At 36.9% G+C, this 72,089-nt stretch overlaps 2 pseudogenes; one reads left to right on the top strand and one right to left on the bottom strand.

The window, feature by feature from the left end:
* The first annotated feature begins 24,345 nt into the window (after positions 1–24,345).
* LOC136329970 (major facilitator superfamily domain-containing protein 8 pseudogene) lies at positions 24,346–25,286 on the top strand (annotated as a pseudogene).
* Positions 25,287–28,691: 3,405 nt separating this feature from the next.
* LOC136329968 (heterogeneous nuclear ribonucleoprotein A3 pseudogene) lies at positions 28,692–29,745 on the bottom strand (annotated as a pseudogene).
* Positions 29,746–72,089: the final 42,344 nt, after the last annotated feature.

Raw genomic sequence — 72,089 nt, 5'->3', positions numbered from 1 at the left:
AAAATTCCTATGACATTTTTTAAAGAAATGAACAAAAAATCATCAGATTTACATGGAACTATAAAAAACCCCGAATAGCCAAAACAATCCTAAGGAAAAAGAATGAAGCTAGGGGCATTACAATACCTGACTTTAAACTATATTATAGGGCCACGATAATCAAAACAGCAATGGTATTGGCAGAAAAATAGACACTCAGACCAATGGAACAGAATAGAAAGCCCAGAAATAAAACCACATATATATGGTCAAATAATCTTTGATAAAGGGGCCAACAACACACAATGAAGAAAAGAAAGCCTCTTCAACAAATGGTGATGGGAAAACTGGAAAGCCACATGCAAAAGAAAGAAACTCAACTACAGCCTGTCCCCGTGTACTAAAATTAATTCAAAATGGATCAAAGACCTAAATATAAGACCTGAAACAATAAAGTACATAGAAGAAGACATAGGTACTAAACTCATGGACCTGGGTTTTAAAGAACATTTTATGAACCTGATTCCAATGGCAAGAGAAGTGAAGGCAAAGATAAATGAATGGGACTACATCAGAATAAAAAGTTTTTGCTCAGCAAGAGAAACTGATATCAAAATAAACAGACAGCCAACTAAATGGAAAATGATATTTTCAAACAACTGCTCAGATAAGGGCCTAATATCCAAAATTTACAAAGAACTCATAAAACTCAACAACAAACAAACAATCCAATAAAAAAAATGGGAAGAGGACATAAACAGACACTTCTCCCAGGAAGAAATACAAATGGCCAACAGATATATGAAAAGATGCTCAGCTTCATTAGTTATTAGAGAAATGCAAATCAAAACTGCAATGAGATACCACCTCACTCCTGTTAGATTAGCTATTATCAACAAGATGGGTAATAGCAAATGTTGGAGAGGCTGCGGAGAAAAGGGAACTTTCATCCACTGTTGGTGGAACTGTAAAGTAGTACAACCATTATGGAAGAAAGTATGGTGGTTCCTCAAAAAACTGAAAATAAAACTACTTTATGACCCAGCAATCCCTCTACTGGATATATACCCCAAAACCTCAGAAACATTGATACGTGAAGACACATGTAGCCCCATGTTCATTGCAGCACTGTTCACAGTGGCCAAGACATGGAAACAACCAAAAAGCCCTTCAATAGAAGACTGGATAAAGAAGATGTGGCACATATACACTATGGAATACTACTCAGCCATAAGAAATGATGACATCAGATCATTTACAGCAAAATGGTGGGATCTTGATAACATTATAAGGAGTGAAATAAGTAAATCAGAAAAAAACAAGAACTACATGATTCCATACATTGGTGGAACATAAAAACGAGACTAAGAGACATGGACAAGAGTGTGGTGGTTACCAGGGGTGGGGGGAGGGAGGACGCGGGAGGGAGGGAGGGAGAGAGTTAGGGGGAGGGGGAGGGGCACAGAGAAAACTAGATAGAGGATGACGGAGGACAATCTGTCTCTGGGCGAGGGGTATGCAACATAATTTAATGACAAGATAACCTGTACATGTTTTCTTTGAATATATGTACCCTGATTTATTAATGTCATCCCATTAACATTAATAAAAATTTATTTAAAAAAATATTCTTAAAAAAAAGAAAATTAAATAGGTAAGAAATTCAGATTTATATAAAGAAAGGAGAGCATTATAGAAAGAATAAGTGAAGGTAAAATCAAAGTTTTAATTTTTCTCATTCTCAATTGATATGACAGATTGTTCAAAATAATAATAGCAAAAAGGTGTTTAGTGATTTTAGCTATTAGACAAGTGAATGACAGCAATGTTATAAAAGATGGGGTTGATAAGTGGACTGTGCTGTTATAAGGTACTTGCACTACATATTAAGTGGTATAGTGTTATTTAAAGAGGATTTGGAGTAGAAGTACATGTATGTTGCAAACTGAAGGGCCACCATGAAAAAAGTTTTTTAAGTATAAGTGATATGCTAAGAGAGGAAACAAAACTGAACTATATAAAATTCTCAAAACAAAAGAAGGCAGGAAAAGAAAAAATGAGCAATAAAATAAAATAAACAAAAAACCCTAAGTTAATGAATAAAAACTGTAACAAACTTGATAAATCTTTATTTATCAAAAATTACTTTAAATATGAATGATCTATATACACAAATTAAAACAAGAGACTGTCAGAGTGGCTAAAAATACAAACCACTCAGCTATATATTGTCTACAAGAAAACCACTTTCAATATAAAGATACAGACAGACTAAGAGTGAAGACATAGAGAAAGCTAAATTATAGTAATACTAATAATAATTTTTAAAAACTTGGGTAGCAATATTAATTTCTGAGAAAGCAGATTTCGAGCAAAATAATAATCATAAGTCATTATAATCGGAAGGACATTACAGGATGATAAAGGGCCAATTCTATAAGAATATATAACAATCACTATTGTGTATGTGCCCCAAAATTGAGTGCCAAAATACATGAGGCAAAATAGAACTGCAAGGACAAATAAAACCACTATCTTAGTTGGAGGCTTCAATACAACTCTATCTATAGTTAACAAATCTAGTATGCAGAAAAGCATAAGGACATATTTAAATTGAAAATTATCATCTTCAGTTACAGAGGATCTAATTGACATCTATAAACTACAATGGAAGAATACATGTTCCTCCGAAGTTCACATGGACCATATACCAAGACAGATCACATTATGAGTTATAAAGTACAGCACAACAAATTAAAAGAATAGAAATCACATAAAGTATGTTCTCAGACCTCAATGGAATTAAACTAGCAATCAGTAATAGAAAGACAGCTGGGAGGCATAAGATCACATTAACATTCAACACATATAGAAAAAGCATTTGATGAAATCCAACACTCATGACTAAAACTTCCTGCAAATTAGAAATAGAAGGAAAATGTTGCAACTTAATAAATTTAAAAATCTATAAAAACCTACCACTAATCTTATACTTAATGGTGATAAAATTTGTGTTTTCTTACTGAAATCAGGGACAAGGCAAGGATATTTTCTCTCATGACTCCTCTTGACTATAATACCATCCTAGCTATGCAATAAAACAAGAAAAGGAAATTAAAAGTTTATTAATTGGAAAAGAAACCTATTTTTTAAGATGACATAATTGTCTATAAAGAAAACCCAAAAAGTCAATAAAAGAACTTTTGCAACTAATAAACAATTTACAAGGTTATAGGATGCAAGATTAATACACAAAAAGCCAAATGTTTTTCTATACACCAACAATGAACAATCTCAATTTTTTATAAAAACACCATTTATATTAGTATGAAAAGAATGAAATAGTTATAAATACACCTGAATTTTATATGAAGAAAACTACAAAACCAATAGAGAAATAAAAGATCTAAATGAAAAAAAATTCCATGTGCAGTAATAGGAAGATTCAATGTTGTTAAAATGTCAGTTCTTTCAAACTTTATGTATAGACTCAATACATCCTCAATCAATGTCTGAGCAAGTTATTTTGGGATATCAACAAATTATTCTAAAGTTTATTTGGAAAGGCATATGTCCCTCCCCCCAAAAAGAAAAACAACACAATATTGAAAGAAAAGAACAAAGAGAACTGACAGTACTCTACTTAAAAACTTACTATAAAGTTAATAATTCAGACAGCATAGTATTGGTGAAAGAATAGACAAATAGAACAATGGAACATAATAGAGTCCAGAAATAGATCCACACAAATATAGTCAAGTTTGACAAAGAAGCAAAAGCAATTAAATGGAAAAAGTTGAGTCTTTTCAACAAATAGTGGAGAGTGAAATCAGCATCTTCTCAAGAGTGAGAAGACCCCTTCGTTTATGCCCTTAAAGTTACATTGCAAGTCAGACAAATGTAATTCAAAAAGAATCCCCTGCTCAACACACAAACATATCTGGGATATCCATGAATTGAGCCATCTGAAGGTAAGCATATCAGAATGAGCAGGGGAGGCACAATAAAGGAAAAGAGAGATGAGGTCCACAGACACAGTCCAGTGCCCACTACTGCCAGAGTTGACACAGTAGTGGTGGAGGAATCAGGCTGTAGATCTCACACAGCAGCTGAGGGTAGGAAGAGCAGAATAAATAGTCTGGCCTGAGCTGCCAAAGTCCATCACAAGTATAGCTGATGACAAGCAGACACACAGCATAGTGGTGTGGCAGCCATGGACTAGCAACGGCCATTGTTAGCACGAAGGCAAAGCTCAAGAACTGGCCCTCCTCTCATACTCTGCCCTCTTTGCCTAACTCTCATTGCAGAAGCAAGTAGAGGCACAACTGAGCAGAAGCAGTGAAGATGTTTCAGTTAACACAGCAACTAACAGCCTCTGATTACAATGAGAAAGCGCCAGACTTGCAGATCTGGAGCCTCATCACATCCTACATCCCACCACAAGAGTAGGACCTGAAACCAGGCAACACAGACACAAAGAGGATGCCCACTACCTTGAGGAATACAAGGCATATTCCATGACCAAGGTGACACTGCCTCACTGAGATCCCGGAGGTACCAAAAGTATAGGTAAAAATAAACCAAAACTAGCACCATAGCACCATCTACTGGAAAGCAAAAGAAAGACCTCTACTTACAACTTGCTGAATTGTCCAGAACAAAACAGTAACTAAATAAAGAGCTCACTACTTCAAATTCCTAGGCAGAGAAACAATGTATCAAGTGTTATGAATAACCAAGGTAACAAGTTACCTCAGAAAGAAAAGAAAGATCCTCCAGAAAGCAAACTCTAAGACATGGAACACTATAATATAAGTGATAAGAGAACACAAGATAGCACTTATGAAAAAACTCAACAAGATACAAGAAAACTCAAAAGGCAGTTCAGTAGGCTGAAAAGTCTGGCTTGAGCTGCCAAAGACCATTGTAGGTATAGCTAGTGACAAGCAGACAAATAACACAGTGGTGTGGCAGCTGTGGACTAGCAACAGCCATTGCTAGCAAGAAGGAAAAGCAAAAGAATCAAAGAGAAAATCAATGAACAAAAAGAGTACTTTACCAAAGAGACTTAAAATAACCAAATGAAAATTGGTTATAAAAGTATTGGTTATAAAATTATAACCAAAAATAATTTGATTATAAAAAACCAAACAGAAACTCTGAAAGTGGGAAGAAATAAAAAAATGAGATGAAAAAAAAATGCATTAGAGGTCATTGGTAATAAAGCAGACCAGAGAGAAGAGAAAATTAGTGAGCTCAAAAGTAAAAATTTAGAAATGACTTGAGTGGAAGAAGAGAGAGAAAAGAGAATTAAAAACAAATAAGAGAACTCTGTGCAAAGTATCAGAACTCCATTATAAAAGGCAAAATGAAAACAATGTTATACCAGAAAAAGAAGAGAGAGAAGGGAAAGAGAGTTTACTCAACCAAGTAATCAATGAGAATTTCCCAAACTTATGGAAAAATTCAAGAAGCTAACAGAACATCTATTTATCTCAATGAAAAAGGCATTCTCCAAAACACATTTTTGTAAAGTCTTCAAAGGTTAATAAAGAAAGAATTCTCCAGATAGCCAGAGGTGGGGGGGACAAGAAATCTCATTAAGTTATTCTCAGATTTTTCAGCTGAAACCTTACAAGCCAGGAAAGAGTGGAATGAAATATTAAAAATATTGGAAGAGTAAAACCACCATCCAAGAATAATATATCCAGTGAAGTTATCCTTTATGAAAAAGAAATAAAGGCTTTCCTAAATAAACAAAAGCTGAGGAAATTTACCAACACAAGACCTGCATTACAAGAAATGTAAAAAGGAGGTCTTCTACCTGTAACTACAAAACTCTAAGTATGAATGGCAAGCAGAAAGATAGAAGTGGAAATTTGTAACTCTATTTCAGAATATGATATTAAACATCTAATGATAACATAAAGGTTAAACAGGGGAAAGCATTTTTAAAAACTGTAACTTCTGCAGTTGGGAAGTGAACATGCAGCATTAAGAAGGATAACTTTTGACAACAAAATTATAAAAGGAAAGGGAAAAATAACTAAACTTGCACAGGTGAATAAAGATGTTATAATCAGAAGAAAAAGAACTATTGTATGAAACATTTTTTACATAAACCTAAGGATAACCACAAAACAAAAAAAGAGAAAAGAATTATAGAAATCCACCAAAGTAAAATAACATACAGAAACACAAGAGATTCAAAACAACCAGAAAACAAAAGATAAAAATAGTTGTAGAAGTTCTTTGTAATTACCTTCAATGTAAATGGACTACATTCACCAATCAAAAGCAAAAGCACAGAATGGCAGAATGGATCAAAAAACAAGACTCAACTATATGTTGTCTTTAGAAGACTCACCTCAGCCACAAAGTCAAATACAGGCTCAAATTGAAGGGGTAGAAGATGACACTCCAAACAAATAACATCAGTAGAAAAGTCACTGTAGTTGTAGCTATTTCAGACAAAATAGACTTCAAAGTAAAAAATTACCATGAGACAAAGCTGGACATTTTATAATAAAAGAAAAATCCATCAAGAAGACATAACACTTCAATATATATGTACCCAACCTGGGATCACCAAAATATATTCAGCAGTTACTAACAGATCTAAAGGCAGAAACTGGCCTGACCAGGTGGTGGCGCAGTGGATAGAGTGTCGGACTGGGATACAGAGGACCCAAGTTCGAGACCCCAAGCTTGCCAGCTTGAGCACAGGCTCATCTGGTTTGAGCAAAAAGCCCACCAGCTTGAACCCAAGGTCACTGGTTCCAGCAAGGGGTCACTCCGTCTGCTGAAGGCCCGCGGTCAAGGCACATATGAGAAAGCAATCAATGAACAACTAAGGTGTTGCAACGCGCAACGAAAAACTAATGATTGATGCTTCTCATCTCTCTCTGTTCCTGTCTGTCTGTCCCTGTCTATCCCTCTCTCTGACTCACTGTCTCTGTAAAAAATAAATTAAAAATAAATAAATAAATAAAGGCAGAAACTGACACAATATATTGATAGTAGGGAACATGAATACCCCATTGACAGCAATGGAAAGATCACCCAAATAGAAAATCAACAAGGAGATATTAGCCGTAAGTGATACATAATCAATATGTATAGAACTTTCTATCCCAAAATAACAAAATATACATTCTTCTCAAGTGCACATGAAACATTTTCAAGGATAGATTATATGTTGGGGCATAAGACTAATCTTAATAAATTTCAATAGATTAAAATCATACCAAACATATTTTGAAACTAAAATTAACTACAAGAAAGATGCAGGGAAACAAAAGGCTGCTGAACAACTTTTGGGTCAAAGAAGAAATAAAAGAAGAGATCAAAATATACACAAATGAAAATGAGAATAGAATACACAAAAAATTGGGGCATGCATCAGAAGCAATATTAAGAAGGAAGTTTAGAGAGACCTGAAGATGGCAGTGGAGTAGGCAGATGCACAGACTCCCAGCTCACAATACCAAACTGGATTACAAATTAATTTAGGAACAATCAGTGTGAAAAACCAACTCTGGACTACAAGACCAGCTCTCAAAAACCAAGGAGCAAAGAAAAAGCCACACTGAGCCTTGTAGGGAGCACCAAGGAGCAGTGAGTCTCCCCTGCTTATAGAAACAAAGGGGGTGTGAGGCTGAGAGCCCAGAATGGCTCTCATTCCAAGGAAAAGAGTAGTAAATACCACTCACAGCCACTTGCCTAAGGACCTGGGAACGAGGTATGTTGAAAGGGCTGGCTTATCTTCCAAAAGGGCAGGGAATAGAGAGAGACAGATGGTGACTGGCAGAGAAATACATAGGAGAACCTGAGAAGCTGACTTATCCAGTGCTGGTGGTAGCCATAGCTAGAGGAGGGGTTGGTTCTTCCACATAAAACAAGACTAAAGTGCTTCTGGATAATACATCTCCAGACATCTCTCCAGCTAAAATCAGCACAACAAGACAAAGCTGAAAACAAGAAGTGGGGAGGAGGGACAGTAACTCAGCTCTCCATGGAGATCTGAGATACACCTCCCACTACTGAAGCAGAGAAAGCACCCCGCCCCCAGAGAGAGTAACTGGCAGATCAGGCCTTCATAGTCTCAGGTTACAGCCACCACATTTCTAGATACAGTTTCAAATAAGCCCCCTGCTGAGATGAGTAAACAAGACTACAAGTGAGAAAAAACAAATGAATCAAGACTTCGAAGCAGCCCAAATCCAAAAGTGGATTACAAATAACAGCTGATACCAACCCAAGAACCTAGAAATAACACAACAGAAAACTGGAGGCAGACAAAACCAAGCCTAGATTCAACCAGCTCTACAAACAATACAACAAAACACAAAGATATAATGAGAAAACAGAGAAATGCAATCCAAATGAAATCACAAGAGAAACCTCCAGGAAATGAACTGAGTGATATAAAAATAACCAAACTTCTGGATGCAGAGTTTCAAATAATGATTGTAAGGATGCTTAGGAATCTGAGAACAACAATGGATGGTCATTACAAACACCTAAATAAAGAAATAGCAAGTATAGAAAGGACATTGAAATATTAAAAAAGAATCAGTTGGAGGTGACAAATACAATATCAGAAATGAAGACTACAATGGAAGAAATTAAAAGCAGGATGGATGAAATTGAGGATTGAATCAGTGAGTTGGAGGACAAGATGAACAAAGGCATGAAAGCAGAGCAGAAAGAAGAAAAGAGAATCAAAAAGTATGAGGAACTTCTGAGAGAACTCTGTGACAACATGAAGAGAAGTAACATCTGCATCATAGGGGTTCCTGAAGAAGAAGAGAAAGAACAACGGATAGAAACTTTCTTCAATCATATCATAGCTGAAAATTTCCCTAAATTGATGCAAGAAAGGGTCTCACAAGTTCAAGAAGCACAGAGAACTCTATTAAAGAAAAACCCAAAAGACCTACACCAAGACACATTATAATTAAAATACCAAAGCTAATAGATAAAGAGAAAATATTCAAAGCTCCTAGAGAAAAAAAAAAGCTATCACCTACAAAGGAGCCCCCATAAGGATGACATCTGACTTCTCAACAGAAACACTTGAGGCCAGAAGAAAATGTCAAAAAATATTCAAAATGACACAGAACAAGAGCCTGAAACAAAGACTACTTTATCCAGTAAGGCTATTATTTAAAATTGAAGGAGAAATAAAAAGCTTCCCAGACAAAAAAAAAAAACTCAAGGAATTCATTACAACCAAACCAATGCTGCAGGAATTATTAAGGGGCCTGTTGTAAACAGATCAAAGTGGGAAAAGAATATAACAAAAAAGAAATACAGCTTTAAAGAATAAAATGGCAATAAACAACTACATATCAATAATAACCTTAAATGTAAATGGATTAAATGATCTAATCAAAAGACATAGGGTAGCTGTGTGGATAAGAAAACAGGACCCACCTGACCAGGTGATGGCACAGTAGATAGAGTGTTGGACTGGGATGAAGAGGGCCCAAGTTCAAGACCCCCAAGGACGCCAGCTTAAGCATGGTCTCATCTGGCTTGAGCAGAAAGCTCACCAGCTTGACCCAACATCTCTGGCTCGAGCAAGGGGTTACTTGGTCTGCTGAAATCCCATAGTAAAGGCATATATGAGAAAGGAAATCAATGAACAAATAAGGTGTCGCAACAAAAAAAAAAAAAACACTGATGATTGATGCTTCTCATCTCTCTCCGTTCCTGTCTGTCACTCCCTTTCTATCCCTCTCTCTGACTCTATCTCTGTCCCTGTATTAAAAAAAAAGAAAGAAAAGAAAACAGGACCCATACATATGCTGTCTACAAGAGACACACCTTAAAACAAAAGTTTCACATAGATTGAAGGTAAAAGGATGGAAAAAAATATATCATGTGAATGGAAATGAAAAAAAAAGCTGGAGTAGCAATAATTATATCACACAAAATGGACATTAAAATAAAGACTATAATAAGAGATAAAGAAGGTCACTACATAATAATAAAGGGAGCAATCAAACAGAAAGATATAACCGTCATAAATATCTATGCATGTAATATAGGAGCACCTAAATATATAAAGCAGACTTTGATGGCTATAAAGGGCAAGATCCACAGCAATACTATAATAGCAGAAGATTTCAATACCCCACTAACATCACTAGATAGATCCTCAAGAAAGAAAATTAACAAAGAAACAGCAGACTTAAAGGACAAATTAGATCAACTTGATTTAATAGATATCTTTAGAACTTTTCACCCTAAGGCAGCAGAATATACATTCATTTCAAGTGCTCATGATATATTCTCTAAGATAGACCACATGTTAGGAAACAAAAGCAGATTCAACAAATTTAAGAAGATTAAAATCATATCAAGCATTTACTCTGATCAAAATGGCATGAAACTAGAAATCAACCACAACAGAAAAACTACAAAATACTCAAACACATGGAAACTAAATAACATGTTATTAAATATTGAATGAGTTAACAATAAAATCAAAGAAGAAATAAAAAAAATTTCTAGAAACAAATGATAATGAGCAAAAAACAACTCAAAATTTATGGGACACAGCAAAAGCAGTCCTGAGAGGGAAGTTTGTAGCACTACAGGCATTCCTTAAGAAGGTTGAAAAAGCTCAAATAAACAACCTAACCTTTCATCTAAAAGAACTTGAAAAAGAACAGCAAGTAAAGCCCAAATGTAGTAGAAGGAAGGAAATAATAAAGATCAGAGCAGAAATAAATGACATAGAAGCTAAAGAAACAATACAGAGGATCAATGAAACCAAGAGCTGGTTCTTTGAAAAGGTCAAAAAGATAAATGAACCTTTAACAAGAATCACCAAGAAAAAAAGAGAGAGGACTCAAATAAATAAAATTAGAAATGAGAGTGGAGAAATAACAACCGACACATCAGAAATACAAAATATTTTAAGAAAATATTATGAAGAATTGTATGCCAAAAAATTAAACAACCTAAGTGAAATGGACAAATTTCTTGAAACATATAATATCCCAAAAAATCAATCTGGAAGAATCAGAAAACCTAAAAGACCAATTACAACAAAACAGATCAAAACAGTTATCAAAAAACTCCCAAAAAACAAAACTCCTGGGCCCGAAGGCTTCACTGGTGAATTCTACCAAACATTCAAAGAAGAACTAACTCCTATCCTTCTCAAGCTATTTCAAAAAGTTCAAGAGGAAGGAACACTTCCTCATTCCTTCTATGAAGCAAGCATAATTCTGATTCCAAAACCAGGCAAAGACAACAAAAAGAAAGAAATTTATAGGCCAATATCCCTGATGAATTTAGATGCTAAAATCCTCAACAAAATATTAGCAAACCGGATCCAGCAATACATGAAAAAAATCATACACCATGATCAAGTGGGATTTATTCTGGGGAGGCAAGGCTGGTACAACACTCGTAAATCAATTAATGTGATTCACCACATAAACAAAAGGAAGGAGAAAAACCAGATGATAATTTCAATAGATGCAGAAAAAGCATTTGATAAAATCCAGCACCCATTTATGATCAAAACCCTTAGCAAAGTGGGAATACAGGGAACATACTTCAACATGATAAAGGCCATCTATGACAAACCCACAGCCAACATTATAATTAATGGAAAAAAAATTAAAAGCAATTCCCCTAAAATCAGGGACAAGGCATGGGTTCCCCATTTCACCACTCTTACTCAACATAGTACTGGAAGTCCTAGCTACAGCAATCAGAAAAGAAGAAGGAAATAAAAGGCATCCAAATTGGGAAAGAAGAAGTAAAACTATCATTATTTGCAGATGATATGATATTGTATATACAAAAACCTACAGACTCAATCAAAAAAACTAGTGGACCTAATAAATGAATTCAGCAAAGTGGCAGGATATAAAATTAATACACAGAAATCAGAGGCATCTTTATACACGAACAATGAACTGTCAGAAAGAGAAATTAAGGAAACAATTCCCTTCACTATTGCAACCAAAAAAATAAAGTACCTAGGAGTAAATTTAACCAAGGAGGTTAAAGACTTGTATTCAGAAAATTATAAAAAATTGATAAAAAGAAATCAGGGAAGATACAAACAAGTGGAAGCATATACCGTGCTCATGGTTAGAAAAAATAAACATCATTAAAATGTCTATATTATCCAAAGCAACCTATAAATTCAATGCAATACCAATTAAAATACCAATGACATACTTCAAAGATATAGAACACATATTCCAAAAATTTATATGAAACCAAAAAAGAACACAAATAGCCCCAGCAATCTTGAAAAGGAAGAATAAAGTGGGAGGTATCACACTTCCGGATATCAAGTTATACTACAGGGCCATTGTACTCAAAACAGCTTGATACTGGCATAAGAACAGACATATAGATCAATGGAACAGAACATAGAACCCAGAAATAAACCCACATCTTTATGGACAATTGATATTTGACAAAGGAAGTAAGAGCATACAGTAGAGTAAAGACAGTCTCTTTAATAAATGGTGTTGGGAAAACTGGACAGCTACTTGCAAAAAAATGAAACTAGACCACCAACTCACAGCATGTACAAAAATAAACTCAAAATGGATAAAGGACTTAAATGTAAATCGTGAAACCATAAGTATCCTAGAAGAAAACTTAGGCAGTAAGCTCAGCGACATCTATCGCAGCAATATCTTTTCTGAATTAACTCCACAGGCAAATGAAAGAAAAGACAGGATAAACAAATGGGACTATATCAAACTAAAAAGCTTTTGTGACATTAAAGACAATATGAACAGAATAAAAAGACAAACCACACAATGGGAGAACATATTCAACAATATCTGATATGGGATTAATAACCAAAATTTATAAAGAACTTGTAAAACTCACCAGGAAGAAAAACAATCCAATCAAAAAAATGGGCACAAGAAATGAATAGACACTTCTCCAAAGAGGACATACAGATGGCCAATAGGCAAATGAAAAAATGTTCAACATCACTAATCATTAGAGAAATGCAAATTAAAACCACAATGAGATACCACCTCAAACCAGTCAGAATGGCGCTCATTAACAAAACAACACACGATAGGTGCTGGCGAGGATGTGGAGAAAGGGGAACCCCTCCTGCACTGTTGGTGGGAATGCAGACTGGTGCAGCCACTGTGGAAAACAGAATGGAGATTCCCAAAAACTTAAAAATGGAACTGCCCTTTGACCCAGCCATCCCACTTATAGGAATATATCCCAAAGACACCATATCATCGACTGAAAAAAAGAAATGCACCCCCATGTTTATGGCAGCATTGCTCACAATAGCGAAGATCTGGAAACAGTCCAGGTTTCCTTCAGTGGACGAGTGCATTAAAAAGCAGGGGTACAATGGAATACTATGGGGCTATGAAAAGGAAGGGAATATTACTTTTTGCAACAATATAGAGGGGTCTGGAAACTATTATGTTGAGTGAAATAAGCCAGGCAGAGAAAAAAATATATCATATGACCTCACTCATTTGAGGAATCCAAGGAATAATGAGAACTAAGGAATGGAATTGAGACAGAAAAACGATCAAAGGGACCAGAGGAAAAGAGGACAGAGGGAAAGGGGATGATAGAACGAAATAAACCTGAAGGGAAGGGGGGAGGGCGGTATAGGGAGGGGAGGAGGGAGATGTTGAGGGGATTAGGGGGGAGGGGGATGCATTCAGGTTGACCCTAGAATATATGTAAAAACAATTAATTAAATAAAAAATAAATTCTTTAAACATAAAAAAGAAGGAAGTTTATAGCACAACAGGCCCAGCTCAAGAGACAAACAAAAAAACCCTCAAATAATCTAACATTACACCTTAATGAACTATAAAAAGAAGAACAAATGAAGTTCAAAGTTAGTAGAAGGAAGAAAACAATAAAAACTAGAGAACAAAAAGACAATAGAAAAATGAAACAAAGAGCTGATTCTTTGAAAATAAAAAGTTGACAAACCTCAGTGCCTAGATTCATAAAAAGAAAAAAAAAGAAAATACTCAAATAAATAAAATAAGAGAAGGTACTGAAAAACACTACAGAAATAGAAAGGTTTATAAAAGAATACTATAAAAAACTATACTACCAAATAAAAGAAATGGACAAACGCTTAGAAATATATAATCTTAGCTTTAACCATGAAGAATCGGAAAACCACAATAGATTGATCACTATTAAGAAAACTGGAAAAAGTCATCAAAACCTCCAAAAAAAACAAAAGTCCAGAACCAGATGTCTTCACTGGTGAATTCTACCAAATATTCAAAAACTAATACCTATCTTTCTTTTTTTAATAAATTTTTATTAATGTTAATGGGATGACATTAATAAATCAGAGTACATATATTCAAAGAACACATGTCCAGATTATCTTGTCATTCAATTATGTTGCATACCCATCGCCCCGAGTCAGATTATCCTCTGTCACCCTCTATCTAGTTTTCTCTGTGCCCCTCCCCCTCCCCCTTCCCCTATCCCGCCTTCCCTCCAGTGTCCTCCCTCCCCCCACCCCTGGTAACCACCACACTCTTGTCCATGTCTCTTAGTCTCGTTTTTATGTCCCACCAATGTATGGAATCATGTAGTTCTTGGTTTTTTCTGATTCACTTATTTCACTCTGTATAATGTTATCAAGTTACCACTATTTTGCTGTAAATGATCCGATTTCATTATTTCTTATGGCTGAGTAGTATTCCATAGTGTATATGTGCCACATCTTCTTTATCCAGTCATCTATTAAAGGGCTTTTTGATTGTTTCCATGTCTTGGCCACTGTGAACAATGCTGCAATAAACATGGGCTACATGTGTCTTTACGTATCAATGTTTCTGAGTTTTGGGGGTATATACACAGTAGAGGGATTGCTGAGTCATAAGGTAGTAATCCCTCTACTGGGATTGCTGTAGAAAACTGAAACTGTTTTCAGTTTTTTGAGTAACAACCATACTTTCTTCAATAATGGTTGTACTACTTTACAGTCCCACCAACAGTGAATGAGAGTTCCTTTTTCTCCACAGCCTCTCCAACATTTGCTATTACCTGTCTTGTTGATAATAGCTAATCTAACAGGTGTGAGATGGTATCTCATTGTAGTTTTGATTTGTATTTCTCTAATAACTAATGAAGATGAGCATCTTTTCAAATATCTGTTGGCCATTTGTATTTCTTCCTGGGAGAAGTGTCTGTTCATGTCCTCTTCCTATTTTTTTATTGGATTGTTTGTTTGTTGTTGAGTTTTATGAGTTCTTTGTAAATTTTGGATATCAACACCCTTATCTGAGGTGTTGTTGAAAATAACATTTCCCATATAGTTGGCTGTCTGTTTATTTTGTTGTCAGTTTCTCTTGCTGAGCAAAAACTTTTTAGTCTGATGTAGTCCCATTCATTTATCTTTGCCTTCACATCTCTTGCCTTTGGAGTGAAATTCATAAAGTGTTCTTTAAAACCCAGGTCCAGGTCCATGAGTTTAGTACCTATGTCTTCTTCTATGTACTTTATTGTTTCAGGTCTTCTATTTAGATCTTTGATCCATTTTGAATTAATTTAAGTACACGGGGACAAGCTGTAGTCGAGTTTCATTCTTTGGCATGTGGCTTTCCAGTTTTCCCAGCACCATTTGTTGAAGAGGCTTTCTTTTCTCTGTTGTGTGTTGTTGGCCCCTTTATCAAAAATTATTTGACCATATATATGTGGTTTTATTTCTGGACTTTCTATTCTGTTCCATTGGTCTGAGTGTCTATTTTTCTGACAATACTATGTTGTTTTGATTGTCATGGCCCTATAATATAGTTTGAAGTCAGATATTGTAATACCCCCAGCTTCAATCTTTTTCCTTAGGATTGCTTTGGTTTTCGGGGTTTTTTATAGTTTCATATAAATCTGATGATTTTTTGTTCATTTCTTTAAAAAATGTCATTGGAATTTTGATGGGAATTGCATTAAATTTATAAATTGCTTTGGGTAATAAGGCCATTTTGATTATATTTATTATTCCTATCCAAGAACAAGAAATATTTTCCATCTCATTTTGTCTTTTTTGATTTCTCTTAACAATGCTTTGTAGTTTTCATTATATAGGTCCTTTACATTCTTTGTTATGTTTATTCCAAGGTATTTTTTTTTTGTAGCGACCGTCAAGGGGATTTTTTTTTTAGTTAGTTTTCTAATATTTCATTGTTGTTATATAGAAACGCTATGGACTTTGTATGTTAATTTTGTATCCTGAGACCTTACTGTATTGATTTATTGTTTCTAGTAATCTTTTAGTGGAGTCCTTCTGATTTTCGATGTATAGGATCATATCATCAGCAAAAAGTGATACCTTTACTTCTTCTTTTCCCATATGGATGCCTTTTTTTTTCTTTCTCTTGTCTGATTGCTCTGGCCAGTACTTCTAGGACCACATTAAATAAGAGTGGAGAGAGTGGACAACCCTGTCTTCTTCCTGATTTAAGGTGGAAAGTCCTCAGTTTTATGCCATTTAATATGATGTTGGCTGACGGTTTATCATATATGGCCTTTATCATGTTGAGATATTTTCTTTCTTTACCCATTTTGTTGAGTTTCTTAAACATAAAGTTGTGTTGTATTTTATCAAATGCCTTTTCTGCATCTATTGATAAAATCATGTGGTTTTTATTCTTGTTTTGTTGATATGGTGTATTACGTTAACCGTTTTATGTATGTTGAACCATCCTTGAGATTCTGGGATGAATCCCACTTGATCATGATGTATTATTTTTTTAATATGTTGTTGTATTCGGTTTGCCAGTATTTTGTTTAGTATTTTAGCATCTGTATTCATTAGAGATATTGGTCTGTAGTTTTCTTTCTTTGTGCCATCCTTGCCTGGTTTTGGTATGAGTGTTATGTTGGCCTCATAAAATGTGTTTGGAAGTATTGCTTCTTCTTCAATATTTTGGAAGATTTTGAGTAGAATAGGAACCAAGTCTTCTTTGAATGCTTGATAGAATTCACTAGTATAACCATCTGGGCATGGACTTTTATTTTGGGGGAGGTTTTTAATAGTTTTTTCTATTTCCTCCCTCCTAATTGGTCTGTTTAGGCTTTCTGATTCTTCTTGACTCAGTCTAGGGAGGTTGTATTGTTCTAGGAATTTATCCATTTCTTCTAGATTGTTGAATTTGTTGGCATATAGTTTTTCATAGTATTCTACAATAATTCTTTGTATATCTATGATGTCTGTGGTGATTTCTTCTCTCTTATTTTGGATTTTATTTATATAAGTCCTTTCTCATTTTTCCTTGGTGAGTCTTGCCAAGGGTTTGTCAATTTTGTTGATCTTTTCAAAGAACCAGCTCCTTGTTCTATTAATTTTTTCTATAGTTCTTCTGTCCTCTATTTCATTTATTTCTGCTCTGATTTTTATTATCTCCTTTCTTTGGCTGGTTTTGGGTTGTCTTTGTTCTTCTTTTTCCAGTTTCTTAAGGTGTGAAGTTAAGTGGTTCACTTGGGCTCTCTCTTGTTTGTTCATATAGGCCAGAAATGATATGAACTTGCCTCTTATTATTGCTTTTGCTGCATCCCAGAGATTCTGATATGTTGTACTGTCATTTTCATTTGTCTGTATATATCTTTTGATCTCTGTGCTTATTTCTTCTTTGACCCATTCATTTTTTAAAAGTATGTTGTTTAGTTTCCACATTTCTGTGGGGTTTTTTTCCCTCTATTTTGCAGTTGAATTCTAATTTCAAGGCTTTATGATCAGAAAATATGCTTGGTACAATTTCAATTTTTCTGAATTTTCTAATGTTATTTTTGTGGCCCAACATATGGTCAGTTCTTGAGAATGTTCCATATACACTAGAGAAAAATCTATACTCTGTCACTTTGGGATGAAGTGTCCTGTCGATGTCTATCATATTCAGGTGCTCTAGTGTTTTGTTTAACGCCAATATGTCTTTATTGATTCTCTGTTTGGATGACCGATCTAGAGCCGTCAGCGGTGTATTGAGGTCTCCAAGTATGATTGTATTTTTGTCAGTTCTTGTTTTTAGGTCAATAAGTAGCTGTCTTATATATTTTGGTGCTCCTTGGTTTGGAGCATATATGTTGAGGATTGTTATGTTTTCTTGATTCAGTGTCTCCTTAATCATTATGAAATGACCATTTTTGTCTCTGAGTACTTTTTCTGTCTTGTAGTCAGCATTATTAGATATGAGTATTGCTACACCTGCTCTTTTTGGGATGTTATTTGCTTGGAATATTGTTTTCCAGCCTTTCACTTTGACTTTGTTTTTATCCTTGTTGCTTAGATGTGTTTCTTGTAGGCAGCATACAGTTGGATTTTCTTTTTTAATCCATTCTGTTACTCTGTGTCTTTTTATTGGTAAGATTAATCCATTTACATGTAGTGTAATTATTGACACTTGTGGGTTCCCTATTGCCATTTTTAAATTGCTTTCTGTTAGTTCTATATCTTGTTTGATTCTTCTCTTTTGTTTTTCTATCATTTGTTTTTGTTTGTTTGTATTCCATACTTCTTTCTTCTGTTGCTGTCTTTTTAAAGTCATGTGCTTCTGTGGTGGTTTTTTCAAGTGTGGTTACCATTAAGTATTGAAAAAAGTACCTATCATAATCATTGTTGTACCCTATCTGATGAGTGTTTCTGTGCTTCATTGTCCTTTGCTACTGTTAATCTCCATCCTCTCTCACTTTTTTTTTCTTTTGTTGTCACAGTTTAAATTTGGTTTTATTGTGTTCTTGGTACAGCTGTTACTTGTGGTTTTGTTTTGTTTTGTTCTTTGAATCTGGTTGGAAAACCCCCTTTAGTACTTCCTGGAGTGGGGGTTTTCTGATGATAAATTCCCTCATCTTTTCTGTATTTGTGAATGTTTTTATTTCTCCTTTGTACTTGAAGGATAGCTTTGATGGGTATAGTATTCTTGCCTGAAAGTTCCTCTCTTTCAGGGCTTTAAATAATGGGGTCCAATCTCTTCTAGCTTGTAGAGTTTCTGCTGAAAAATCTGATGATATTCTAATAGGCCTCCTTTATATGTTGTATTCTTCATTTCCCTGGCTGCCTTGAGAATTTTTGTTGTTGTTGTTGGTTTGTGCCATCTTCATTATGATGTGTCTGGAGTAGGTTTGTTGTGGTTAAGAAAACTTGGTGTTCTGTTTGCTTCTTGAATTTGAGACATTAGTTCTTTCCACATGCTTGGGAATTTCTTGTCTATTATTTGTTTGAGTATATTCTCCATTCCATTTTCTCTCTCTTCTCCCTCTGATATACCTATTATTCTTATGTTATTCTTTTTGATGGAGTCGGACAATTCCTGTAGGGCTTTCTCGTTTTTTTTTATTTTTGAGTCTCTTTCTTCTTCTCTCTGTTGTGCCTCAAGTTGCTTGTCTTCTATGTCACTAATCCTACCTTCTATCTGGTCTTTTCTATTAGCTAAGCTTGTTACCTCATTTTTTAGCTTGTGAATTGAGTTTTTCATTTCTGTTTGATTTGTTTTTATAGTTTCAATTTCCTTGGTAATATATTTTTTGTGTTCATTGAGTTGTTTTCTGATCTCCCTAAATTGTCTTTCTGTGTTTTCTTGTATATCTCTGAGTATTTTTAGGATTTCTATTTTAAATTCTGTCATTTAGCTCCAAGGTTTCCAATATATTAAATTTTTTCTCCATAGATTTTTCCACATCTATCTGTGTTACTTCTCTATTTTTTGTATCCATGATATTCAATTTCCTTTTTCTTAGTGGCATCTGAGGGTGGTCATGTTGATAGCACTAATGAGAATTAATAAAGAATAAAAAGGAAAAAGAAAATGAAAAAAAATTGAAAAAAACACAGAAAAAAACTAATAATTTATTATTTCCCCCCTTTTCTTTATTCTCTTCCCCTCCTCTCCCCTCCTCCTTAGGAAAATATCATGATGACCTGTGAATTATATTATGCTAAATGAAACAAAAACTGCATATAATGGAGGGCCTGAGTTGGGAGGCAGTGTTCAAGGGGCAAAAAAAGAAGTAGGGACCTACAAAATGCAAAAAAGAAAAAATCTTGGTTAAGTGTAAAATGATTTGCTTGTAAGTGATGGTCGACTAAGAGTTATGATGAGAAGGATAAGAGGTAAACAGGAAAAAAAGAGAAAAAATAAACTATTGTATTTGGAGCAAAGACTAAATAGAATGGAGATCCTGGGTTGGGAGAAATGCTAATGAGTTAAAAAGCGAAGTAAAAAAAACACCCAAAATGCCACAGAAAAAAACTTGAGTCCCAAATTAAATAATTTGTTTGTGATTGAGGATTGAATGAGAGGAAAAGTAAAAGGAGAAAAGAAGAAACTAATAGAAAGGGAGAAATAAGAAAAAGGGGAAAAAGAAAGGAAGAAAAAAAGGAAAAGAAAAAAACAAAAAAAGAGAGAGAAAGTTAAGGGTTTTGGAGTGTAACCCTCAAGGAGAGTAAGGAAGAAGAAAAGAAATAAAATGTAACACTGATGGGTAGTGTTGTTCAAGAAAAGGGCCTGACCTGTGGTGGCGCAGTGGATAAAGCATCAACCTGGAAATGCTGAGGTCACTGGTTCGAAACCCTGGGCTTGTCTGGTCAAGGCACATATGGGAGTTGATGCTTCCAGCTCCTCCCCCCTTCTCTCTCTCTCTGTCTCTCTCTCTCCTCTCTAAAAATGAATAAATAAAATAAAATAATTAAAAAAAAAGAAAAGGGAAGAATATATGGACAGAGAATAAAAAGACCAGGGTGGAGGAAATAGAAATAATAATAATAAAGACAAGAAGATAAAAGTAACAAAAAAATTGTGGAACAATTTATAAAGTCAGGATTTTTCCTGATTTTGAGAGGTTAACTTCTTCCTTTTTCTTTCCTCTCCCTCTTCCTGGTCAGTGACTCTGTACTCCAGGCTCTGCCCCTGTGTCACGCTTAGGTAGGGATTTGCAGTTGATGAGATTCTACGGCAATGTCATATAGTTGGCTTCAGTGTCATTGGTAGTCAAGGCTTTTTAGCATTTGCAGGCCCCGACAATGAGAGAGTCTGTTTTCCCGGAGCCTCTCTCCTAGTCTCCCCTTCCTGAATTATCAGCCTGGTGATCCAGCTATGAGGCTGCCGCTTCTTCTACCTGGGGAGTAAGAGGCTCCAAGAGCTGGCAAATTCCCACTCTAACCCCACTCAACACAGGGCTCTGGGTAAGGCTCTGGCAGTTAGAGCCGCCAGCATAATCAGGCGGGGCTAGGAGCCAATTGCTCTCAAGGTGACTTTCAATGAGCCTCCAGGCCTGTTCAGCATGCCTAGCACTCTGTGGGACCACTTTCCCCAGGCTTCCCGCACTTTGTAGCCTGTTTTGACTGGGAAGAAGATGCCCTATTCACTGCCTGCAGTACAGGTCTTAACACCTGCCAAGTCCCTCTTTTTAGCATATATTTCTGAGTATGAAAGCTCTGTCAATCAGAAGTTGCCCCCACCCCTTTAGCAAGAGGCACTAAAGAATATCATGCCTCTTGTCTTGGATCGCTGAACTGAGAGAGATCTTGTTAATTAGAGCCCCATAGGTCAGTTGGGAGGTGCGCAGACTGTGGGTTAAGCTAATTTCAGTGATTGGATCCACAGATGTGCTCCAGGATGGACTGCAAGCTGCGTGCATGCCCCTCCCCCGACACTTGATTGTTAGCTTGAATGGCTGAGTGAGGTGCCCCGCCAGCGGAGAGAAGCTCGGGCATAGGGAAGTTCACTTTGGCGCACTCCCTGCTTGCTGCTGGTGGTTGGGGTGCTCTGGGAGCGCCCGTAGCTGGGGACACTCACGATGCGCAGGCTGCTGGGGATGCTCATGACGCACCTGCCGGCGGTGCAGGGCATGCAGTTTCTCACGGCATGCAGGCGGCTGCTCGCGGTGCACGCAGGCTGTTGCTCCCGGAGTGCAGGCGGGCAGTTGTTCATGTGGGTTGACTCGCCACAGGCACACTCCTTCCTTGGCTTGAATGAACGTCCGTGCCGCATTAGCTTCCTCCACACCCTCAGCTCCCTCCCGACTCTCAGTTCCAAGTGAAAGCAGCCCTTTCACCTTCAGTGTGTGTGGAACTCCCAGATGCTCCAAGGATAGATTTTTCTGTCTCTAGTTGATGAATTTGTTGAAACTTTGGGGAGATCTGTTGGACATGCTGCTCACGGTGCCATTTCCATGACTTCACTCACATTCATACCTATCTTTCTCAAACTCTTCCAAAAATTTGAGGAGGAGAGACTACTTACTAAACCATTTTTATGGGGTCGACATTACCTTGATACCAAAACCAGGCAAGAAAAACACTCAAAAAAAAATACAAGCCAATATCTCTGATGAACATAGGAATAAAAACTAAACAAAATACTGTAAATCTACTACAACAGGATTGTTTAATATATGCAAATTAATCATGTGATATGCCATTTTAACAGAATAAGAGTTGAAATTATATGATCATATCAATAGATACAGAAAAAGCATTTGACAAGATATAACATTAAATTAAATTAAAAATGTCAATAAAATGGATATAGAAGTACCTCAACATAATAAAGGCCATGTATGGCAACCCCTCAGCTAATATCAATCTCAATGGTGAAAAATGGAAGGTTTTTCTTCTAATATTGGGAACAAGATAAGCATGTCCACTCTTACCACTTTTATTCAACATGCCACTGGAAGTCCTAGACAGATCAATCAGTCAAGAAAAAATAAATAAAATAGAAGGCATCTTAATTAGAAATGAAATGTAAAACTATCATTATTTGCTGATGACATGATTCTATATATAGAAAACCCTCGAAATGGATGTGGAGAGGGGGGAGTGAGCCACTTTAAACCTCCTATGCTATTGGGACTGACCACTTTGCTAGGTTTAGCCATACGGGGCAGAAAGAAAGGGTGCCAGGGATGCAGAAGCTGACAGCCTTTCACACAAGACCTGTAGAGGCTGGGATGTATAGAAACTGAGGAGCATTATAAGAGCCGATGGAGATCTATTAGGATTCTCTATCTTACTATGTTTCTCAGTAGTGTAGAATTTTCTATTGTGATAATGTCAATATGGTTATATCTCCAAAAGATTGATCAGACCACTGGATGCAAGTTTTTTGGGCTGAATAATTGTTTACTTTAATCTTGGCCAAATGATAGCTTCACTTACATTTGGTTTGTGGTCTAATTATATGTGGGAATATGCTATGAAAATATGGAGAGTTAGGATAACAATTAGAGACAGCAAGGCACCCTAGGGCTAAAGGCCTGAGTGGAAAAGAGTCCAGAGGCCTCTCTGACACCATACTGGAGATAGTGCATGCTGGAAACAGCAAAACGGCAGAATAAGATTCAGCAACACAGATTATGTTTAGGCTCTCAGAACAGAGATTAGAAGTCAGCATGTTTCTTGTCTTTTACTTCACCCCTTGAAAACTTCTGCTGTCTGCTTTCTTGAGTTAATTGTGCTGGCTAATAAATATCTGAGTAAGGCTGGGGATGGAGCTTCAGTCCTTCAGTCTGCTGACCTGGGCTGTTGCCTCCCCTGGGCCCCTCAGAGCATTTCCTCTGGTCTCTGAGTAATAGTTCATTGTCACCACAACAAGTGGTGCTCCATGTGAGGAAAGGGAACCAAATGACAGGTTTTCTACTCCAAGTAGTTCATGACAAGCATTAAGTTTTATTCTAGGTCCAGTTTTGGTTTGGGTTTTTTTTTCAGAAATATTTTGCACTCACTGGCCAGGTGGTGGCACAGTAGATACAGCATCTGACCGAGACTCAGAGGACCCAGGTCACTGGCTTGAGCAACAGGTCACTTACTCTGCTGTAGCTCCCCTCCAGTCAAGGCACATATGAGAAAGCAGTCTATGAACAACTAAGGTATCATAACAAAGAATTGATGCTTCTCATCTCTCTCCCTTCCTGTCTGTCTGTACTTACCTGTCCCTCTCTCTGTCTGTGTCTTTTTCTCTGTCACAAAAAAAAAGAAATATTTTGCACTAATTGGAGAAAATAATGTGACATGGAGATGATAAAGCTTCAAATAAACATGTATACAACACTAGTTTTACTTGGTGCCTTCCTGAGAGTTTTAAATATTTTTCTGATCTTTATTTTATTTTTTTTTCTGAAGTTGGAAACGGGGAGGCAGTCAGTCCCGCATGTGCCCGACCAGGATCCACCTGGCGCGCCCACCAGGGGGCAATACTCTGCCCATCTGGGGCGTTGCTCTACCGCAATCAGAGCCATTCTAGCACCTGAGGCAGAGGCCACAGAGCCATCCTAGTGCCCGGGCCATCTTTGCTCCAATGGAGCCTTGGCTGCAGGAGGGGAAGAGAGAGACAGAGAGGAAGGAGAAGGGAAGGGGTGGAGAAGCAGATGGGTGCTTCTCCTGTGTGCCCTGGCCGGGAATCAAACCCGGGACTCCCGCACTGCCAGGTCGATGATCTACCACTGAGCCAACCGGCCAGGGCCTTGATCTTTATTATATTCAGAAAATATCATGTGTTTGACTAAGGAAAGCAGTGTAAAAATATTAATTTTGAAAAAGCAAGTGAAGATGAAGTTCAGGTTCCTTAGGGAAATATTGATCAAGTTGCTCTTATGACTACCAATGTTCTGTTTTTCATGGTTTTATCTATCTTTGAGCCTTTGAAACCATCATTACTCCATTAACAATGGATATGTATGCCTGGACTGGAGAACAGGCTGTGTTATATAATATGATGGAATAATACTTGCTACTCTTGGAGTTCAGGCAGTTATTCTTCCTGGGGATAAAATTACTTTCCAAAAGACTGGCAAGTGTGCTGTTCTACTGGAAGGATTCATCGTTGTATGGTTTGACTTCTTTATCTTGTTACCTTAAGCTAATCAATTTCCCAAAATACAGGGGGAAAGATTTACATAATAATGGAACCATTAATACTACCTTTGGGGAACTTACTTTTTGGAGGTCTCCAAGAGCAGATCACAGTGAAGTACCAACAGATTGCCCAGTTGAACAAATATGGTGCCTCTACACCCCCATAATCCATCTGGCCCAGTCCCTCACATCAGCTGTGCTAATTGAAGTAGACTACCCTGCATTGTTATGTACATTAAAAATTCTGGGATCCAAACTTCAGGGTGTTTATGCGAGCTGCTAACAGCTTCTGGAAGGATAGCAGGGATTCATCAGTCAAATGTATACTTCCTGGGGCCCATGATTGGTATTCAGCCTTGTATGTGAAACAGTAGTGCTCACCATCACACTCCTGGTGGTGGTACGCAAAAGACTCATTGTTTTTCTTGTAAGTCATGAAAGGATACAAGAGTAACCTAGCTAACACTAGGATGGAAGGTACTTATTGTGTGGGACTTTCTTTTTATTATTATTATTTTTTTAATTGAGAGAGATAGACAGACAAACAGGGACAAATAAGAAGGGAGAGAGATGAGAAGCATCAACTCATAGTTGCAGCACCTTAGTTGTTCATTGATTGACTTCTCATATATGCCTTGACCAGGAGGTTCCAGCCAAGCCAGTGACCTTGGGCTTCAGGCCAGCAACCTTGGGCTCAAGCCAGTGACTATGGGGTCAGGTTTATGATCCCATGCTCAAGCTAGTGAGCCCCTGCTCAGGCCAGCAACCTTGGGGTTTTCACTAGAGTCCCCGGCCGACACTCTAGCTTACTGTGTCACTACCTGGTCAGGTGGGACTTTCTTTACTAAGTTTCTGCTAGAAGATTGTTATGAGTCAGTTTCCAAAAGTCAGGCTTCAGATGTTGTATATTCTTAATAGCAAGAACATATATTGAATAATACAGAGAATCTATGAGTAATCGTGAATAGTAAGATAATATAATTCTGGATCATGACTTCTTTATCTCCAAAAAGAAATATTTTTCATTCAATACCTTTTTTGGCATTGCATGTACTCATAAGTGAATATACAATGGTCTGTAATTGTGAGATTATATTCTTAATTTAAAATGCAAAAGAGTCATTTAAAATAACATCTACACAGTGAAACCATAAGGAGAGTCTGTAAGAATTACCTATAACAGAATGAAATTATTGAAACTGTTTACCTGAATAGAGGAACATTTGCTTAGAGGTGCTTAGTTTTTATTTATTTAAAAAGGCATTTTCTATTACTATCAAATTTCCTTATGAAATAAATATCATGACTCAATTTTTCCACTTACCATTCCTGACAGCCTACCTTACTTTCTTTGAGTTGTTTTTATTATTACACCTTCTGTCTCATCTAAAAAAGTAACTCCTTAGTTAATAGATGAGTACAAATAATGCCAATATTTGGGCAAGAAGTAGGATGAAACGATCACTACCTTTAGTAGGGCCAACTATTTTTGTTTTTCAAGTGCTAATAAATAATTCACTTTACAAACATAAGCCAGGTATGTGTTTTTGTATACATATACTGAACAGCAAACTCCTTATTGTACTTATTGGCATTTTCAACTCCCTTAAACTTTGGACAACCACTTTACTTTTCCTCTTAGTAGTAGCAAGGCAGCTACAATAGTTTTCAGGTTATATCTGCATAGCTATTTAGATCTGCATAATTTTACATTTGAATGGACAATGACAACCCCAGACTAGGCTAATACATAAATATTTAGGGCAAAATGTCTTTAATCTTGCAATTTATTGAGTTTACTTGAGTATATGGTCTCTATCTATACATTTCTACCTCTACATAAGTTGAATGCTGATAAAAAGGAACTAGTATGGAACTATGTATATGAATAATCAGTATTATCAAAAAAGTAAAAATATTTCTAAATACTTCTCCAAGTGTTTCTACTCTAAGTTATACATATTTTCAATTCTTAGAATAAATATTATAATCTGTACTTTATATTAAATTTGAGCTACTGGTTATTTTTTGTTGTTGTTGTTTGCTTGGGGTTTTTTTGGCTTGAACAACAGAAATATATTTCTCACAGTTCTGAAGGTTGGATGTCCAAGATCAAGGTGTTAGCAGAGTTGGTTTCTCCTGAGTCCTCTCTCCTTGGCTTGCAGATAAATAGTATATCTACTCCCTGTGTCTTTTGTTTGTTTGTTTCCAGCTTTATTGAGATATAATTGACTTATACATTGTGTAAGTTTAAGGTATAAAAAATGTTTATTTTATACACTCACATAGTATAAAATGATGACCACCAAAGCATTAGCTAAGGCTCTATCACAACACATCACACAATTACTATTTCCTTTTTGTGGTGAGAACAGGTGAGATCTACTCTCTTAGCAACTTTTAAGTATATAACACAGTATTGTTTTCTACAATCACCGTGCTGTACCTCAGATCCCCAAAACTTAGCAATCCTTTAACAGGAAATACGTACTTGTCATCCAACACATTCACATTTCTTCCATCCTCTACCCCTGGCAGATATCATTCCACTCTCTGCCTCTAATAGGTCTGCTCTTTTAGATTCCACATACAACTGATATCATACGTAGCATGGTGCCCTCAGGGTCAATCCATGTCTTCACAAATGGCAAGATCTCCTTTCTTGTGGCTGAATAATATTCTATTTTATATACACACACATATACACACACACAGAGAGAAATGGTTGTGAGCTTTCTGTTGTGATTTTGATTTTCACTTCCATAAGAATAAGTGATGTGGAGCACCTTTTTATGTACCTGCTGGCCATGTGTGTGTCTTCTCTAGACACATGTCTATTCAGGTCCTCTGCCCTATGCCCCATATTTTATTTGGATTGTTTTGGGGTTTTGCCACTGAAGTTAGCTGTACTGATAAATCCAACTTCTTATAATGGCTAAAATCCAAACCACTGGCAACATCAAGTGCTCACAAGGATTTGGAGCTCTGGGAACTCTCACTTATTGCTGCTGGGCACAGAGTTTGAATTTTGCAAGATGAAAAACTTCTTGTGTTCGAGTGTACAAAAATGTGAATATATAATATTTCACACTACTAATGTGTACACTTAAAATGATTAAGATGATAAATTTTATGTTGTGCATACCTTACCACAATTAAAAATAAATAATAAAAAGATAAGTAAATATTTGGTATAAATTTGCTTTTTTTTAGTTAAAAATTCCTCAATTTTTACTCCTGGTACTATTACCACAATTTACAGGGCAATATACCTGATGTAATAAAAAGAAAAAGAAAAAGAAAATGCTACAACAGAAAAAAGACCTCAGGAATGCACATCTACCATACTTCCCCACATATAAGATGCCCCTTAATTTGGGGGCCCGAAATTTGAAAAAAGAAAATAAATTACATAACATTATTAAACTCAAGTTTTATTCATCATAAAATTCATCTGACTCCTCATCACTGTCAAAACCATCCATTAGCTGTTCTCATCTGTGTCTGATGACAAATCACTGTCTTCAACAATGAGCACAAAAACAAGCACAAAAAAGCAGAAAATGCAAGTAAAAAAATCTACAACCATGTATAAGATGCACCCACTTTTTAGACCCCAAATTTTTCAAAAAAGTGGAATTGACATTACATTGCATTAAACTGTGGCTGTGACAGTCCTGAACAAGAAGGGCTTCCTATTTAGCCGCAGTCACCTTTCTGACTATGAGTTGTCATTTCTTCTGGGGCAGGTTTTCATAGTTCCTCTAATGCATTTAAGACTGTCTCAAAGTAACCTGCAGCTTTCCTGACAACTTCTCTCTTCTTTCCTGCTAAGAACTATAGCCCCTTTCTTGAGTTTTTAGATCCTTCTGCTACCATATCAACCACTTTTACCATCAGATCCATAATCACCACCATAGGGATTGCCTGAGCTTCTTCCACCAAAACTGCCTCCCTTCATGGGTCCATAATTTAATTGCTCTTGTTCATTGTAATGTTGAAAATCGTTAGAGTTCCTACCACCATAGTTACTGCCAAAATTCCCCCCTCATCATTGTAACCATCATATCCTCCACTACTGCCACCACAACCACCTTGGTTTCCATATCCTGGTTCACCACCATCACATAGCCTCCTCTACTACTATAATCAGGACCACCATCATAGTTGCCACTGTCACCTCCAAATCCATTATATCCACCATCACCTCTTCCATAACTGCCTCTGCTTCCACCTCCACCACCATAGCCACCTTTCCACCAAAGTTACCTCCACCGCCTCCAGAGTTTCCTCCATGACCTATAAAGCTGCCAGATCCCTCTCCACGACCTCTTCGTGATCCAGCAGGCTGTGTTTCTTGTTCAGAAAGGGCCTTTTACACTTCACAATTATGCCCATTATATAGTGTGGTATTTTGGGGCAACAATTTCATCAACTGTATCATGATCATCAAATATTACAAAAGCAAATCCTCTTTTTTTCCTCACTCTGCCTGTCTTCTATAACTTCTATGGTTTCAATCTTGCTGTACTTTTCAAAGCAATCTCTCATATTATATTCTTCTGTATCTTCCTCAATACCACCAACAGAAATTTTCTTCACTGTTAGATGGACACTGGGCTTTACAGAATCCTCTCCAGGAACAGCTCTCTACAGTATATTATCCACTGTATACTATCAAGCTTGTGTGGCTGAACACACATCGCTGCATCCACCTCTTCAGCACAAGAGTAAGTCACACAGCCAAAGCCCCAGGAATGTTTTGTTTGTGAGTCTCACATCACCACACAATTTGTGAGTGTGCCCCATTTCTCACAATGTTCTCTTAAACTGTCATCTGTAGTTTCAAAGCTCAGACCACCAATAAACGGTTTTCTCAACTGCTCTGCTTCCTTCGGATCATGGTACTCCATTTTGAGACTGGATTTGCCTCTTCCAACTCAAGTTCACTATGGGCTCAACGTAAATTTGCTTATACATAAATTTTTCCTAAAAGAAAACACAAAAAAGTGACAATGTAGTTGCTTCAGGGAAGAAGGAGTAGAAAACTGAACCAGGGAGATCTTTTCATATTTTTTGAACTGTTTGCATCTTTTTTCTACCATTTACATTTCTTAGATTTTCAGTTTAAGAGAACTATATAATTAGAATAAGAGTAATATATAATGACATATATGTTGTATATAATTACATAATATATATTACATTTGTACATATATATATTACATTTGTCAATTTTTAAACAGAGACCCTACATTTTCAGCTTAATTCTCTTAGTATGTATTTAATCACTGTAAGTGAACCTTTCTAAAAATTAAGTGAGAGGATGACATCAGAGTAATGGCACGGTAGGAAGCGATACCAATAAATCTCCCCCAAAACTCAACAAGATCTTCAACCAGAAACAGAAAAACCTATCCTTAAAGACTCCAGATGTTTCGCAATACACCTGAAGGTATGGTTGAGCGAAAAATTGGCTAAATATATAATCAAACCCCGAGGGAAATAGGGAGTAAGAAATGCTCCGCCTTCCTCATTAACCTGAAAAGGGCTGCTTTCACTGGGATCTGACAGTATAGAAACAAAGGTGGGCAAAGGAGGTGAATAGATCCAGGTCACAGCACAAACGTCCGAACCAGGCTGTGGCATGGAGATCCAAGCTGAGGAAAAACTGTGACTGTGGCAACCCAGGAAATACAAGCTAACATTCACACCAAACCCAGACAAAAAAAAGACAAACGGGGCAGACATTCACCCCAATCTCCTGGTCGGCGCGCACAGATAGTAGGCGAGAGATTCCTCCGAGCACCTCTGCAGTGGGCACCTGTGTTATCCCACAGAGGGGCAGAGTCAGGGGCCTTTGTTTGAGCCAAAAGCAGAATCTCCAGCCCGCCCCAGCGCCCTGAAAAAGCCGCGCATGGGGAGGGAGCAAGAGCCAATTTTAACGCTGGAACTTTTCCGTGCGGGCAGGGGTCTCACTCAAAGTGTGAAGCTGCCAGCCTGATATCCTGGTCAGCACGCATGAAGAGTGGGCAAGAGATTCCTCCGAACACCTCAGGAGTGGGCACTAGTGTTACCCCACAGAGGGGCAGAGTCAGGGGCCTTTGAGTGGGCAGAAGCCCCACCTGATTGTACTAGAAGTTCTGACTGAGTGAGCCTTACCCAGAGCCCTATGATGAATGGGAATAGAGTGGGGAGTTGCCAGCTCTTTGAGCCTATTACTATCCAGGCAGAGGCAGCAGCAACCCCATAGCTGGATTATCAAGCTTCTAATTGTGGAAGGAAAGAGTAGGAGAGAGGCTCCAGGAACAAGGACTCTCTCACTGTTGGAGCCTATAAATGCTAATGAGCCTCGACTGCCAACAAGACTGAAGCACAATACATGATATTGCCATAGAGACTTATCAACTGCAAACCTCTATCCGAGCGTGCCAAAGGGGCAGAACCCGGGGTACAGAGTCACCAACCAGGAAGAGGAAGAGAAAAGAAAAAGCAAGAAGATAACATCTCAAAATCAAGAATAATCCTCAGACTTTATAACCTATACCATTTTATTAGATTTGTTCGTTTGTGTCTCTTATCTTCATTTTTGATTATTTTTTTTCTTTCCTCCTCCAACATGGTTGTTTAATTCTCTGCCAGTCTTACTCTCTCCTCTCTTTGAACTACACAATCCATAAGTGTTACCTCTCCCATTATCTTTTCTTTCCTCTTTCTTTCTCTCTATGAGGGTTGCACTCCAAAACCCTTAACTCTCTGTCTCTCCCTCTCTCTCTCCTCCTTTTTCTTCTTTTAGTGCTTCCCTCTTTTTCTCTTTCTCTTTCTTTTCTCCCTCTATATTAGTTTCTTCCTTTCTCCTTTACATCTCCTCTCATTCAAACCTCAATAATGAACAAATTATCTTCTCTGGGACTCAAACTTATGTTTCTGGCATTTTGGAAGGTTTTTACTTCACCTTTTTAACTCACTAGCAGTGCTCCCATCCCTGGATCTCCATTTTACCTAGTTCTTGTTCCACTAAATACAATAGTAATTTTTAAATTTGTCCCCGAATTTTCCTGTTTCCCTCTTATTCCTCTCATCATAACTCTTAGTCAACCAACACCTAAAAGCAAATCATTTTATTCTTGATGAAAATTTTTTCCTTTTTTGCTCTTTGTGGGTCCATACACCCCTTTTTTTTTCTTTGCCCCTTTATTACTTCACCGCAATTCAGGCCCTCCATTACAAGCATTGTTTGTTCTATTTAGTACAATATAATTCACAGTTCACCACAAGATTTTCTCAAGAAAAAGGGGAGAGGAGAGGAGAGGAAAAAAGGAGGAGGACGAATAATTTCCTTTTTTTCTAATTTTTTTTTCTTTAATTAATTTTTTTAAAAACTCTTCATTTTTTATTTTAATTTGTTTAACTTTTTATTCTTTAATAAATCTCATTAAAACTAACAACAAAACCACCCCCAGGTGCCATTAAAGAAGAGAAAATCGAATATCATGGATACAAAAGAAAGAGAGGTGACAAAGACAGATAAAAAAAAATCTATGGAGAAAAAATTTAATATATTGGAAACCTTGGAGTTAAACGACAGAGGATTTAAAATAGAAATCCTAAAAATACTCAGAGATATACAAGAAAACACAGAAAGGCAATTTAGGAAGCTCAGAAAACAACTCAATGAACACAAAGTGTATATTTCCAAGGAAATAGAAACTATAAAAACAAGTAAAACAGAGATGAAAAACTCAATTCATGAGCTGAAAAACAAGGTAACAAGCTTAGCTAATAGAAAAGGCCAGATAGAAGAGAGGATTAGTGAAATAGAAGACAAGAAACTTGAGGCACAACAGAGAGAAGAAGAAAGAGACTCAAAAATTTTAAAAAAAATGAGATAGCCCTACAGGAATTAACTGACTCCATCAAAAAGAATAACATAATAATAATAGGTATATCAGAGGGAGAAGAGAGAGAAAATGGAATGGAAAATGTACTCAAACAAATAATAAATGAGAACTTCCCAAGCATGTGGAAAGAACTAAAGCCTCAAATTCTAGAAACAAATAGAACTCTGAGTTTTCTCAACCCCAAAAAACCTACTCCAAGGAACATCATAATGAAATTGGCACAAACCAACAACAACAAAAATTCTCAAGGCAGCCAGGGAAATGAAGAATACAACATATAAAGGAAGGCCCCTTAGATTATCATCAGATTTCTCAGCAGAAACTCTACAAGCAAGAAGAGAGTGGACCTCAATATTTAAAGTCCTGAAAGAGAGGAACTTTCAGAAATGAAAACTATACCCATCAAAGCTATCCTTCAAATAAAAGGAGAAATAAAAACATTCACAGATACAGAAAAGATGAGGAAATTTATAATCAGAAAATGCCCACTCCAAGAATTACTAAAGGAGGTTTTCCAATCAGATACAAAGAACAAAAAAAAACAAAGCCACAAGTAAAAGCTCCAAGAAGAACACAATAAAACCAAATTTAAACTGTGACAACAACAAAAAGAAAGGGGGAAAAGAGGATGGAGATTAACAGTAGCAAAGGATGATGGAGTGAAAAGTACTCACAAAATAGTGCACTACAATGAACAGGGTAGGAACACTTTTCATTACTTAATGGTAACCACCATTGAAAAAACCACCACAGAAGCACATGACTTAAAAAAGATAGCAACAGAGGAAAGATGTAAGGAACACAACCAAATAAAAACAAAAGATAGCAAAACAAAAGAAAAGGATCAAACAAGACACAAAACTAACAGAAAGCAAGATATAAAATGGCAATAGGGAACTCACAAGTGTCAATATTTACACTAAATGTAAATGGATTAAACTCACCAATAAAAAGACACAGAGCAGCAGAATGAATTAAAAAAGAAAATCCAACTGTATGCTGCCTAGAAGAAACTCATCTAAGTAACAAGAATAAAAAACAAATTCAAAGTGAAAGGCTGGAAAAAAATACTCCAAGCAAATAACATCCAAAAAAAAGCAGGCGTAGCAATACTCATATCTGATAATGCTGACTACAAGACAGGAAAAGTACTCAGAGACAAAAATGGCCATTTCATAATGGCTAAGAGGACACTGAATCAAGAAAACATAACAATTCTTAATATATACACAGCAAACCAAGGAGCACCAAAATATATAAGACAGCTACTTATTGAATATAAACAAAAACGGACAAAAATACAATCATACTTGGAGAGCTCAATATACCACAGACGGCTCTATATCGGTCATTCAAACAGAGAATCAACAAAGATATAGTGGTCTTAAACAAATCACTAGAGCACCTGGATATAATAGACATGTACAGGACATTTCATCCCAAAGTGACTGAGTATACATTTTTCTCCAATGTACATGGATCATTCTCAAGAACTGACCATATGTTGGGCCACAAAAACAACATCAGCAAATTCAGAAAAACCGAAGTTGTACCAAGCATATTTTCTGATCATAAAGCCTTGAAACTAGAATTCACCTGCAAAAAAGAGGAAAAAAATCCCACAAAAATGTGGAAACTAAACAACATACTTTTAAAAAATGAATGGGTCAAGGAAGAAATAAGTGCAGAGATCAAAAGATATATACAGACAAATGAAAATGACACTACGACATATCAGAATCTGTCGTAGTAAAAGCAGATGATAAGAGGGAAATTCATATCATTTCAGGCATATATGAACAAACACGAGAGAGCCCAAGTGAACCACTTAACTTCACACCTTAAGGAACTAGAAAAAAAGAACAAAGACAACCCAAAACCAGCCGAAGAAAAAAGATAATAAAAATCAGAGCAGAAATAAATGAAATAGAGAACAGAAAAACTATAGAAAAAATTAATAGAACAAGGAGCTCGTTCTTTGAAAAGATCAACAAAATTGAAAAACCCTTGGAAAGACTTACCAAAAAAAAAAGAGAAAGAACTCATATAAACAAAATCCAAAATGAAAGAGGAGAAATCACCGCGGACACCGTAGATATACAAAGAATTATTGTAAAATACTATGACAAACTTTATGCCACTAAATTCAACAACCTAGAAGAAATGGACAAATTCCTAGAACAATACAACCTTGCTAGACTGAGACAAGAAGCAGAAAGCCTAAACAGGCCTATTAGTAGAGAAGAAATAGAAAAAACCATTAAAAACCTCCACAAAAATAAAAGTCCAGGCCCTGATGGTTATACCAGCGAATTTTATCAAACATTCAAAGAAGACTTGGTTCCTATTTTACTGAAAGTCTTCAAAAAAATTGAAGTAGAAGCAATACTTCCAAACACATTTTATGAGGTCATCATAACCCTCATACCAAAACCAGCAAGGATGGCACAAAAAGAAAACTACAGACCAATATCTCTAATGAATACAGATGCTAAAATACCAAAGAAAATACTAGCAAATTGAATACAACAATATATTAAAAAGATAATACATCATGATCAAGCGGGATTCATCCCAGAATCTCAAGGATGGTTCAACATACGTAAAACGGTTAACGTAATACACCATATCAACAAAACAAAGAACAAAAACCACATGATCTTATCAATAGACGCAGGACAGGCTTTTGATAAAATACAACACAATTTTATGTTTAAGACTCTCAACAAAATGGGTATAGAAGGAAAATATCTCAACATGATAAAGGCCATATATGATAAACCATCAGCCAACATCATATTAAATGGCATAAAACTGAAGGCTTTCCCCCTTAAATCAGGAACAAGACAGGGTTGTCCACTCTCTCCACTCTTATTTAATGTGTTGCTAGAGGTTCTAGCCTGAGCAATCAGACAAGACAAAGAAATAAAAGGCATCCATATCGGAAAAGAAGAAGTAAAGGTATCACTTTTTACAGATGATATGATCCTATACATCGAAAACCCCAAAGAATCCACAAAAAGACTACTAGAAACAATAAGCCAATACATTAAGGTCGCAGGATACAAAATCAACATACAGAAGTCAATAGCCTTTCTATATGCCAACAATGAAACATTTGAGAATGAACTCAAAAGAATAATCCCCTTCACGATTTCAACAAAAAAAAAATAAAGTACCTAGGAATAAACAGAACAAAGAATGTAAAGGACTTATATAATGAAATCTATAAACCATTGTTAAGGGAAATTGAAAAAGATATAATGAGATGAAGAATATTCCTTGTTCTTGGTTAGGAAGAATAATTATTGAATATAATCAAGATGGCCATATTACCCAAAGCAATATACAGATTTAATGCAATTCCCTTCAAAATTCCAATGACATTTTTTAAAGAAATGGAACAAAAAATCAGATTTATATGGAACTATAAAAAACCCCGAATAGCCAAAGCAATCCTAAAGAAAAAGAATGGAGCTGGGGGCATTACAATACCTGACTTCAAACTATATTATAGGGCCATGACTATCAAAACTGCATGGTATTGGCAGAAAAATAGACACTCAGACCAATGGAACAGAATAGAAAACTTATAAATAAAACCACATATATATAGTCAAATAATTTTTGATAAATAGGCCAACAACACACAATGGAGAAAAGAAAGCCTCTTCAATACATGGTGCTGGGAAAACTGGAAAGCCACATGCAAAAGAATGAAACTCGACTATAGTTTGTCCCCGTGTACTAAAATTAACTCAAAAAGGATCAAAGATCTAAACATAAGACCTGAAACAATAAAGTACATAAAAGAAGACATAGGTACTCAACTCATGGACCTGGGTTTTAAAGAGCATTTTCTGAATTTGACTCCAAAGGCAAGACAAGTGAAGGCAAAAATTAATGAATGGGACTACATCAGACTAAGAAGTTTTTGCTCAGCAAGAGAAACTGATAACAAAATAAACAGACAGTCAACTAAATGGGAAATGATATTTTCAAACAACTGCTCATATAAGGGCCTAATATCCAAAATATAAAAAGAACTCATAAAATTCAACAACAAACAAACAAACAATCCAATAAAAAAATGGAAAGAGGACACGAACAGACACTTCTCCCAGGAAGAAATACAAATGGCCAACAGATATATGAAAAGATGTTCATCTTCATTAGTTATTAGAGAAATGCAAATCAAAACTGCAATGAGATACCACCTCACACCCGTTAGATTAGCTATTATCAACAAGACAGGTAGGTGGTCAGAAGATGGCAGCGGAGTAGGCGGATGCACAGACGCCCAGCCTCAACACCAAACTGGAATACAAATCAATTTAGAAAAAATCAGCATGAAAAACCAACACTGAACTGCAAGAACAGCTCTCAAAAACCAAGGAGCAAAGAGGAAGCCACAATAATCCTGGTAAGGAGTGCCTGAATCTCCTCTGCTTACAGGAACGGAAGAAGGGGGGTGAGGCTGAGAGCCCAGAGAGGATTTCACAGAGGAAAAAGAGCAGAAACTACTGCTCACAGCCAATTACCTGGTGACCAGGGAGCAAGGTGGGTTGAAAAGACCAGCTTATCTCCCAAGTGGAAAAGACAGGGAGAGGGACAGACTGTGAAGGGCTAAGGTATGCAAGAAAAGAAATAAAAAAGCTGACTCATTCGTGCTGGAGGCAGCCATAGCTGGGGGAGGGACTGAACCTTTCACAAAACAGAGCTGAAGTGCTTCCGGATCAGAGATCTCCGGAAATCTATCCAGCTCCAATCAGCACAACAAGACACAGCTGAAAACAAGAAGTGGGGAGGAGGGGCAGTAACTCAGGTCTCCATGGAGATCTGAGATACACCTCCCCCTACTGAAGCTGAGAAAAAACCCTGCCCCCAGTGAGATTAGTTGGTGGAAGAGACCTTCAGCGTCTCAGGTTACACCCACAGCATACCTGGTTACAGTTTCAAGGAAGCCCCCTGCTGAGATCAGTTAACAAGACTATCACCTGTTAAGAAAACAAACAAATCAAGACTTCAAAGCTGCCCAAATCTGAAAGTGGATTACAAATAATAGCTGATACCAACCTACGAAGAACTAAAAATAACACAACTGAAAACTGGAGGCAGACAACACCAAGCCTAGACTCAACCACCTCTACAAATAAAAAAATAAAAAAAAAGATGATGAGAAGACAAAGGAGTGCAATCCAAATGAAACCACAAGAGACACCTTCGAGAGATGAACTGAGTGATATGGAAATAATCAAACTCCCAGATGCGGAGTTCAAAATAATGATTGTAAGGATGCTTAGGGATCTTAGAACAACAATGGAGGGGCAGTTTGAAAACCTAAATAAAGAAATAGCAAGTATAAAAAAGAATCAGTTGGACACCACAAATACAATATCAGAATTAAAGACCACAATGGAAGGAATTAAAAACAGGATAGATAGAGCAGAGGATCGAATCAGCGAGTTAGAAGACAAATGGAATGAAGGCATGAAAGCAGAGAAGAAAAGAGAAAAAAGACTCAAAAAGTCAGAGGAAACTCTTAGAGAGCTCTGTGACAACATGAAGAGAAATAACACCTGCATCATAGAGGTTCCTGAAGAAGAAGAAAAAAAACAAGGGATAGAGACTTTGTTCAATCATATCATAGCTGAAAACTTCCCTAAATTAATGCAAGAGAAACTCTCACAAATCCAAGAAGCACAGAGGACTCCATTAAAGAGAAACCCAAACAAACCTACACCAAGACACATCATAATTAAAATACCAAAGCTAAGCGATAAAAAGAAAATATTAAAAGCTGCAAGAGAAAAAAAAGTTATCACCTACAAAGGAGCCCCCATAAGGATGACATCTGACTTCTCAACAGAAACACTTGAGGCCAGAAGGGAATGGCAAGAAATATTCAAAGTAATGCAGAACAAGAACCTACAACCAAGACTACTTTATCCAGCAAGGCTATCGTTTAAAATCGAAGGAGAAATAAAAAGCTTCCCAGACAAAAAACAACTCAAGGAATTCATTACAACCAAACCAATGCTGCAGGAAATATTAAGGGGCCTGGTGTAAACAGATAAAGTGGGAAAAGAATACAGAAAAAAAAAAAAAGGAATACACCTTTAAAGAAGAAAATGGCAATAAACAACTACATATCAATAATAACCTTAAATGTAAATGGATTAAATGATCCAATCAAAAGACATAGGGTAGCTGCGTGGATAAGAAAACAGGACCTATACATATGTTGTCTACAAGAGACACACCTTAGAACAAAAGACACACACAGATTGAAGGTAAAAGGATGGAAAAAAACGTTTCATGCAAACGGAAATGAAAAAAAAGCTGGGGTAGCAATACTTATATCAGACAAATTGGACTTTAAAACAAAGGATATAGTAAGAGATAAAGAAGGCCACTACATAATGATAAAGGGAGTAATCCAACAGGAAGATATAACTATTATAAATATCTATGCACCTAATATAGGAGCACCCAAATATATAAAACGGACTTTGATGGATTTAAAGGGCGAGATCAACAGCAATACTATAATAGTAGGGGATTTCAATACCCCACTAACATCACTAGATAGATCCTCAAGAAAGAAAATTAACAAAGAAACAGCAGACTTATTGGAAACATTAGATCAACTCGATTTAATAGATATCTTCAGAACCTTTCACCCTAAAGCAGCAGAATATACATTCTTTTCAAGTGCTCATGGTACATTCTCTAGGATAGACCACATGTTAGGGCACAAAAGTGCTCTCAACAAATTTAAGAAGACTGAAATCATATCAAGCACTTTCTCCGATCACAACGGCATGAAACTAGAAATGAATCACAGCAGAAAAGCTCAAAAATTCTCAAACACATGGAAACTAAATAGCAGGGTGTTAAATAATGAATGGATTAAGAATGAGATCAAAGAAGAAATAAAGAAATTCCTAGAAACGAATGACAATGAGCATACAACAACTCAAAATTTATGGGACACAGCGAAAGCAGTGCTGAGAGGGAAGTTCATAGCACTACAGGCACACTTTCAGAAGCTAGAAAAAGCTCAAATAAACAACTTAACCCTGCATCTAAAAGAATTAGAAAAAGAACAGCAAGTAAAGCTCAAATGTAGTAGAAGGAAGGAAATAATAAAGATCAGAGCAGAAATAAATGACATAGAAGCTAAAGAAACAATACAGAGGATCAATGAAACTAGGAGCTGGTTCTTCAAAAAGGTAAACAAGATTGATGAACCTTTAAGTAGACTCACCAAGAAAAAGGGAGAGAGGACTCAAATAAATAAAATTAGAAATGAGAGAGGAGAAATAACAACTGACACAACAGAAATACAAAATATTGTAAGAAAATACTATGAAGAACTGTATGCCAAAAAACTAGACAACCTAGATGAAATGGACAAATTCCTTGAAACATACAATCTTCCAAAAATCAATCTGGAAGAATCAGAAAACTTAAACAGACCGATTACACCAAAGGAGATCGAAACAGTTATCAAAAAACTCCCAACAAAGAAAAGTCTGGGGCCCGATGGCTTCACAATGAAATTCTACCAAATATTCAAAGAAGAACTAACTCCTATCCTTCTCAAACTATTTCAAAAAATTCAAGAGGAAGGAAGACTTCCAAACTCCTTTTATGAGGTGAGCATAATTCTGATTCCAAAACCAGGCAAAGACAACACAAAGAAAGAAAATTATAGGCCAATAACTCTGATGAATATAGATGCTAAAATCCTCAACAAAATATTAGCAAACCGGATCCAACAATATATGGAAAAAATCATACATCATGATCAAGTGGGATTTATTCTGGGGAGGCAAGGCTGGTACAATATTCGTAAATCAATCAATGTGATTCATCACATAAACAAAAAGAAGGAGAAAAACCATATGATAATGATAATTTCAATAGATGCAGAAAAAGCATTTGATAAAATCCAGCACCCATTCATGATCAAAACTCTCAGCAAAGTGGGAATACAGGGAACATACCTCAACATGATAAAAGCCATCTATGAGAAACCCACAGCCAACATCATACTCAATGGGAAAAAATTAAAAGCAATACCCTTAAGATCAGGAACAAGGCAGGGGTGCCCCCTTTCACCCCTCTTATTTAACATAGTCCTGGAAGTCCTAGCCACAGCAATCAGACAAGAAGAAGAAATAAAAGGCATTCAAGTTGGAAAAGAAGAAGTAAAACTATCATTATTTGCAGATGATATGATATTGTATATAGAAAACCCTAAAGTCTCAGTCAAAAAACTACTGGACCTGATAAATAAATTCAGCAAAGTGGCAGGATATAAAATCAATACTCAGAAATCAGAGGCATTTTTATACACCAACAATGAACAGTCAGAAAGAGAAATTAAGGAAACAATCCCCTTCACAATTACAACCAAAAAAATAAAGTACCTAGGAGTAAACTTAACCAAGGAGACTAAAGACTTGTACTCGGAAAATTACAAAACATTGATAAAAGAAATCAAGGAAGATACAAACAAGTGGAAGCATATACCGTGCTCATGGTTAGGAAGAATAAATATCATTAAAATGTCTATATTACCCAAAGCAATTTATAAATTCAATGCAATACCAATTAAAATACCAATGACATAATTCAAAGATATAGAACACATATTCCAAAATTTATATGGAACCAAAAAAGGACACGAATAGCCTCAGCAATCTTAAAAAAGAAGAATAAAGTGGGAGGTATCACACTTCCTGATATCAAGTTATACTACAAGGCCATTGTACTCAAAACAGCCTGGTACTGGCATAAGAACAGGCATATAGATCAATGGAACAGAACAGAGAACCCAGAAATAAACCCACAGTTATATGGACAACTGATATTTGACAAAGGAGGTAAGGAAATACAATGGAGTAAAGACAGCCTCTTTAACAAATGGTGTTGGGAAAATTGGACAGCTACCTGCAAAAAAATGAAACTAGATCACCAGCTTACACCACTCACAAAAATAAACTCAAAATGGATAAAAGACTTAAATGTAGGTCGTGAAACCACAAGCATCTTAGAAGAAAACATAGGCAGTAAGCTCTCCGACATCTCTCGGAGCAATATATTTGCTGATTTATCTCCACGGGGAAGTGAAATAAAAGACAGGATAAACAAATGGGACTATATCAAACTAAAAAGCTTTTGCACAGCTAAAGACAACAAGAACAGAATAAAAAGACAAACTACACAATGGGAGAACATATTTGACAATACATCTGATAAGAGGTTAATAACCAAAATTTATAAAGAACGTGTAAAAAAAAACTCAACACCAGGAAGACAAACAACCCAATCCAAAAATGGGCAAAAGAGATGAATAGACACTTCTCCAAAGAGGACATACAGATGGCCAATAGGCATATGAAAAAATGCTCAACATCACTAATCATTAGAGAAATGCAAATTAAAACCACAATGAGATATCACCTTACACCAGTCAGAATGGCGCTTATCAACAAAACAACACAGAATAAGTGCTGGCGAGGATGTGGAGAAAAGGGAACCCTCCTGCATTGCTGGTGGGAATGCAGACTGGTGCAGCCACTGTGGAAAACAGTATGGAGATTCCTCAAAAAACTGAAAATCGAACTGCCTTTTGACCCAGCTATCCCACTTTTAGGAATATACCCCAAGGACATCATAGAACGGCTCGAAAAGGAGAAATGTACCCGCATGTTTGTGGCAGCATTGTTCACAATAGCGAAGATCTGGAAACAGCCCAAGTGTCCGTCAGAGGACGAGTGGATTAAAAAACTTTGGTACATATATACTATGGAATACTACTCAGCCATAAGAAATGATGACATCGGATCATTTACAATAACATGGATGGACCTTGATAACATTATACGGAGTGAAATAAGTAAATCAGAAAAAAAACTGAGATGAATCCATACATAGAAGGGACATAAAAATGAGACTCAGAGACATGAACAAGAATGTGATGGCAACAGGGGTGGGGGGTTGGGGGAGGGGGGATGGAGTGAAGAAGGAGAGAGGGGTTAGGGGAGGGGAGGGGCACAAAGAAAACCAGATAGAATGTGACAGAAGACAATTTAACTTTGCGGGAGGGGTATACAGCACAATCAAATGTCAAAATAATCTAGAGATATTTTCTCCCAACATATGTACCCTGATTTATCAATGTCACTGCATTAAATTTAATAAAAAAAAAAAAAGACAGGTAATAGCAAGTGTTGGAGAGGCTATGGAGAAAAAGGAACCCTCATTCATTGTTGGTGGGACTGTAAAGTAGTACAACCATTATGGAAGAAAGTATGGTGGTTCCTCAAAAAACTGAAAATAGAACTACCTTATGACCCAGCAATCCCTCTACTGAGTATATACCCCAAAAACTCAAAAACATTGGTACGTAAAGACACATGCAGACCCATGTTCATTGCAGCATTGTTCACAGTGGCCAGGACATGGAAACAACCAAAAAGCCCGTCAATAGATGACTAGATAAAGAAGGTGTGGCACATATACACTATGGAATACTACTCAGCCATAAGAAATGATGACATCGGATCATTTACAACAAAATGGTGGGATATTGATAATATTATACGGAGTGAAATAAGTAAATCAGAAAAAACCAGGAACTGCATTATTCCATATGTAGGTGGGACATAAAAGTGAGACTAAGAGACATTGATAAGAGTGTGGTGGTTACGGGGGGGATGGGGGAGAGGGAGAGAAAGGGGGAGGGGGAGGGGCACAAAGAAAACTAGATAGAAGGTGACAGAGGACAATCTGACTTTGGGTGATGGGTATGCAACATAATTGAACGACAAGATAACCTGGACATGTTATCTTTGAATATATGTATCCTGACTTACTGATGTCACCCCATTAAAAAAAAAATAGATCCTGGCCTGTTGGCTCAGTGGTAGAGTGTCAGCCTGGCGTGCAGAAGTCCCGGGTCCAATTCCTGGCCAGGGCACACAGGAGAGGTGCCCATCTGCTTCTCCACCCTTCCCCCTCTCCTTCCTCTGTGTCTCTCTCTTCCCCTCCCGCAGCTAAGGCTCTATGGGAGCAAAGATGGCCCGGGCGCTGGGGATGGCTCTGTGGCCTCTGCCTCAGGCGCTAGAGTGGCTCTGGTCACGACATAGCAATGCCCAGCATGGGCAGAGCATCACCCCCTGGTGGGCAGAGCATCGCCCCTGGTGGGCGTGCCAGGTGGATCCCGATAGGGCGCATGCGGGAGTCTGACTATCTCTCCCCGTTTCCAGCTTCAGGAAAATAAATAAATAAATAAAATTTAAAAAAAATAAAATAAAAAAAAATTAAGTGAAGCCATTTATTAACAGGAACCCAAATTTGCAAACTTCAGCACATAAAAAGAAAAATGGCATTATTTGTGTTGCTTTTACCAGTATTGGCGAATTCTTATGGATTCATCTGCACCCTATCGCCCAGGCTCATGTCCAAAAATAATAATACGTGATATTTGTTGAGGGCTTGCTATAAGCTATGCACAATGTTGAGTTCTTACTTAAATCATCTCTTTAATTGTCTCATAACCATAGTTCTCAGTACTGCTATTATCTCCATTTTACATATAAAGAAATTGCATGTAGCAAGATTAATCAAGTTGTCCAAGGACTTGCTACACCAGGAACCAATTTTGCACCAATTTTGCTGTATGGATCCCAAGATCATGTGTTAAAGCAGGAAAGCGCTGCCTGGACCAGCATTTTAGGGAAGGTACGGAGCTCATCCCTCTGCTGTGAAACCACATGATGGCTATGCTGCAGGCCAGTCTCTGTGTTGTTCCCTGCAGTATCCCCAGCAGCTGCCACAGGGCACTTGAATGATTTCATGAATTAACTGATCTCACCAGGACCTAGGGCTATTTACCTGAAGGCAAATATGTGGATAAGCTCCAGAGAAACTCTCAATTCCTCAAACATTCCGAGTAACTAGGACATGACCCCCAGAAAGTACATCTGGAGGTTTGTTTTTCAACCCCTAGCTCCTGATACTAACTAGCAGCACATTCTTAACTCTGGTGAGACTTGTATCATTAACTGTATATTTGTAAAATATCCTCTTAACTACTTGTCACCAGTGAGTGAGTTATTACTAATGAAGCCAAGATGCTCCTTAAAGGAAATGCTAAAGATTTCAGCAAAAGCTGTCAACCTTGCATGATTGAAAACGTAATATAAGTGGCAGCATAGACTCATCTCTGCACTACAGAAAATCCAAGTGGGAACCTCAGGTGAAATATGAAGACTACAGTCAACACTCCCAGACACCTTGTGAGTGACAAAGCACATTCAACTGTGCTCTGACTAGAAAAGAATATACATGCTGTCATACACTTTCCTTCTCCTCTAGCCACTTCTTTATTTTATTAATTTTAATGGGGGGACATTGATAAATCAGGGTACACATGTTCAGAGAAAACATCTCCAGATTATTTTTACATTTGATTATGTTGCATAACCCACACCCAAAGTCCAATTGTCTTCTGTCACCTTCTATCTGGTTTTTTTGTGACATTCACCTCCCCCCACCCCTCCCTCTCTTTCCTCTCGCCCCCCACCCCGGTTACCATCACACTCTTGTCCATGTCACTGAGTGTCCTTTTCATGTCCCATTTATGTATGGAATCATATAGTTCTCAGTTTTTTCTGATTTACTTCTTTCATTCCATATAATGTTACCCAGGTCCATTCATGTTATTGTAAATGATCCGATGTCATCATTTCTTATGGCTGAGTAGTATTCCATAGTATATATGTACCAAAGCTTTTTAATCCACTCATCCACTGACGGACACTAGGGCTGCTTCCAGATCTTCGCTATTGAGAACAATGCTGCCATAAACATGGGACATGGGGGTGCATTTCTCCATTTGAAACAGTGCTATGGTGTACTTAGGGTATATTCCTAAAAGTAAAATAGCTGGGTCAAAAGGTAGTTCGATTTTTAATTTTTTGAGGAATCTCCATATAATTTTCCACAGTAGCTGCACCATTCTGCATTCCCACCAGCAGTGCAGGAGGGTTCCCTTTTCTCCACATCCTCACCAGCACTTATTCTGTGTTGTTTTGTTGATGAGCACCATTCTGGCTGGTGTGAGGTGATATCTCATTGTGGTTTTAATTTGCATTTCTCTAATCATTAGTGATGTTGAGCATTTTTTCATCTGCCTGTTGGCCATCTGGATGTCCTCTTTGGAGAAGTGTCTATTCATATCTTTTGCTCATTTTTTGATTGGATTGTTTGTCTTCCGGGTGTTGAGTTTTGCAAGTTCTTTATAAATTTTGGTTATTAACTCTTTATCAGACATATTGTCAAATATGTTCTCCCATTGTGCAGTTTGACTTTTTAGTCTGTTCTTCTTGTCTTTAGCTGTGCAAAAGCTTTTGTTTGATATAGTCCCATTTCTTTATCCTGTCTTTTATTTCATTTGCCCGTGGAAATAAATTGGCAAATATATTGCTGCTAGAGATTTCAGAGAGATTACTGACTATATTTACTTCTAAGATGCTTATGGTTTCATGGCTTACATTTAAGTCTTTTATCCATTTTGAGTTTATTTTTGTGAATGGTGTAAGTTGGTGGTCTAGTTTCATTTTTTTGTAGGTAGATGTCCAATTTTCCCAACACCATTTATTATTAAAGAGGCTGTCTTTACTCCACTGTATGCTCTTTCCTCCTTTGTCAAATATCAGTTGTCCATAAAAATGTGGGTTTACACATGTAGCCCCATGTTCATTGCAGCACTGTTCACAGTGGCCAAGACATGGAAACAACCAAAAAGCCCTTCAATAGAAGACTGGATAAAGAAGATGTGGCACATATACACTATGGAATACTACTCAGCCATAAGAAATGATGACATCAGATCATTTACAGCAAAATGGTGGGATCTTGATAACATTATAAGGAGTGAAATAAGCAAATCAGAAAAAAACAAGAACTACATGATTCCATACATTGGTGGAACATAAAAATGAGACTAAGAGACATGGACAAGAGTGTGGTGGTTACCAGGGGTGGGGGGAGGGAGGACATTGGAGGAAAGGAGGGAGAGAGTTAGGGGGAGGGGGAGGGGCACAGAGAACTAGATAGAGGGTGGCGGAGGACAATCTGACTTTGGGCGAGGGGTACGCAACATAATTTAATGACAAAATAACCTAGACATGTTTTCTTTGAATATATGTACCCTGATTTATTAATGTCATCCCATTACCATTAATAAAAATTTATTTTAAAAAAATGTGGGTTTATTTCTGGGTTCTCTATTCTATTCCATTGATCTATATGTCTATTCTTATGCCAGCACCAGGCTGTTTTGAGTACAATGGCCTTGTAGTATAACATGATATTGGAAAGTGTGAAACCTCCCACTTTATTCTTCCTTTTCAAGATTTCTGAGGCTATTCGTGTTTTTTCTTTTGGTACCATATAAACTTTTGGAATATGTGTTCTATATCTTTGAAGTATGTCATTGGTATTTTAATTGGTATTGCATTGAATTTATAAATTGCTTTGGGTAATATAGACATTTTAATGATGATTATTCTTCCTAACCATGAGCACAGTATATGCTTCCACTTGTTTGTATCTTCCTTGATTTCTTTTATCAATGTTTTATAATTTTCCAAATACAAGTCTTTAATCTCCTTGGTTAAATTTACTCCTAGGTACTTTATTTTTTTGGTTTCAATGGTGAAGGGGATTGTTTCCTTAATTTCTCTTTCTGAGAGTTCACTGTTGGGGTATAAAATTGTCTGATTTCTGAGTATTAATTTTATATCCTGCCACCAAGCTGAATTCATTTATCAGGTCCAGTAGTTTTTTGACTGAGACTTTAGGGTTTTCTATATACAATATCATATCATCTGCAAATAATGATAATTTTATTTCTTCTTTTCCAATTTGTATGCCTTTTATTTCTTCTTCTTGTCTGATTCTTGTGGGTAGGACTTCCAGAACTATGTTGAATAAGAGTGGTGAAAGGGGACACCCCTGTCTTGTTCCTGACCTTAAGGGGATTGCTTTTCATTTTTTCCCATTGAGTATGATGTTGGCTGTGGGTTTGTCATAGATGGCCTTTATCATGTTGAGCTATGCTCCCTGTATTCCCACTTTGTTGAGAGTTTTGATCATAAATAGGTGCTGGATTTTATCAAATGTTTTTTGTGCATCTGTTCAAAATATTATGTGGTTTTTCTCCTTCCTTTTGTTTATGTGGTGAATCACATTGATTGATTTGTGAATATTGTACCAGCCTTGCCTCCTAAGAATAAATCCCACTTGATCATGGTGTATGATTTTTTTCCTATATTGCTGGATCTGGTTTGCTAATATTTTGTTCAGCATTTTAGCATCTATATTCATCAGGGATATTGGCCTATAATTTTCTTTCCTTGTGTTGTCTTTGCCTGGTTTTGGAATCAGAATTATGTTCACCTCATAAAGGAGCTTGGAAGTCTTCCTTCCTCTTGAATTTTTTGAAATAGCTTGAGAAGGATAGGAGTTAGTTCTTCTTTGAATTTTTGGTAGAATTCATTTGTGAAGCCATCAGGCTCAGGGCTTTTCTTTGTTGGGAGTTTTTTTATAACTGTTTTGATCTTACTTGTTATAATCAGTCTGTTTAGGTTTTCTGATTTTTCCAGATTGATTTTTGGAAGATTATATGTTTCAAGGAATTTGTCCATTTCATCTAGGTTGTCTAGTTTTTTGGTATACAGTTCTTCATAGTATTTTCTTATAATATTTTGTATCTCTGTTGTGTCAGTTGTTATTTCTCTACTCTCATTCCTAATTTTATTTGAGTCCTTTCTCTTCTTTTCCTGGTGAGTCTAGTTAAAGGTTCATTGATCTTGTTTACCTTTTCAAAGAACCAGCTCCTGGTTTCATTGTTCTTCTGTATTGTTTCTTTAGCCTCTATGTCATTTATTTCTGCTCTGATCTTTATTATTTCCTTTCTACTACATCTGGGCTTTACTTGCTGTTCTTTTTCTAGTTCTCTTAGGTGCAGGGTTAAGTTGTTTATTTGAGCTTTTTCTAGCTTCTTAAGGTATGCCTGTAGTGCTATGAACTTCCCTCTTGGTAATGCTTTTACTGTGTCCCATAAATTTTGAGTTTTTGTATGCTCTTTATCATTTGTTTCTAGAAATTTGTTTATTTACTCTTTTAGCTAATTGTTAATTCATTTCTTATTTAATAACCTGCTGTTTAGTTTCCACGTGTTTGAGTATTTTTGAGTTTTTCTGTTGTGGTTGATTTCTAGTTTCATGCCATTGTGATCAGAGAAAATACTAGATATGATTTCAATCTTCATAAATTTGTTGAGACCACTTTTGTGCCTTAACATGTGGTCTATCCTAGAGAATGTACCATGAACACTTGAAAAGAATGTATATTCTGCTTCCTTAGGGTGAAAGGTTCTGAAGATATTTATTAAATCGAGTTGATCTAGTATGTCCTTTAAGTCTGCTGTTTCTTTGTTAATTTTCTTTCTTGAGGATCTATCGAGTGATGTTAGTGGGATATTAAAATCCCCTACTATCATAGTATTGTGTTGATCTTTCCCTTTATATGCATTAAAGTTTGCTTAATATTTAGGTGCTCCTATACTAGGTGCGTAGATATTTATAATGGTTATATCTTCCTGTTGGATTGCTCCCTTTATTATTATGTATTGATCTTCTTTATCTCTTACTATAGCCTTTGTTTTAAAGTCCATTTTGTGTGATATAAGTATTGCTATCTCAGCTTTTTTTTTTTCATTTCCATTTGCATGAAATATTTTTTTTCATCCTTTTACCTTCAGTCTATGTGCATCTTTTGTTTTAAGGTGTGTCTCTTGTAGACAGCATATGTATGGATCCTGTTTTCTTATCCACACAGCTACCCTATGTCCTTTGATGGGATTATTTAATCCATTTACATTTAAGGTTATTATTGATATGTAGTTATTTTTTTCCATTTTATTTTTTAAAGCTGTATTCCTCTTTTGCTATATTCTTTTCCCACTTTGATCTGTTTACAACAGGCCCCTTAACATTTCCTGCAGCATTGGTTTGGTTGTAATAAATTTCTGAAGTTTTTTTGTCTGGAAAGCTTTTTATTTCTCTTTCAATTTTAAATGATAACCCTGCCGGATAAAGTAGTCTTAGTTATAGGTTCTTGTTCTGCATTACTTTGAATATTTCTTGCCATTCTCTTCTGGCCTCAAGTGTTTCTGTTGAGAAGTTGGATGTCATCTTGATGGGGGCTCCTTTGTAGATGATAGCCTTTTTTTCTCTGGAAGCTTTTAATGTTTTCTCTTTATCACTTAGCTTTGGTATTTTTATTATGATATGTCTTGTTCACTTGGTGTAGATTTCTTTGGGTTTCTCTTTAATGGAGTTCTCTGTGCTTCTTGAACTTGTGAGAATATTTTCTGCATTAATTTAGGAAATTTTTCAGCTATGGTATGGTTGAACAAAGTTTCTATCCCTTGTTCTTTCTCTTCTTCTTCAGGAACCCCTATGATGCAGATGTTATTTCTCTTCGTGTTGTCACAGAGCTCTCTAAGAGTTTCCTCAGACTTTTTGAGTCTCTTCTTTTTTCTGCTCTGCTTCCTTGCTTTCATTCAACTTGTCCTCTAACTTGCTGATTTGATCCTCAGCTTTATCCATCCTGTTTTTAATTCCTTCCATTGTGGTCATTTCTGATATTGTATTTGTCATCTCCAACTGATTCTTTTTTAATATTTCAATGTCCTTTTTTATACTTGCTTTTTCTTTATTTAGGTGTTTGTAATGACCATCCATTGTTGTTCTAAGATCCCTAAGCATCCTAACATCATTATTTTAAATGCTGCATCCAGAAGTTTGGTTATTTTCATATCACTCAGTTCATTTCCTGGAGGTTTCTCTTGTGGTTTCATTTGGATTGCACTTCTCTCTCTTCTCTTTATGTCTGTGTGTTTGAGTGTATTATTTGTAGAGCTGGTTGAATCTAGCTTGGTGAAGCCTGCCTCCAGTTTTCAGTTGTGTTATTTCTAGGTTCTTGGGTTTGCATCAGCTGTTATTTGTCTAACCACTTCTTTTCCTGCCATCCCTCTCTCAGTCAGCCTCAATGTCTTTAATGACTTTCAAAATAGAATTCTTGAAGTAGGAAGGTAAGCAGGACAGACCCATTATTGCCACCATATGGAACCATCCATTTGTTAAAATCACAAGTTTATTATCAGTTTTTTAAATTATTATTAATAATGGATTGTTCTGCATGATTATCCCCTTTTGCTACAGTTCTTTTTTTCCTGATGAAGCCCTACTGGAATCCTGTGACTTTTCTAAACAAATTTGCTTATTATTATTTATACATTTCTGCTATGACTTTTCCAAGAATGTAGGCTTAGTCACTATGTCCAAAGGCTTATGAAATAACAATGGTAACCTCTTATCTGTGTGTTTTCTCATTTTTTTCTATACATGTGTTTATATATATGTGTGTACATACATGTGTGTATATGTATGCATATACAGTCATTATTTACCATATTGTGGTTCACTTCACGGTCTCACGATATTGCAAATTTTTAAATTGTATATATCTAATTTTGTATCATAGATTTTTTTTGCTATATTGTGAGATTTTGACGTATATAGGTACTTTCATATATTTATTATTTTAATTATTTTTGTGGTAAAATAAGCATTTTCTAGCCTAAAAAAATGAAAACAATATAATAAATATTTATTAAAAAATATTAGTATTGTGAGTACACATATAGAATTTTATATGTTGTTAAAATTACATAGGTATAAGAGTGTAGAAAGTGTTTAAGACCATAGGAAGTGTTTATAAGAGTGTGGGGAGGGTTTATAGAGCTTTAAAATATATATAAATAATAAAATAAATATAAAGTTGCTACTTCGCACATTGCTGTCTATCACGGGGGGTTCTGGGACCTAACCCCTCCATAGACAAGGGACAACTGTATCACAAATTCAGAAGAGCTAGTACATTGTTTATCTCCTACCTATACTTTTGTTACTTTTCACCTATACACCAGTACTTCTAAAACTCTGGCTTGCATCAGAACCCCCTGGATGGCATGTGAAAATACATATGTCTGCGCCTCACTCCAGAAATTACAATTAATTAGGTCTTGGGTGGTGCCTAAAAAACTTAAATTTCAAACAAGTTCAAAGTGATGCCCATGATGCTGGTCCAAAGCTCAAATTTTGAAAACCACTTCCTGAGAAGAATGACTAAAAATTTTGAACAAAGAAATTAAAAACAAAAAAACTAAACTAAAACCAAGTCAAAACCATATTCAACTGCAGAGAAATCACTTCATAACAAATAAAAGTAACAAAATACTGAAAACAATATGATAGTAGGACTTTGTGGTAAACTTTCTAACTCACCACCATAATAATCACTGCTGGAGGTTTCTGCAGAAGTCTGTATTCAACTGTGTGTGGCTACCAGCCTTTGCTGAATTTGAATCTTAGCAAGGGTACAGTCTCATCTTTTTATAAATAAGATGAACCTCAGGTCAAATTTTGCTTTTTTCCTTCAGAGTCTCCTACTCTCTTCATTGGGGTCCTGGCTGCTACTCAGAGTCAGCTTCCATGTCCCCCTCCTGCATCTCTACCCAAAGTCTGAGCATCAGAAGTGGTTCTTGCTTTTCTCACCAAAACTGCTCTCAGAATAAAATATGATCATTTCATTCAAACCAAAGTGTAAAGTGGCTGGATGTTTTTTCAATGTGTGATTTTTCCTAGAAAAGAACTGATTTAAAATGTATTGTTTTCTCACCTAATCATAAATGTATGAAATGTCCCAAGTAAACTAAGAAATAACAGAAAACTGTAAAGAATAAAACAAAAATAACCCAAACCTCAAAGTCTGGTAAAAAAAAATATGCTAAAATTCTGACTCTCTCCTTCCAGAACCCCCCTTCTCTATGTCCCTCACATGTGTATTTGAACACAGATATGTACCTGTACACACACCAACATTATCAAACTGGTAGGATGGGTGACGTATCTGGGAGAACAGTGTCCAGAAAAATCCCACTCATAAAACCAACCCTATTTTCTGAATCTCAAAATTAGGACATATTTCAACATATGCAAATGTACTTACAGAAATAACAGGAAAAGTGTTTTAAATTGACACTGATCTTGTAAGCTGCAACATATAGTTGTCTTGCCCATGGATCCCCAAAATCCTGAGAGCAGCCCTGATGATAAGGAATGTGTAATTGAGATACCTGTCAACACTTTATGAAATGTGATTACTGTCCAGAGAGAAAACATCACATGAAACTACTAATGAGAGTGGGCACTGGGCTGGGACCTCTGTGGGGGCAAATGTCATAGACTCTGCCCCCAGGTTTTTAACCTGACCATGACTCCAATGACCTGCCAAATTCTTCAGATAGAAAGTCAGCAGCTATGATATGCCCATGGTCCTCCAGGTTCAACATGGACCTGAGTCAACATCCTAGTATATTCCCATATGTATCGCAGACCTCACATAGCTGACACTGAATTTCTCAGAAAAGTGCTGAGTTGGAATGTGATCTTAACTCACATCCTGTCAGTAGCCATACTGTAGCCACCTCACCCCAAAACCCACCCTCCTCCTCACCTTTCACAATGTCACAAGTGTTTACGATGAGAATTGAGATTCAGGCAACATAATTAACAGCATAACTGTCCTGAATGTAGCCCCATTTAAATAGTATGTTTGCTGTAACCAAAAGAAAATCAATGTGGCATATGGTGGTTCTATTCTTAATTTTTTGAGGTACCACCATACTTTCTTCTGTAGCGGCTGTACCAGTTTACATTCTTACCAGCAGTGAATGAGTGTTCCTTTTCTCCACAGCCTCTCCAATACTAGTTATTACCTGTCTTGTTGATAATAGCCAATTTAACAGGTGTGAGGTGATATCTCATTGTAGTTTAGATTTGCATTTTTCTCATTGCTAGTGAAGATGAGCATATTTTCACACATCTATTGGCCATTTGTATGTCCTCTTGAGAGAGTGTCTGTTCAGGTCCTCTCTCCACTTTTTAATTGGATTGTTTGCTTGTTTGTTGTTGACTTTTGTGAGTTCTTCAAATATTTTAAGATATTAAATATCCCTTATCACAGGTGTTGTTTGTGACTATCATCTCCCATTTGTTTGGCTATTTGTTTTGTTGTCAGTTTTCTTTTGCTATACAGAATCTTTTTAGTTTAATATAGCCCCATTCATTTATTATTGCTTCTACTTCCCTTGCCTTTGGAGTCAAATTCATAAAATGTTCTCTACAGCCAAGGTCCATGAGTTTAGTAGCTATGTTACCTTCTAAGTAATTAAAAACTACCAATAAACAAAAGTCATGGTCTGTATGGTTTCACATGTGAATTTTACCAAACATTCAAAAAAGAATTGAAGGGACAAGATGGCAATGGAGTAGGCAAACATACCAACTTCCACCTCCCAGAACCAACAAAGTGGATTACAACTTAATTTTAAGAACCTTCATTTGAAAAAACCAACTTTGGACTAAACTAAGAGGACTCTTCAACCAAGGAACACTGAAGAAGCAACACTGAGACTGGTAGAAAAAGCAGAAATGCGGAGAGGGCTGCCCATCTCCTAGGAGCAAACAGCATCCCAGAGAGACTTGCATGGCAGGAAGTGAGTTTAGCAGAGAGGGGAGAGTCCTGAACCCCAGGAACAAAGCCTCAGCCAGCAGCCCATGAGCCTAGAAGAGGCATATGGACAGTATTTAGCTGGAAAAAGTCAGGATACTGTTTGTGAGAAACAGACTCATTTCTCAGACCCAGGATTTTTAAAGGGACCACGCAGAAAACCTCTCTCACAACCACTCACCTGGGGCTCAGGGGAATGGGGAGAGAGGAGAGGATCAGAGCAGCAGGAAGAGAATGTAATCTAGGAAGCACAGGGAGAAACACTTTGAGGGACAGTCACCCTAACCCCTGGGCTGAGTCACTCCCCAAATATGAAGTGAATATTTCCCCTGGAAACAGCAATACCAGTAAAGGGAAGTAGAACATGAGCCAAACAAGCTCTCCCATGGTACTTAGAGCAGAGTCATTTAGAAGGAGGGAGCTTTTGGGACTACAGTATGGAGTGTTAGGGTCTGAGCTGCAGTGTCCCCACCCACATGGCTGAGGGCTTGCTGGAGGGTGGGCGGCGGCGGAACGTGGAAGCGCAGTTCCACTGGCAAAGGTGGAAGCCAGCTGGGCAAAACTGAGGCCCAGGTGTGAGCTCAGTCTTGCCGGGCTGGGGTGGAGGGGATGCGCGAAAGTGGTCAAGCCCAGCTGAGGGCCGTCTGCAATCCAGCCTGTGGGGGAAGGGCAGGAACCCAGGAAGTGGCAGAGACCTGCCCATGAGCAAGGGCAAGGGTCCCGAAACAACGACCTGAGAGCCGCATGTGACCCCCTGAGGCCATTTATCTGGCCCCCACCACACTTCCAGAAGGGGCACCTCTTTCATTGGTTGTGAGTGAGAAGAGTCAAAGTGCGGTGCCGCTCACATACAGTACTACTTCCTGTGATGGGAGATGCAGGGGTCACGGCTCCAGAAGTGCATTATATGACGCACATCTGGTCTGCAGTTGCAGCACCCCACATCACCGGAAGCAGTGTGAAATAACAGCAGAAGTAGGAAGAGGGGCAAAGCACTATAACCATTACTACACAGTACAATGGCCCACATACTCCTCCAAATTTACAACAACATAATTGGTCCCTTTGCCCAAAAGTCCCCCCACATTACTACACACCATGTTTTCCCTATTATAAGACCCTGTCTTATATTAATTTTACCCCAAAATATGGGGGCTGTCTTATTTTTCGGTGTCTTATAATAGGGGAAACATGCAGCAGTGGGCTTCCCACAGAAGAAGCCCACCGCTACTGCTGAAGGTGTCCAGGACGCTGTATACAGTGTCACAGGCTGGTCACCACCATCCCTGAATACAGCACTGGAGGTGGTGCTGGGCAAGGTGGCATGTTTTCAAGTTGCCAAGCTAATAGCGTGCACTGGCAGACCATTCATGGAGGGAGAATTTGTTAAAGAGTGCCTTCTTTATGTTGCCAAAGAGATGTGTCCAGAAAAGGCATACTTATTTAGTACAGTTAGTCTTTCAGGATCTACAATTACATGAAGGATTGAAGAAATGGGAGACAATTTGCATCAGCATTTGCAAAACTCCACAAGAAAACTTTCCTATTTTTCCTTGGCACTCAACGAGAGCAATGATGTTCATGATTCTGCACAACTTCTAATTTTTATTCGTGGGACAAATGACAATTTTGAAGTCACAGAAGAGCTTGCTGCACTGAAAAGCATCAAAGGAACAACTGCAGGAGAGGATATCTATGAAAAGGTTTCCCAAACTGTGAAGGATTTGGAGCTGGACTTGGCTAAACTAGCCAGTGTGACAACTGATGGTGCTCCTAGCATGCTGGGGTCTAAGAAAGGAGTCATTGCTCCCATTAATCAAGAGATGGACAAACGTAACCATTCTCAACCAATAGCCATACACTGCCTCATCCACCAACAAGCGCTATGTAGTAAACCACTGAAGTGGGACTCTGTTATGAAAAGTGTTAACTTCATTAGAGCTAATGCACTAAACCACAGACAATTTCAGGAGTTTCTGTCTGAGCTAAATGTTGCCTATGAAGATGTTCTGTACCACACAGAAGTCCATTGGCTGAATCGGGAGAGAGTTTTGAGACATTTCTATGACTTACTTACACTAATTTCAGCTTTTATGCTTTCAAAAAACAAAGAAATACCAGAGCTCAATGATGCAGAATGGAAATGGCACCTCGCCTTTCTGACAGATGTAACAGAGCTACTCAGCAGTTTCAATGTGCAACTTCAAGGAAAAGGAAAGCTCATTTGTGATATGCAATCACATGTGAAACCATTTGAAGTAAAATTAGGCCTCCTTATCAAACAAGTGAAGGAGGAAAATTTCTGCCATCTCCCCTTAACTCAAAATTGGTTAGCAGAAAAACCCTTGATTGCATTCACAAAAGAAACGTGTGTGGATTCACTAGAAAAGTTACAAAAGGAGTTCCAGTTCAGATTTAAAGAGCTTCATCTCCATGAACAGGACATACAGCTTTTCCGTAACCTATTTTCTACTGGCATTGAAAATGTGGATACAATTTACCAAATGAAACTGGCTGAACTGCAGAATTGTGAGTCTCTGAAAGATGCATTCAAGTCAAGCAGTTTGCCTAATTTCTATGCATCTCTCCCTTCTGAGACATATCCTAATCTCAGGAAGCATGCACTCAAAATGGCAACCATCTTTGGCAGCACTTATGTCTGTGAACAGACTTTATCCAGAATGAAACATCTGAAATCTCCAACCAGATCTAGACTAACTGATGCACACTTGCATCACTTGTTACGGCTAGTAGTGACAAATATGGAACCAGACATTGACCATCTTATTAGCCAAAAGCAGGCCCATAGTTCCCATTGAAATACTGGTCAGTTTGTTGATCTATATTTATTTGTTCTTTATTTTAAATATTGTATTTGTTCTCATGTTGTTGTTTTTTACTTTAAAATAAGATATGTGTAGTGTGTGCATAGGGATTTATTCATAGTTTTTTTTATATTCCGGCTGTCCAAAGGTCTGAGGCACAGTGAACTGGCCCCCTGTGTAAAAAGTTTGGGGATCCCTGAGCAAGGGCACAGGAGTGCAGCCTCGCCCAGCCCGCGGGAACAGAGGCTTGTGGCTGGACACACAAACCAGCTCCTCCCACAGGGGTGGAGCAAAAGCCCAGAACAGGCAGAATCCCGCAACTGAGTGAGGGCATGCAGCCCCACCTGGCCCATGGAGCCAAGGCTTGCAGACTTCTGACGAGCAGGCTCCTCCTGCAGGGGCAGGGCGAAAGCCCAGAATCAGTCAGAGACTCCCAGCTGAGCAAAGGTGATCACCCCTGCCCTCAGGGACAAGGCTTGAGGCCAGGCACGTGGGGGCGAGGAAAAGGTCGAGGCAACTGAGGCTTGTACACCCAAGCATGTGATCACAGCCCCTCCTGTGAAGGAGAGGCGAAAACCACAGCAACAGCCACAGTGGACTGACACCGGCAACCCCCACCCCAAACATGCTAGGCAGCAGCAGCAGAGGGGGTGGCGGGCCTGCAGACAGACCACATCTAGGGAACACAGAGGCCACTCTCAGTGCGCTCCAGTGCCCAAAACCTGCTTTTACACAGATAAAATGGAAAGGCAGAAAAATGCAACACCAATGAATCAAAAGAAATCCCCAGAAAAGAACCTGAATGAGTCAGATATAACCAAATTAGCAGATGCAGAGTTTAAAATAACGATTGTTAGGATGCTCAAAGATCTTAGAACAACAATAGATGGTCATTACGAACATCTAAATAAAGAGATAGCAAATATAAAAAAGAACATTGAAATAATAAAAAAGAATCAGTCAGAAATGACAAACACAGAAATAAAGACCACAATGGAAGGAATTAAAAGCAGGATGGATAAAACTGAGAATCAAATCAGTTAGAGGACAAGTTGAATGAAAACAAGGAGGCAGAGCAGAAAAAAGAAGAGACTCAAAAAGTCTGAGGAAACTCTTAGAGAGCTCTGTGACAACATGAAGAGAAATAACATCTGCATCATAGGGGTCCCTAAAGAAGAAGAGAAAAAACAAGAAATAGAGACTTTGTTCAAACATATTATAGCTGAAAACTTCCCTAAATTCAGGCAGGAAAATGTCTCACAACTTCAAGAAACACAGAGAACTCCATTAAAGAGAAACCCAAGGAAATCTACAGCAAGATGCATCATAATTTAAAACATCAAATCAAGTGATAAAGAGAAAATATTAAAAGCTACAAGAGAAAAAAAGGCTATCACCTACAAAAGAGCACCCAATAAGGATGACTTCTGACTTCTCAACAGAAACACTTGAAGCCAGAAGAGAATGGCAAGAAATATTCAAAGTAATGCAGAACAAGAGACTACAGCCAAGACTACTTTATCCAGCAAGGCTATCATTTAAAATTGAAGAAGAAATAAAAAGCTTTCCAGACAAAAAAAAAGCTCAAGGAATTCATTACAACCAAACCAATGCTGCAAGAAATGCTAACGGGTCTGTTGTAAACAGATCAAAGGGGAAAAACAATATAGCAAAAAAGGAATACAGCTTTAAAAAATAAAACGGCAATAAACAACTACATATCAATAATAATCTTAAATGTAAATGGATTAAATAATCCCATCAAAAGACATAAGGTAGCTGTGTGGATAAGAAAACAGGACCCATACATATGCTGTCTACAAGAGACACACCTTAAAACAAAAGATGCACATAGACTGAAGATAAAAGAATGAAAAAAAATATCTCACACCAATGGAAATGAAAAAAATGCTGGGGTAGCAATACTTATATCAGACAAAAAGGACTTTAAAACAAAGGCTATAGTAAGAGCTAAAGAAGGTCATTACATAATGATAAAGGGAGCAATACAACAGGAAGATATAACTGTTATAAATATCTACACCTAATATAGAAGCACTTAAATATATAAAACAGACTTTGATGGATTTAAAGGGCAAGATCAACAGCAGTACTATAATAGGAGGGGATTTTAATACTCCATTAGCATCACTAGATAGATCCTCAAGAAAGAAAATTAACAAAGAAACAGCAGACTTAAAAGACACACTAGATCAACTCGATTTAATAAATATCTTCAGAACATTTCACCAAAAAGTAGCAGAATATATATTCTGTTCAAGTGCTCATGGTACATTCTCTAGGATAGACCACATGTTAGGGCACAAAAGAGGTCTTAAGAAATTTAAGAAAATTGAAATCATATCGAGCAATTTTTCTGGTCACAATGGCATGAAACTAGAAATCAACCACAACATAAAAACTCAAAAATACTCAAACATTTGGAAACTAAATAGCATATTATTAAATAATGAATGGGTTAACGACGAGATCAAAGAAGAAATAAAAATTTCCTAGAAGTGAACGATAATGAGCATACATCAACCCAAAATTTATGGAACACAGCAAAAGCATTACCAAGAGGGAAGTTCATAGCATTACAGGCATATCTTAAGAAGCTAGAAAAAGCTCAAATAAACAACTTGATCTGCATCTAAAAGAATTAGATAAAGAACAGCAAGTAAAGTCCAGAGGTAGTAGAAGGAAGAAAATAGTAAAGATCAGAGCCAAAATAAATGACATAGAGGCTAAAGAAACAACACAGAGGAACAATGAAACCAGGAGCTGGTTCTTTGAAAAGGTAAACAAGATCAATGAACCTTTAACCAGACTCACCAAGAAAAAAAGAGAGAGGACTCAAATAAAATTAGGAATGAGAGTGGGGAAATAACAACTGACACAACAGAAATGCAAAATATTGTAAAAAAAATACTATGAAAAACTGTATGCCAAAAAGCTAGACAACCCAGATGAAATGGACAAATTCCTTGAAACATATAAGCTTCCAAAAATTAATTTGGAAGAACAAGAAAACCTAAACAGACCAATTACAACAAATGAGATCGAAACAGTTATCAAAAACTCCCCCCAGAAAAGTCCTGGGCCTGATGGCTTCACAAGGGAATTCTACTAAATATTCAAAGAAGAACTAACTCCTATCTTTCTCAAGCTATTTCAAAAAATTTAAGAGGAAGGAAGACTTCCAAGCTCCTTTCATGAGGCTAGCATAATTCTGATTTCAAAACCATGTAAAGACAATACAAAGAAAGAAAATTATAGGACAATAACCGTGATAAATTTAGATGCTAAACTCCTCAACAAAATATTAGCAAACCTGATCCAGCAATATATGATAAAAATCATACATCATTATCAAGTGGGATTTATTATTGGGAGGCAAGGCTGGTACAATATTCACAAATCAATCAATGTGATTCACCACATAAAAGGAAGGAGAAAAACCACATGATAATTTCAATAGATGCTGAAAAAGCATTTGATAAAATCCAGCACCCATTTATGATCAAAACTCTTAGCAAAGTGGGAATACCTCAACATGATAAAAGCTACCTATGACAAACCCACAGCCAACATCATACTCAATGGGCAAAAATTAAAAGCAATCCCCTTAAGATCAGGAACAAGGCAGGGGTGCCCCCTTTCACCACTCTTATTCTACATAGTTCTGGAAGTCCTAGCCATAGCAATCAAACAAAAAAAAGAAATAAAAGGCTTCCAAATTGGAAAAGAAGAATTAAAATATTATTATTTGCAGATGATATGTTATTATATACAGAAAACCCTAAAGTCTCAGTCAAAAAACTACTGGACCTAATAAATGAATTCAGCTAGGTGGCAGGATATAAAATTAATACTCAGAAATCAGAGGCATTTTTATACACTAACAATGAACTGTCAGAAAGAGAAATTAAGGAAACAATCCCCTTCACCATTGCAACCAAAAAAATTAAGTACCTAGGAATAAATTTAACCAGGGTGATTAAATATTTATACCTGGAAAATTGTAAAACATTGATAAAAGAAATCAGGGAAGATACAAACATATGGAAGCATATACTGTGCTCATGGTTAGGAAGAATAAACATCATTTAAATGTCTATGTTACCCAAAGCAATTTATAAATTCAATGCAATATCAATTAAAATAGCAATGACATACTTCAAAGATATAGAACACATATTCCAAAAATTTATATGGTACCAAAAGTGAACACAAATAGCCTCAGCAATCTTGAAAAGGAAGAATAAAGTGGGAGGTATCACACTTCCTGATATCAAGTTATACTACAGGGCCATTGTAAACAGCCTGGTGCTGGCATAAGAACAGACATATAGATCAATGGAACAGAACAGAGAAACCAGAAATAAACCCACACTTCTTTGGACAACTGATATTCGACAAAGGAAGTAAGAGCATACAATGGAGTAAAGACAGCCTCTTCAACAAAGAGTGCTGGGACAATTGGACAGCTACCTGCAAAAAAATGAAACTAGACCACCAACTTGCACCATTCACAAAAATAAACTCAAAATGGATAAAAGACTTAAATGTAAATCGTGAAACCATAAGCATCTTAGAAGAAAACATAGGCAATAAGCTCTCTAACATCTCTCACAGCAATATATTTGCCAATTTATCTCCTAGGGCAAGTGAAATAAAAGACAGGATAAACAAATGGGACTATATCAAACTAAAAAGCTTTTGCGCAGCTAAAGACAATAAAAACAGAATAAAAAGACACACTACACAATGGGAGAACATATTTGACAATATGTCTGAAAAGGGGTTAATAACCAAAATTTATAAAGAACTTGTAAAACTCAACACCAGGAAGACAAACAATCCAATCAAAAAATGGGCGAAAGAAATTAATAAACATTTCTCCAAAGAGGACATACATATTGCCAATAGGCATATGAAAAAATGCTCAACATCATTAATCATTAAAGAAATGCAAATTATAACCACAATGAGATATCACCTCACACCAGTCAGAATGGCACTCATCAACAAAACAACACAGAATAAGTGCTGGTGAGGATGTGGAGAAAAAGGAACCCTCCCGCACTGCTGGTGGGAATGCAGACTGGTGCAGCCACTGTGGAAAACAGTATGGAGATTCCTCAAAAAATTAAAAATCAAACTGCCTTTTGACCCAGTTATCCCACTTTTAGGAATATACCCCAAGAACACCAAAGCACTGTTTCAAAAAGAGAAATGCACCCCCATGTTTAAGGCAGCATTGTTCACAATACCAAAGATCTGGAAATAGCCCAAGTGTCCGTCAGTAGATGAGTGGATTAAAAAGCTTTGGTACATATATACTATGGAATACTACTCAGCCATAAGAAATGATGACATCGGATCATTTACAACAACATGGATGGACCTTGATAACATTATACTGAGCGAAATAAGTAAATCAGAAAAAACTAAAAACTATATGATTCCATAAATAGGTACACATAAAAATGAGACTCAGAGACATGGACAAGAGTTTGGTGGTTACGAAGGGGGGGGGGGAGGAGAGGGAGGTGGTTGGGGGAGTGGAGGGGCACAAAGAAAACCAGTTAGAAGGTGATGAAAGAAAATTGGACTTTGGGTGATGGGAATGCAGCATAATTGAATGTCAGAATAAACTAGAGATGTTTTCTCTGAACATATTTTCCCTGATTTATCAATGTCACCCCATTAAAATTAATTTAAAAATGGTTGAGAAACAAAAAAAAGAATTAACATCTTTTCTTCTCAAACTAATTTATAAAATTTACAAGTAGTGTTCAAAAGCTCATTTCATGAGATTAGCATTGTTCTGATTCTAAAACCAAAGAAGTTACAAAAAAGAAATTTTAATTATAATCCAATATCCCTGATGAACATAAATTTTAAAATCCTCCATAATATATTAGCAAACTGAATTCAGCAATACATTAAAAAGACCATTCGCCAAGATCAAGTTATGCAAGGTTGGTTCAATATATGCAAATCAATTAACATGATGTATCACATAAACACAATGCAGAATAAAAAACATGATATCACTAGATGTAGAAAAAGCATGTGACAAAATTCTGCATCAATTTATGATAAAAACACTCAGTAAAGTAGGAATAGAGGAAACAGTCTTCAACATAATAAAGGCCAGCTATAACAAATAAATAATCCTAAATTTTACATGAAACTACAAAACACCCCAAATAGCCAAAGCAATCTTGAAAAAGAACAAAGTTGGAGATATCATGCTGTCTAATATCAATCTATATTTCAAGGCTATAGTAATCAAAACAGCATAGTACTGGCATAAAATTGGACACATAGGACAATGGAACAGAATAGAGAGCCCAGAAATAAAATCAAGCCTATGTAGTCAATTAATATATGTATGATAAATAAAGGTAAGAATACACAGTGGAGTAAAGAGTCTCTTTAATTAATGGTGTTAAAAAAAATGGACAAATATTTACAAAAAAAATAATGAAACTAGACCACGTTCTTATACCATATAAAAAATAAACTCAAAGTGGATTAAAGGCTTAAATATAAGACCTGAAAACATAAAATTCTTAGGAGAAAACATAGGCAGCAAACTGTCTGACAATGCTATTAGTAATATTTTTTGCATATATTTCATCAGGTAACGGAAAAATAGACAAATGAGACTCCATGAAACTAAAAATTTTTTGCACAGCAAAGGAAACCATGAACAAGACAATTTATTGAATGATGACATTTAATAAAGGTTAATATCAAAAATTACTATTATAAAAAAATACAACTTAACACCAAAAAAAAAATCAATTATAAAATGGGCAGAGGACCTGAATAGACACTTTATCAAAGAGGACATACAGATGACCAAAAGAAATATGAGAAGATGTTCAACATCACTAATCACCAGAGAAAAGCAAATTATAATAAAACCACAAAGAAATATCACTTCAAACCTGTCAGAATGGCTATCATCAATAAAGCAAACAATAAATGTTGGCATGAATGTGGAGTTAAGGGAACCCTCATGGACTGTTGGTGGGGTTATTTGGTTGCAGCCACTATAAATAATATATAGAGGTTCCTCAAAAAATTAAAACTAGAACTGCTTTCTGAACCTGGGTATTTATCCAAAGAAACCCCAAACACTAAGTTGTAAAGACACATCCCTGTATCCATTGCAGCATTATTTACAATAGCCAGGATATGTAAATGACCTAAATGTCTATCAATAGATGAGTGGATAAACAAGATGTTGTGCATATATACAATGAAACATTTCTTGATCTAAAAAAAAAACGAATGAAATCTTTCCACTTGCAACAACATGGATGGATGTAGTGGATATTATGGTAAATAAAATAGGTCAGACAGAGAAAAACAAATACCATATGTTTTTAAAAATAAACAAACAAACAAAACAGAAATAGACTCATACATACAGAGAACAAACTTTTGGTTGCCAGATGAAAGGGAATTTGGGGGGCTGGGTGAAAAAGGTGGCAAATTCAGAAGTACAGATTGGCAGTTACAAAATAGTCACAAGGATGTGAAGTACAACGTAGGTAATTTATCAGGGTAATCACTTCATAAGTTATATAAATGTCTAACCACTATGCTGTGCATCTGAAACTAATATAATGAGTGTCAACTGTAATTGAAAAAAAATTTAATTTTTAAAATTTAAATGTTTAAAAAGTCAAAAAACTAACTGAAATGCACATTTTAAAATGAATGTGAATAAAACATTAACTGTATCTGAATAAAAGAAAAAATGCAATCACAAACATTTCTATACATGTCATGTATTGTCTCACATACCTTAAATTTTCTCTCTCTTTTTTTTTTTTTTGTGACAGAGAGAGAGAAACAGATAGGGACAGACAGACAGGAAGGGAGAGAGATGAGAAGCATCAAGTCTTCGTTGTGGCACCTTTTAGTTGTTCATTGATTGATTTCTCATATGTGCCTTGATTGTGGGGCTACAGCAGACCGAGTGACTCCTTGCTTAAGCCAGGAAGGAACCTTGGGTTCAAGCTAGTGAGCCTTGCTCAAACCAGATTAGCCCGCACTCAAGCCAGCGACCTCAGGGTTTTGAACCTGGGTCCTCTGTGTTCCAGTCCGAAGTTTTCTTTAAAGATAAATTCCCAAATGCGGGATTATTGTGTCAAAGTTATGTGGGTTTTCTCCTAATTTTTAGATATTGCCATGTTGTTTTCCACAGTAGTAAACTTACTCACACAGCAAAAATATATTAGTATTTCTAGGAGTTCTGTCCATCTCATTCTTTTCAATTTTTGCCAAGCTGATGGGTGAAAACAATATCATTATTTAAATTGCATTTTCCTATTTCATTGAGTATCTTTTCATATTGATGTGTAAACTGTATTTCCCTAACTATGAATTGCCAAATTGTGTGCTATGGCTATTTTTCTATTAGGTAGTTTGTCTTAATAATTTATAGGAGTTCTTTTTGCTTGACCTATGGTGGTGCAGTAGATAGACTGTCAACTTGGGACCCTGAGGACCTAAGTTTGAAACCCCAAGGTCCTTTGTTTAAGTGCAGGCTCACCAGCTTGAATGTAGGGTCGCTGGCTTGAGCTGAAGGTTACTGACTTGAGCAAGGGGGTCACAGGCTCAGCTGGATGCCCCCCCCAGTCAAGGTATTTATGAGAAATAATTAATGAACAACTAAAACTGACACAACTATGAGTTGATGCTTCTCATCTCTCTCCTTTCTTGTCTGTTCCTCATTAAAAAAAAACACCTCTTTGTACATTCTCTACATATATATATATGTGTGTGTGTGTGTGTGTGTGTGTATATACATTTATATCTTATGCATTACAGATTTTATCCCCTTTTATTTTTTATTTATGGTGTATGTATTTTTAAATGTCGATTTAAATTATTAAAATATGGTTTTTAATAATTTGTAAAAGCAAGAAATAAAGAAGACTGTTTCATACCTCCTCTTTCCTTAAACTTCCATACCCTCCCATATCCTTATTCTCATTCTGAAAGTAGAAACTATCCAAAAGAACAGCCCTCATCTCATCACCAAATACACCAACCTGCCTGAATCTGTACCTTTGTACACTGTGCTTTCATTTCTCAAAGTGGTGAACCAGTCTCTCTTGGGATTCAAGGACCACCCATCCCCTTGCATAGCTACTTGAAATTTGAATTCAAATTTCTGGCTTTGTACCATCATTTACCATGACAGGAACTTACTAGGAATCTTATACTAATTTAGAACATTCTAGAAAACATAGGAATACATGAACACACATTCCAGTAGACATTTGAGCAATGTCATTTTCAAATGCTGTGTAGCCCCTGGAAAATTTTATCATATACTTGTGTGAGAATGACAATGAAAAGAGTAAATATAGTCTTAATATTATTATGAAAATAGTTTTGACCTTGCAGACCCCATGAAAACCCCAGGGGTTCACAGACCACATTTGAGAACCACTGATTAGATGATTTCTTTAGAAGTTTCAGGATTGCTGGACTGAACTGGTCCTAAAGGTGAAATCCAGGGAAAAGAAGAAAAAAAAACAAAGCACGGGGAACCTGGACTTCCCTAGTGCCATTGAGGTTCTAATCAAGCTTCAGAGGCTTGAGTCTCTGCATGGGAAAGGTCTTATAAATACTTGTGTGCTGATGGGCCTACTCCTGCAGCTTCAGGCTTCCAAACAGAAGACATCCATGGTCAGCGCAAACAGCCTTCTTGCTTCTCCTTCAATTCCTGGGGTATATTTAACTGCACTGTCAACCATGCACACATGCACAACATTCTGGAGGTGGGACCTAAACATTTGAACTATATTAACTCAATAATAAAGACATTTTGACTCTAGATTATGCTGAACTTTGTTCATTCCAGAAACATCCTGTAAGACATTCCCAAGGCACTGAGTGATGCAAACCATATTTACCTACTTATCATATACAAAAATGTGACTAAAAAGAAGGATTTCAACTTATTCCTAATAAAAGAGATGGTGTGAACCGTAATCACAATACAAACCTGCTTCTCTCCCTTACTTGAAAAGAATTTCCCACTGTTCATTATAGACTTTTTCAATGTTGAGAGTAATTTTCTTTTTTTTTTCTTTTTCTTTGGTCATGATTAGTGTGTGTGTGTGTTTGTGTGTGTGTGTGTGTGTGAGAGAGAGAGAGAGAGAGAGAGAGAGAGAGAAACAGAGAGAGGAACAGATAGAGACAGACAGACAGGAAGGGAGATGAGAAGCATCAATTCTTCGTTGCTGCTCCTTAGTTGTTCACTGACTGCTTTCTTATATGTGCCTTGACAGGAGGCTACTGCATACCAAGTGACCCCTTGCTCAAGCCAGCAACCTTGGGCATCAAGCCAGCAACCTTTGGGCTCAAGCCAGCAACCATGGGATCATGTCTATGATCCCACACTCAAGCTGGTGAGCCTGTGCTTGAGCTGGTGAACCCATGCTCAATCCGGCAACCTCAGGGTTTCAAACCTGGGTCCTCTGCATTCCAGTATGACACTCTATCCACTGCACAACTGCCTGGTCAGGATGATTAGTTGGGTTTTTTTTAAGATTTTATTTGTTAATTTTTATAGAGAAGAGATAGAAAAGTGGGGGGAGGAGTGGGAAGCATCAATTCCTAGTTGCTTCTCGTATGTGCCTTGATCTGGCAAGCTTGGAGTTTTGACCAGTGAACTCAGCATTCCAGGTCTATGTTCCATCCACTGCACCACCACAAGTCAGGCAATAGAGTAATTTTCTTAAGAACTGGCATCAAAAACTACATCTACTTTATTACCCTTAAACATGAAGGTATTGAAGATAAGGTCTAGCATGTGACATAGTTCCATGCTTCAGGAGCTCTGCAAATTATATAATACTTCCAATAGAAGGGGTAGTGAAAGCAGTAGAATGCATCACCTAGTAAGCTGCAGGCTTGGTTGAAAAGTGTTAGCATTTATTCAGCACAAAGTTTGTGTACAGTATGTACTGGACCCACAAAAGGACGGTGACTGACATTTGAACTATTATTTAAAGCACTATTTGCCTTTTTGTTCCAACAGAGAGATTTCTACCTGCATTACTTTGTCAGAGCTACCATACATAGCAAAGTACTACAGATTGAGTCGCTTAAATAATAGTAATTTGAGTTCTGAGTTCTGAGTTCTAGAAACTAGAAGTCCAAGATCAAAGTGTCAAAAAGATTGTTTCTCCTGAGACCTCTTTCCTTATTGTGTAAATGGATGCCTTCTCTCTGTGCTTCATATGGTTTTTCTTCTGTGTGTCAGTATCCTAATCCCCTCTTCTCTGTTAAGGGCATCAGTCATACTGGATTATGACCTCATTTTACATTAATCACCACCATTTTAAATTTTATTAAATTTATTGGGGTGACACTGGTTAATTAACTTATATGAGGTTCAAATGTACAGTTCTATAATAATCATCTTTTTATTGCATTGTGTGCTCACTACCCAAAGTCTGGTCTCCTTCAATCACCATATATTAAATCGGCACATTTACCCTCTACTACCTCCCTCCACTCCCCTATGGTAAACATACTGTTGTCTGTGTCTATAAGTTTTGTTTGATTAATTTCTCCATCTGTTGCTTTCTGTTTTGTGTCCCACAGGTGAGGCAGATCATATTGTTCTTGACTTTTTCCATCTGACTTATTTTGATCAGCTTGATGGTTTTACGATCCTTTGCAAATGGCAGTATTTGATCTTTCCTTATGGCTGAGTAGTATTCTATTGTATAAATGTGTCCATTTGAATGTGCCATCTCCAAAAATAGTCACCTGCAGAGATGCCAGGGATTCGGGACTCCAAAATATGAATTTGGGAGGACATGATTCAACCCACACCACTATCTATCCTGCTACCCTGTCGTGATCCCTTGAATGTTTTCAGTGTGGGTCTGGCAGCAAACATATCTACCTTGTTCATCTCTGAGTCTCTAGCACTTAACAAAGGTCCCTGGCATGTAGGAATGGTTCAACATATATTTCTTGGATATATAAAAATTTTACAAATATTTGCTTGCAGAGCCAACAACATCATACTCAGTAAAGACAACAAAATCTAAAAAAAAAAATCTTATCTTGAAGTGACTCAGTTCTATAACATCATAATAGCAATCATTCATTCTCATACCAAGCACCCCAAAGTACTAGAACCAAAAGATTATTATTATATGATGGAATATTAAGCATTAAATTATTTTCTTGGTGTTACAAAATTATTCTATGGAGTTAATGCCTTTAGTTTTATTTTAAAGATAAAAGAACTAAATAAACTTTTAGAGTATCATTTTCAGAATGAGGTTTAAGACCAATTCACAATGTTGCTAACTCAGTAAAGCTTATTTTAAATGGTGCTTTACATGGACTAAAGGGAGTACACATTTTCACAATCCACATCATTTGCAGATTAAAAGAAAATGTGTTTTTGGTCAAAATTTCTTCACATATGATTTAATTTCATATGCAAATGAATTCTTTTAAAGTGTAAGTAGTTTTAAGCAGGAAATTAAGCAAACTTAGTGGGGTTATTGTCCTCTCTTTTCCTCTGACTAGGGAAAAAAAAATGAACCTTGTCAAGGCATCCAGAAAGACAGAACATTTAAATCTCCTGTTCCATGAACTCATGATCATATGCATGAGCATCTGGAGTTGTGTGGCCCACAGATCTAAACTGAAAGTCATCCTCACACTGTATCTGGGGAATGATGCATCAAAAGAAAAAGTACTATAAAATGTAACCAGCTCCTTGAAGGTCCTGGGAAAAAATATCATTAAAAAAAAAAAGAGTTGTCTGAACACCACAAAATTGGCCAGAAGCTGAAAAGTTGCAAGACTTTTCTCTGCTGATTTTCATCTTCTTAAGCACCACAGAGCCCTAAAATACCTCCACTGGAAGCACCAGAAACAGATCACTGTGCTGGCCTCAGTGGGCCGTCCAGTTTCACAGAGCAGCCTACAATCTCCCGTGCCACAGTCAGGGAAAAACAGTTTTAGGAAATGAAAACAACCTGGAAATACACTGACCTACAGATAACCTATTCAGCAACAATAAATCATGAAGAAGAAAAAAGAATCCACACAGAAAAGTAAAAGGGAAAAGAAGCTTTAAAAAAAATGGTCCCATATTTCAGGAACTAAGTCAGTGACCTCTCCGATATGTCAGAGCCAAGAGTCTGCTCTGGTTTGGAAGCCGTGTTTAGATGACTCTCCCAGGGTAAATAGGTAACTGTGAGATGAGAGCTCGCATGGTGGCTCTGAAGTAAGGAGGCCTCCTCAGCCTGCTCAGCACAGCACACAGATGAACATTAGTTCAGTGTCACCTCAATGCAGAGGCTCCTTATCAGATTGTTTGCTGAGTGCCCATCCCCTGTAAAAATAATAATAATAGTAATAATAATAATGACACCAAGAAAACTACTATGCAGCCTTCAGACTTCCCAAGCTAATTCATATTCTTAGAGAAAGAAGACAGTAGTACCTGATATGTACAAACCACAAAGACACAGATCTGGGGCAAAAGAAGACAAGTAAACTCAACTCAGTATGGAGTTTGAGAACCCACTCTCTGCTTTTGGGGAACTCCAATGGTCAAATGGCCATTCATCTGCATTTCATTCAAAACAAAAATATTTGAAAATCTTATTTTCACATTCAAATTATGATAAACTATAAAAGCAGGAAACCTTTGATTTCTTTGCTTGACTGTTTGTTTGTTTTTTCCTCTTTGTCCCTGATACAGGGGAAATTATTTTAAAATAAGGAATTTAGCAAACTCTCACCAAGGCATTAAAAACAAAGTGAGGAGGGCAGCTCTGGGCCTCAGAATAACAACCTTGGAGAACCAGCGTTCCCTCTAATTCAAAAATGAAAAAAAAATATTTTGGAGAAGTCTTTCTATAGGAGAGGGATTTGCAGTAAAAAAAAAAAAAAGAGTACTTTAAAAGAACAGACATTGGATGAACAAACGTTGGTTGCATCATTCATTGGGTACTAAATACAGCAGGACAAAAGATGAAGCAGTTCTCACCAGGCTGTCTCTCTTGTGGTGGAAACCCAGCACCATTGACACCTCGCCCCATCAGTTGTTTATTGCGAAGAAACAGGTGTTTAATACATGATGCAACCCAGATCACTTTATAAACTCCAACTCACAATGCCAACTCTTCGTTTGTCTGCCGGAGGATCTTAGGGGAAAGCCAAGCTTGATGATAGAAAATCCAATCACTTCAACTCCTTCTGTGCTGTCATTACAGCTGATTCTAAAATGAAGATTCTTCTACTCACAGGAAAATTTTTAGATTTTGATACCAGGCTCTTTAAAACTTTTTGAGCTCACACAAACACAAAAACTAAGAATTAATAACTTATCACTAATTTCCAGCCCTTTCTACTCCACTTATCTTCCAGCTTATATTTTCTTCACTCATTCAAATAAAATTTCCAAAATTTCACAGACCTCAGGTTCGGAACAAAGGGCAAGAAGGAAGATAGAAGTCACCATGCTTTGTCATATATCTGGGAAACTAGCTCTTACTCTGTCACCCTATTAGATTACTATTACACTATTACACAGCTTCTTCTAAAAAAAAAAAACCCACACCTTGCACCCACAGCCAGAATGGAAGCTGTGTGTCTAAAGAAGTTTTTTTGTAATCAAAATGCATCTCATTCTAATAATCCTGGGGGCAAGGGAAGAAGAATTACTGGATCAAGAAAAAGAGGCCTCACTGAAGACAGAGGAAAAGTGAGGGAACTGTTTTACAG

The sequence above is a fragment of the Saccopteryx bilineata genome, chromosome 3 (genome assembly GCF_036850765.1).
Source record: "Saccopteryx bilineata isolate mSacBil1 chromosome 3, mSacBil1_pri_phased_curated, whole genome shotgun sequence".
Classification (NCBI taxonomy): domain Eukaryota; kingdom Metazoa; phylum Chordata; class Mammalia; order Chiroptera; family Emballonuridae; genus Saccopteryx; species Saccopteryx bilineata.
The sequence above is the reverse complement of the archived record's forward strand: the minus strand, read 5'-3'. Positions and strand labels throughout refer to the sequence as shown.